General features: G+C 35.6%; 1 long non-coding RNA gene across 1 annotated transcript; it reads left to right on the top strand.

The window, feature by feature from the left end:
• The first annotated feature begins 36,831 nt into the window (after positions 1-36,831).
• Positions 36,832-66,902, top strand: LOC144248894 (uncharacterized). Its single transcript, XR_013342075.1, has 2 exons — positions 36,832-36,896; positions 66,748-66,902. It is a non-coding gene; the product is annotated as an uncharacterized LOC144248894 (long non-coding RNA).
• Positions 66,903-72,089: the final 5,187 nt, after the last annotated feature.

Below are 72,089 nucleotides of genomic sequence, written 5' to 3'. Positions count from 1 at the left end.
TATTTGAAACACTGAGATACTAATCTTTAGATTATTTTATATATTAACAGTTACAAAGAACCTTTTAGTTGCCATCTATTTTATTCTAATATGTGTTTAAAATTGATCAGATGAGTTCCTATTACTTTTGACTACTTATAGAGTATTAAGGACTCAACAGAATATACTCACAGATTTACTGCAGTGCTTCATTTGCAATAAAAAAAAATCCAGAAACATTATTAAAGATTTTTTTAAGTTTCATTTGCAATGCTAAAAAACATGAATAACTTTTAAGCCCATTAACTTCCTGTGTCTTTAAAACTATATTGTAGAACCAGTGTGAGCTAAGAATGAGTCTTTTCTTGTTCTTTCCCATTATTTGATATTAAAACCCATCCTGACTTAACAGTTTCAATTTTTCTTTAGATATATGCAAATAGTTTTGATATCCCCTTATATTTTATCATTTTCTTGTATTCTTGTAAAAAAAATAAAAAAATCTCTTGCAGATTGCAAACCATTGCAAAACCATTTTGCAAGTGGTTTGCCTCTGTAAAATTCAGGAGAACTAGTAGCACTTTCTCCAAATCTCCTAACCTTTCCCAGTTTAAAGTATTGTGAAGAGTTCTACATTTTTAGGCACAAAGAATGTTATAATTGTCTAATTAAAAATATTTTGTGTTCTTGCTTCATATTTGCTGCTTAAACATGGAAGTCTAGACTTGATTTGGGGAGAAGGAACAGTTATATCAAAGATTTCCAAATATGAGCTATAATTATTTTTTCTTTTCCTTTTTTCTTTTTTTTCTTTTTTTAAATGATTTCTTTAACATAATGAAATCACAGAATGTGAACAGTTAAAAGTGGATAAATAGTAAATAATTGATAATTATAAATTGAATAGAGATAATAGATTTTTATGTTTTTCCTAAAAGGAACTCTCAATGGAAGTTCCTAGGAATCAGTTTTCACTTTGAAGCTGATGTTCCCTTGAAGAGAAATTTTGTTTGCACCAGATATAACTCTTGATCTACCTGTTTGAAAACACAGTGAGGCTGAATCCTCATGGTTTATGTATATATACATAAGTATGTTAACTTTGCACATCTTTTTGGGGAACTAACAGAAATATAATATGAATACAGTATAGCATAAGCCAAGGTAATTGGCACAAGCAAATATTCTCTCTCTCTGACAAAATTTTTGAAGGCAAATCAATTACCATCAGAGATACTACCATCAACTTTATTAATAATTTCAAGTAATAAGATTCAAGACTTTATATTTAGATTGAATCTATGAAATAAACTTATAAAAGTACCTCTTTGCCTTATATTCCCTTTATTTAGAGTGCTTTTGGTATTAAGACCCTGGAAAGGGTTGCACAAAACATTTCAAAGGGGTACATGGAAAGTTTATGAATGCAACAATCCCCTGGTTTTTGTGGCTAGTCTTGACAAATTTCAATGGCCAGTGTAGTAGGAATTAATGCTTTGTTACTTTTGTTTATGGGCTAGTAAAAACAGAGGACTTTGAAGCTGTGCACATTTTTTCAAATTTCAGGTCCACTTCAGACAGATAGTAGAAGAGAAGACAGTATAATTGTAAAGCTAAAAATATGTAGATGCAAAAAAACGAAAAAAAAAAACCCAAAATAAAACAAAAGTAGCGTGTTTTACCCTTTGATTTGAATTGATTCTAGTAGACAAGAACTCAATGTCACTAACAAAAATTTTAGAGTATGTAAAACAGATTTTGGAGTCTGATCAGATTTTTTTTTCTTTTTGCTTTTATGAACAGAAGTGAAAGCTTAGTTATTATTTTGAAAATTTAGTTTTAAAATAGTCCAAAACTCAGAATTCCACATAAATTCTCCTATGAATGTCTTTTGGGATGTACCACTACAAAAGACTTGCTCAACTAGTAAATAAGATTTTTGGACTCAGTCTTTATGTCAAGTTATCTAATTTGTCTCAGTTATACATAGTCACACAAAATGCAAAGTCCTCTTTTAAATACCCTAAACTGGTGATGGTCTGGATGATTTCAATAATTTTAAAGATTTTTTTTGTGAAATTTACAGTTCATCTTTATTTTTATAATTGTATCTTGCTAAATCTGAATAGCTTTTCTTGTCTCTTTTCAATACAAAATTTGAATCATCCCAACTCTTGGGCTTTTATCCTTGGAATTCACTTACCACTCAGAAGATAAACTACACTTCTCCCAATACTTCAATGGAAGGCTAGAAAATTTTTTCTTCAGGATTGAGAGTAGAATTCAGAAAAATGGGAAAGGATGACTATTGTTTCATATTTATGGATCTTTGGAGACTAGAAATGTTCTCCTGTTCTCTTTTGTATAGCTACTGGACTCAATCCCCTGTCAGCAGAACTGTTATGAAAAATAGCATATCATTAGTTGACTCCTTGCTCTTAGCTGCCAAACTGTAGCTGCAGAAAAAAATTTACAAAATCAGTGTTTTTTGAAGGTGTATTAACTTTTGAACACACATCTGCATTAGAATCCTTAGGATCAGCCACAGGTGACTATGGCGTGGACAGCCAAATCTCCTCAATCTCAGTGGTAACCCATAGCTCCACCCAAAAATTTTAACAGCATCTTTAAGATACTGAGCTGCAACAGAGAGATTTCCAAATGGTCCCACAAAAAAAGAGATTTTCTGCTTCTCTCTCTATTTATGCTTATGTCAATGTTCCACATCAGGTCCTCCAAGAAATGGTTACAAAATTTCAGCTCAAGAACATCACTCCTTATATAATTGCTAATATGTTGAGATGGGTTGTTCCCCCTTATGCCCTAAAAAAAAATGCTTTAGCGATCTGACAACAAAAGGCTGCATAGCACAAGCAGCTTCAGTTCTGCCAGTTAAAAAGGATTCAGACTTCCATCAAGATCTTTCTTTTTTATGGCTCTCTGCATTCTGACTACGAAGTAAAACAGGACTCCTTCAAAGTCCTGGGCATTTTGCCACCACTTTGTGCCATGGGGCCAATAAAAATCATTAGCAATACATAAATTTTATCCAGTGGGCTTTCCTGAACATGTGCAAATATTCATAAGGTTAGAGAACAGAAATCCATATGTTGTATCTTACATGCTTGGAATGCATTGAGTTCAACTACTTTAGAATAAGTTCATATGAATACCCTGATATTTTTATATCAAATTAGGACACATGTGGTTCAAGGACTACAATAAGAGTCTTGATTAAATAAACAGATTGCTATTCCATTCCAAGGGATAAAATCAATCACTGCAAAAAGCATTGCTTTTTCATCTTTACTGAAAAAAAAGTTGTATTTTTACTGTATTATATTAACACTATATGTATTCCTTACTGTATTATATTAACCTAAGCTACAATATTTGTGAAATATCCACATTTTCTTAGGTGGAAATTTTCCCTTTTAAAATAGAGAGTTTCCATCTAACATTTCCTGTGGTAAAGCAACACTTGAGTTATTGGGTGGGGGGGGAAGGCAAGGAGGAGGGTGTTGTGAAATCCACTATTAAGTAAAATATTTTTATGGGATATTATAGAATATTTTGGACCAATTTTAACACATCTATAAGGAGCTGTCTTAATATGATTACCTGACTTATTCAGTAAGAAGCACATACTATTGTTTAACTGTAAGTTTGGTACACACAGAACAAAAACTACCCTATTGCTGCCTTGTTCTTGAGCTATTTTGAATAAGAAAGAGAGCTAATACTTAAGGAGTTGGTTTGTTTTGGATTTTTTTTCACATTTTTTTTTTTTTTTCCTAGCTAGTGTCAGGTATTAGCATAATTTTAATGTGAAAGCAAAAACAGTGGAAGAAACCTGAAAACTTTTAATAATATCAATACCTTAGCAACACCAAACTTTTAACATGTAAATATATTTGGTCTGATAAATATGATACTTAAAAGAGTCCTGCACACATTTCTCTGTAATGATATTATTTTACAGAAAATTATGCCATAACAGAGCATTTTAACCTACTACAAGACATTTTGGGAGTGCACTCATAAACAATTTCATAGGGCTTTTTTTGGAGTTAAGTGAAACTGGAGCTGAAGTGTTCTATAATTACATTTCATTGTGGCTTTGGCTATACACCTATACAACCACACCAGAATTATTCCTTTCTTAAGGCTATTGGATCTTGAAAAGTGAGGATATTATTGTACATGGAAGCATTGAGACAGAGCACTTCTGAAACAGAAATTAAGAGCACTAAAATTATTTTGCCTTTGAGTTTTAATTATTAGGATGATCATAAAATTATTATCAGTGTAAACATATTTTAGAATCAAAGTACATTAAGATAAAACCCTGAAACTACCAAAAAAAGCCCCAAAATAAATCAATTCCCTCCAAATACCCATTAGAAGCAATATTTAAAACCATTGTTGCTGAGATGTCAAAACTTCAGCAAGACTACGAAAAGATTAAAAAAAAATGCTACTTTAAAAAAATAAATTTGGCCTGAGGAGATTCTTAATTTTTTATTTGTTGTGATCTCAATTTTTTGACATCACAAAAATTTTGGATGCTTAGACTGATTTCAAGTGACTGTAGAGGAAATGTAGTGCATTTATGTTCCTCTCATGTTAAGTCATCATGATCTAAATTTTCTGAGCTGTGCACTGGTTATGAGAACGAAGTGTCCTTATAAAATGTGAGCATTTTTCTTGCATGGTGTTACAATGTTTAATCTGGATAAGTTGTCAAAATAATTTGTCTATATATCCTGTTTCTTTTAGTTGTTACTAACACCTTTCTAAATTTATTGAGTAATTTTCAGCTATGCAAGAATGTTTAAATAAATAGAACATTTAGTTTAGTTTTACTAACATGTACAGTATGCTAGACACTTTCATAAAAATAGGAAAAAGCAAATGTGAAATAACTGGACCATTGACTGGATCATACCAGAAATATAGTTTTGATAAAATATATCAGCACATTAATTTTTGATTTTTAATATTTAATCTGGGTTTTTTAGATAATTCTGTATCTAAGATGAGTAGAAATATTGCCAATTAACCATGTAAGCATAAGAAGCATGGAACATAGTTATAAACAAATTTGAATTACCATAACTGGGTAAAATGACACTAACTGGAGTAGGAAAATTTAAATTTTAACATATTAATGTACATATACCTTGCTAAGCTTGGAAATATTTGATATGTTTTTTACTTAAAATTACATTCAATGTGATTTCTTTCAAAAGCTTTTAATTTTAACTTTTTACCTGATTGTTCAGTTCATGGCCTTTGTTTAAGACTAAGATAATAGTCATTCAAAGTTAATTCCAATCAAATTAGATTACCTGAGTTGAGCTGCAAAGGAAGAATGAAACATCTAAAAAAATCATTGATCCATTTGAAATAGAAATGAGATTTTCAAGTAAATAATATACATACATACATCTACATCTATCTATCTATCTATCTATCTATCTATCTATCCATCTCTTCCATATATCTATCTATTTTTAATAGCATTTTAAATAATATTTTAAAAATATCTGCCACTTCATGATATGGGAGTTTTGCAAAGAAAGAAAATATCTTTTTAGATATCTGTATCATCACTGAGATTCTCTATCATTCATTTATAAAAGAACACACAGAACATTTTTCAAGACAAATAGGACAGAAGGTGTCCTACACACACACACACACACACACACACACACACACATATCTATAATATTTTTTAATTCTTTCTCCCACTTTCCTCCATCCATTAATTAAATACACCAGACTTTCACGCTGACTGATGATGTGTTTGGACTAACCATTACATGCCTTGCAGCAGCTCTTGCTCACACTTCAGCCTGACTCGTTTATGAGGTCACTTATGTAAGTCTTCAGTAAAATTATTATGTGTAGTGAGTTAAAGCGTACTGTTAAGCACAAAAATGGAGTAGAAAGGATGTTCTGAATTGTCACTTACCATCCCATGTCACTTACCATTACATGTAAATATCCTTTATTACATTAGCAGAGTAATTTAATTGCTGTGGATGTTGGTACCTCCAACCACATAAACTGTAGATCAATGCGAATTTTCACTTCTGCTCCAGATTTTGAAAATAGAGTGGCTGAGATGCACAAGCACATTTTGCAAATTAAAGCTCGAGCAGATGAGTGTTGCAAATAAAGGCCAATGCTAAGACCTGAAATCACTTGATGAAAGGAAGTCAGCCCTAGGCTAGCTCTTGGCACCAGGTATGCACCAGCTCAGGGCTCCTGTCAGGAAGATCCCTCACAGGATTCTCTGCTGTGTCTGTCACATGCATCACTGAAATGATTTCATTGCACTCTACTGCAATAAGTAAAAGGAGAGTATCAGTAGTTACTGACCATTCACAACCCCTCAACACACATTTTTTCTTAAAATGCACCTGGTTTACCTGGCTTGTGGAATTTTTTTTTTTAACTTTATCTTTCACTTGATAGTACTGAGATGCCACTAATAAATATAGGCTTGGATATATTGCTTTTACCTAGCCAATTTAACAATAACTAATTAACTTTCAGCTATTCATGTGAAAGCTCAATATCTCGTTCTTGCCTTTTTTTGGGTTTTTTTGGTGATGAATTCTCTACAAAAGTAAAACAGAAATTGTTAAGAATTTTATTTTTTTATAATTTTTTGTTAATTTCAGTTCACTAGTTTTAAAGTGAGAGGTCTGGATTTGGTTTCATTTTAACTAGAACAAAATTTTTAAAAAGACAAGTTCTTGTATTCAGGTACAATAATGGCTATGTCTTTTTCAAGGACTTTAATTAATTTTAAAAGTATTGCAATTAATTTTAAATCCAAACTGACATAAAATAATCATTATATTTCAATTTATTTCAGTGGTCTTAGTATATTTTGTATTCCTTTTACTTCTGCAAAAAAGACTTTGTTTTTTTCTTGGCTTTTTTTAAAACTTCTCACAGTTCAGATAAAGAGAAGTGTATGAAAAATCAGGATAGAATTTCTGATGAATAATTGGCCTAGGACAGCTATAACAGTTCAGTTCTTTGCCACCAGCACTGCACAGTCTTTGCTATTCATATTTCTATGCATACCTAGCATAGAAACAAGTTACTCCTCAACATTTTTTCATTTTCAAAAGGAAACATTGCTGAACCCCAATGTACTTGGCATTATCATTGTTGAATGCTGCTTTTTTTCTCTACAGAACTGCTATTTTTGACTTTCTGTCAATGCAGCCTTCTAATTGAAGTGCTTTGTAAAATCTGGAACATCATTCGAGATTGAATTTCCCTTAACTAAAACCAAACAGAGTCTTAGGTACCTGCTTGGAAGAAACATTTGGAAAAAATTAATATGAAGAAGCACTGGTGATTATAAACACATGTCCTTCACTACTGTTTTAGGCCCACATATCCTTTTGAAATCCCTCTGACTAATTTATTTGAAGTGATTAATACAGCAGCATTTAAGAAAAATATATATGGGATTTACTGTATGGGACATTTATTGCAAAGAGAGTAATAGATCTGCTACTGTATGAAGGATATGTTTCTCTTTTGCCTTTCTTCCCTAGTGATAAAGTTTTTTTGGTGTAATTTTATGAGAACAACTTATTGACAAATCTGTGTTTAAAGTTTATATACAAATACATATTTCTATGCCTTGTGAACACCATTGAACATCAAAAAATCACCTCTATGTCCTTTACCTTTTTCCTTTTTCTTTTTAGTGCTGGAACACGGAGCTGCAGCTTTGTTCTGTATAAATAACATAAATTACATAGCCATGATCTTTTGGGAAAATAAACCATTTCTCATCTGCTGAATAAAATACCTTTTTCACTTTCAAAGCTATGTAGAACTGTTGTATTTTATGCATTAGAGAATGTTTATACAAGTATGCTTAAAAAAAATATCTGGATGAACAGACTTTATCAGATGTCAAAAAGCATCTGTTGATGTGTTCTGAGTTAACATTAATCAAAAAAGGAAAGTATTCCTTCTTAATCCAACCTCCTAGAATAACCATATATTTAAGCAGAATATAAATTAACTAGAATACCTTTGTAAGGCAGGTATTCCAAGATTTTATTGCAAAAATAAGACTGGAACAAGTAGGATTATAACTACCAAAAATTACAAATATTAAACTTATTCTTAAAAGCTAGCATATTGTTTAAATTTCAGCTATCCTATTTATTGGATTAATGTTAATTTTCTGTTGTAAATGGAATATTTTCCCTCTGCCAAAGTGAAACAACTGTGTAATACATTAGGAATTATTGTTCATAAATAATAGTAGCAGTGTCTTTCTCTGGCTTACAGTTATGTGCAGCTCTGCTATGCACCTCTTAAAGGTGGTATTTGTTAAGCAATAGAAGGATTATTTGGTCATAAAACAGAGCAAAGAGGAAAACATCAAAACAACTCTAAAGAATAATGCAACATCAATGACTGGATGATGCGTAATTCTGTGTTAATGAGTTCATAAATTCTTTAAACATAAAATTTTGAGAGGTATTAAAGTAATGGAAAAATGAAGCTGAAAAACTTCTCAAACACTTCAGGAATTTATCTGTGGAAATTCCCCCCTGAAGAGAGGGGTCACTATATCTAAACTTTTCCTGACAGATGTTTATCTAAACTCTTCTTAAAAGCATCTAAAGATAGAGATTTCACATCCTGCTAGAGCAATCAGTAACTTTGCTTAAATACCCTAAAGGCTGGAAAGTTTTTCTGGGTGTCTAAGTTAGATCTCCTTCAATGCAATTTAACCTATTCTTTTCCTTTCCCCTTGGAGACAGTTAATTTATTTTTTTATGCAATAATCTTCCATAGATTTGAAGGCTGTTATTTTGACTTCCTTTAGTTTTCAGTCCTGCAGATGAAACTAGCTGAATTCCTCACTTTCCTCGCAAGCAGTAGTTTTCTAGACTTCTGGCCATGGTAACTATCTTCCAGACTCTATCATACTGGTTCAAATATTTTTTTAAAATGTGAGGTCCAAAACCAGGCAAAAAGCCTCACAGAGATCTCAGTCATGCTGGACAGACAGGAAGAATTAGCTGCAACATCTAATTTATGCTTGTCTTCACACTCTTTTACATTCTTCAAGGAGAAGGACAGGTACAATTCCTGTATTGGGAGTAGCAATCAACCACCTAGGACCTGTGCAACCAGGAGATGAACCCTCAGGACAAGATCCATGAGCCTTTAACATTTAGATGTCTTGTTATGAGGGCTATCTGATAAGGTTGAGGGGCAAACAGCCATTCCAAAGATAGCACTTCTGTAAATGAGATCAGCAACAGTCCAAGGGCTGTTCAAGTCTAAAGGTCTGAAAACTTAATCCTGGCTCATTATATTCCCACTTGACCCTGAAAAATTTCTCACCTTTAGGAGAGAAGGGGATCTCCTTTAGGGCACTGTGTATGATCAACATGAATAGGGTGTAAGGATGGGAGTGACTCTGATGCATCTGATTAGCCAGATGCCAGGACTGCTTTTTGTCTTTTGTTGCTCCAAGTTCCTCTGTCAGTGGATTCAGCACAGTTCCTTCATATGCACACTTTGTAGCTACACCCCAGATTTCATCTCAATACAGAGCATAAAATATATATTGGCATTGTGGCAGTCGTTTATCTGCTTCTTAAACAATTAAGAGATAGTTAATCTAGTTTGTATATACAAAACACTTTTTCATTCTAAAATAGAAACTATTCATTCCCTGTGAGAAGTGCAAGTGCCCTGTTTGCCTTTACTAAAATAATAAAATCCAAAGTCTGTTTATAAAGTTAAAATAAATCAATTTTCTACTTCACAGAAACACAGAGACTTTGTGAACCCCAAATCCCTTCCTGGTGTACTCCAACCTGGTATATCCCTTAATATATTATCCTTAATAGTATATTATTATATATAAGCAGAGTTTTTAATTTTTTTTGCCTGATTTGAGATTCTTTGAGATGGTATTGATTTTATTATGTTTTACCCTGTTTCTAATGCAGAATCCTAACCAAGTTATGTGGTTTTTCTCCTCATAGGTCCTCATCTGATCTTTAATCTCCCTCAGAAGTAGCTTTTGTTGCCTCAAAACAAACAGATCTGACATTTTGCAAACACGTTGTCCTAATCCACTAGTTCCCTAACTAATATCAGTTGTTAGGCAGAGTTGATTAGCAGCTCTGTGTGGAGCCTCTGCCTGTTTGCAGAGCTGTTGGCTCCTGCTGCACAAGTGTCTAGCAGAAATGGACTTAAAGTAAACAATGGTGCCACGCTGCAAATAGGGAGACATGTCTAGATCAATTTAACTTCCAAGCAATTTTTTAAAGGATTTTGCAATGTCAAACTGTTTATTTTCAGTGACAAATTACAACAAAAAGAAGGGGGAGAAATCAGTTCTAAACTTAGTTTTAATCTAGTGGCACAGAAAAGAAACCTTAGAAAGGTCTGACTATTCTGACATACCTGAAAAATGCTTAAATTGTATAATGAAGTTTCCAGAGAAGGAAATTATATGATAATTATTTAAACTCTATCAAATATGCATAGATTCTTCTTCATTAGGTTAACCTATATCATATATTTTTAGACCAATTTAAAAGAAGATTGATATATGTTTTGTGATTTATTTCTACCAGTTCAAACATCTCCTTTTCAACTCAGAGATGATAGCTCACACATATATATTCACAGGTGTGTGTGCATGTGTGTGCTCATGTGTATACCTGCTGGTTTTTGATAACAGAATAATTTAGGGCAAATTATGTAAATTAAAAATTACATCTGACACCATAGGCTCAAGAAAAACAACATCAGTCTGGGAACTAGGAAATATCAATGATTTACACTTCCAGCATCACACTGTGATAGGTTTCTTCATTTTATAGTAATTTACAGCATTTAATGTAGTAAATAAGTTATCTTATGGTGATTTATTATACCATGAAGAGCAGTAAAAATAAATACAGACAATATTGATTTATATAAAACTTTGAATTCAGAGATTCATGTAGAATGGGAAGTCAAGCATGAAAATAGTTCTTTGGGTTTGGGGAAAAAATTGTTTACAGAAATAATATTTTACACAGATTTCATTGGCTTACAGTAGTACTGCATAGCATATGCCATCACTAAGTTTTCTTTATGGCATTTCTTCTTTGGAAGTTGCACAAACTGAATCCAATGACTTATAGCAAATTTAATAACATATTGCTCTTGTAGTAGCTTCTGAGACAGAATACCTTTCTTCTGCTGAATTATTTTTATGTTTCCTGGCATTTTCCAGGACAATAGCAAACAGGCATTTTCAAGTTTTTCTGGAAAAGTTCACTAAACAAGTTACAAGGCAGAAATATCAAAGTTGCAGCATATCAAGTGGATGAACAGTAATTTGCAAACCATCAGAAAAGACTGGGTAGCAAATAGTAACTGTCTATGGTCTAGAATGCTACAATCACATACAAATTGTAGATGAAAAGTGATCTTAAGTCATCCAATATCATTTGTGGTACCACTTTGATTTTATTCTAAAGAAACTTTAATTATTAAGCTTTATCACAGGATATTTTATAGCATCTTTCTATTTCTGTTAGCAATATTGTATTTTCAAAAATATTTAATACTTATTTACACCTGCAAAATGTACCTACCTTTAAATAAGTAAAGGTATAAACCACATGCATCTGTGGTCATATATTTAAAATATACATATTTCTTTCTATTACATTCTGATTTTAAAAATATATTTAATAATAGTACAAACCCTGCTGTTTTCATTCTCTAGAAGCAACAGGCAATGTCAAAATTTGTAGCAGGATATTTGATAACTTCCAACAAAGTGCTTGCATATGACCCAGATGTTTTGGGTTTGCATGGCCACATTTTGGTAGCTGGGGCTACAGGGGCGGCTTCTGCGAGAAGCTGTCAAAATTTTCCTCCATGTCTGGCAGAGCCAATGACTGACATCTTCAGGATGGTCCCACTGCTGGCCAAGGCTGAGACAATCAGGAATGATAGTAATATCCTTGTCATATTTAAGAAGGGAAAAATGTTACTGATAAAATGTAATTGCTCTCAGAGAAGCAAAGAGAGAGAATATGTGAGAGGAACAGCTCTGCAGACACAAAGGTCAGTGGAGAAGGAGGGAGAGGAGGTGCTCCAGGTGCCAGTGCTGAGCCCATGGTTCAGACTGTGGTGGAGCATCTGCACCTGCAGCCTGTGGAGGTCAATGGGAGTGCAGAGATCTACCTGCAGCCTGTGGAGAAACCCACACTGTAGCAGCTGTGAGACCAGGAGAAGCCCATGATGGAGCAGGCTCCTGCAGACCTGTGGAGGGAGGAGCCCACACTGGAGCAGGTTTCCTTTCGACCCTGTGAAGTACCTACACTGGAGCAGGCTGTGCCTGAGGAAAGCGACCTACATCGGAGCAGTTTGTGAACTGTTGCCTATGGGATGGACTAATACTGAAGATCATGGAGAACTGTCTCCTATGGGAAGGACTCCACATTGAAGCAGGGTAAGGTCTCCCATCCCTGTGCAGTGGCAGGAAGAATGTGTGATGAACTGACCACAACCCCCATGCTCCATCTATCTGCACCATTGAAGGGTAGGAGGTAGAGCTGGGAAGGAGGGAGGCATGGGAGGAAGGTGTTTCTAAGGTTTGTTTTCCTCTCATTTCTCCTCATCCTGCTCTGGTTTTGTTAGTAACAGATTCAATTAACAACCCCAAGTTGAGCCTGTTTTGCCTGTGATGGTGATCAGTGTGTGATCTCTTTCTGTCTTTATGTCAACTCTTTGTTATATTTTCTCCCCCTTGTCCAGTTCTCAAGGGGTGGGATAGAATGGCTTTGGGGGACATCTGTCATCCAGCCAGGGTCAAACCACTAAACCAGAAAAGAAAGGAGTTTACATCTTCACCAGTGAAAAATATCTCACTTGGTGAAATTAATTGGAAAATTTAAGCAGGTAAATACTGGTCAATATGAGTAAGGTACTCACTTCTTATATGTATGTGGAGGTGCAGTTTTATATGTTTTATTACATCTTTATTCTGTCATGGTTTGTTCCAGTGTTCCCCCATACTGTATTGGTTTCTCTCTGAGTTTTCCCGCCTTTCCCCAAATGTCGGTTTCCCTGGAAGGTGCCGAGCCAGTTCCCTGTCCCCTCCCAAGTGTCTTGTCTGTCACTCGGTGCCCCTTCCCCTACCTCTGAAAACTTCCATCCAGGGCACTGAGTGATTGGATGAGGTCCTGGGACCCCTCCCCTGTCTCCCCCGCACTGGATCCCCCACATGTCAATCCCCACAGAGTCACTCCTGTCTGTTCCCCACTGGCTGATCGGCCCCCCTCCCTCTCCCTATGGAACCTGTTGCCAGCACCCCTCAGTTGCTCTTGTTGGCTGGCCCCCTGTGATGCTGTTGGAACCACAGGACCTCAATAAACATCGGATTTTTGCCCCCAACAAGTGCCTCTCCTCATTTCCTTGCCGTTGGAATCAGCAGTGACCTCAGGACCCACCAAGCACTCTCCAAAGCCCAGCCGGGTACAGCGGAGGGTGCTTCCACTCGCCCTACTCGCCCCGCAGGAGAGCTAGCCGGGGCTGAGGACAGTGCTCTGGGGCGGGGACGCGGCATATGTAGAATGCTGTACAACAGCAATATTTCTAAATTATTTTTTCAATTCCTCTATCAATTTTATTTTGAAAAATATTTCAGATTTGAGTTGTGTGGGTTTTTCTCCTATTAGTAGTTTTATCTCACTTGTTCACTGTGACACGTTTTTGTATTTTAATAATCACAGCATTAAATAAACTCTTTATACTGTTGGGATGTGTCAGAAGAATAGTACAGGTAAGTGTATAAATAAAAATTCTTCATTATCCTCTGCAGCAAATCTGTAGATTAGAAAATTACTTTCCAGTAAAAGATATCTATTGCATCTGGAAAAGTTACTTGATCTACTTATTAACTAAACTGATGGGTAGAGTTCTCTCTACCATGCTTTAGATAGGACAGCTTAAGGATTCTTCACGTACCAAATTAATTTTGTCAGACTCTGAGCCTGGCTCAGAGAGAAAGGTTTGGGGAAAATAAGATGGAAATATGATGCCTTGCTTAATCTATTGTCTTCAGGGAAAAACATAGCTGGTTGGCCTCTATGGTCCATGACAATCATCTTCCCTTAACACTACAAATACCAGGAGGAAAACCCAATGCCTTACTCACTGAAGGCAATCTTGCATGTAGCATGTTTAACCTACTGTGTTTTCAATATGTGCACTCTTTTTATTAGGAACATAGCTCCTGGATTTCTAGGTTTTGAATTCAGTTGTCTAGGTTAATTTCATTTTTTCTACATGCTGTGGATGGGCCACAAAATTAAAGGATTTGGTACAAATTGCTTTTATTTTTAAATGTATTCATAAAACTAAACTCTGTGAAGATTCACTTTAGCAATATTATCAGGTCCGTGGACTACTATAAAGTGAAGTAGGAATGAACAAATTCAAATTGATCTCTTACTAATTAGCATCTTTCTATAAAATTGCAGCAAGATGTAAGACCATGAATACGGAAAATTGGTCTGGGAAAATACAGACTGTGTTAAAAATGGTAACATTCTAATAGATACTAAAACTAATTAGGTTGGGATCTTCAAGGCAATTTACTTACCTTCCTGTCCATTTATGAAAAGCTATCTAGCATAAATTCTGTCAGTTGTGGAAACCCTCATTTGAATAACAGGCCATAAAAGAAGTCAGTGCCTAAAAGTAAATGATATAAAAATCACAGAGTCATAGAATGTTAGATTAGACCTTTAAAATCATCCAGTCGTAAACCCCCCAAACTGGACCAGGTTGCTCAAGGCCTTATCCAACTTGGCCTTGAACACTGCGCTTTAACACACCCTCCCTGGGCGACCTGTTCCAGGACCTCATCACCCTGTAGATACCTTCAAGACACTTCTGGATTTAACACAGACTTTGGGAAGGCCAAAATTCCCTTATTAATAACACCAAAGTCCTCAGCTAAATTTAATCCTGACTGGAGAGAAAAGTACCCTTGTAAGAAAAGATTCTGCTGTTTTCTATTCATATTGCATAGGTCTTCCTATTAGCACCTAGAAAACTTAATGCTACAGATTAGAAGATAAGTCTATTGTTTGGCTTTGTCAATACCATCTGTTAAATATCTTCAGTTTTCTCTTACAACACTAGTAGAATTTCTATTGACATAGTGACTGCATTTGACCACCCAGAATTATATATTTGCAGAACGCTTTTCCATCACTAAAATCAAATTTAAAATCTCCCACTGTTAATTGTAACTATGCTTTCACTAGAGTTTAAACAAACTCCTCCTTAGTTATAAATACCAAGACAGGAAGCAACTAAAAAGCTTATCTCTTAAGTATATAGAAATATTACATATTAGTGTAAACTTACAATATCTAATATAGCAGTTTGGCATTTGGGCCACATGTGTTTAGAAGGAGAAAACATATATACTGTCAAATGAAAGTTAAAAGACAGTAATGCAAACTTTGTTCATTAACTCTGGAGAGTTTTCTTTCTTCAGTGTCTGGTTGGCCACTACCTCTGACTTCTCCCATAAGACACTCCAAAGACAATTGAGCAATTACCCTTTGTCTGTGAGGTTAATTATCAACAATACCCAGCTGACCGTTAAAGGCCTACATAATCAGTATTTGGGCAGACAGGAGACAGAAAATGTAAAACTAGAAAATGCTGCAGAAGGAAAATGTCCACATTTTATGTCCAATATGTACATTCATCTACCCATAGAATAATATGTAGAATCCCATTAGTTGTTAATTCAGACACAGTTAACCTTTATTTGTCTGTAGCATTCTGAGCATGTTCCTAATAATTTATTTTTGATGCTGTCCCTGGGGGAGGCAGAAAAAGACATTCACATTGATTGATAATAGTTTTGCATTGAAAAGAAATTAACCCTCTTCAAACTGTGACATCAGAGTTCTTGAAACAGAAAGTGAAATTTTCAATATCAAGCACTTGCAAAGGAAGAAAGAAAAAAGGAAGTAGAGTGAAATAAAAGTGACAGTAATTTTTGTTATTTTAAACAATTTATCCATGATATATAATGTTAAAATTTGAATCATGTGTTAATAAGCACTGAACCAAAAGGCTTGCTGTTGTATTTTGTATAAAGAAATACGTATCCACAATAGAAGTGGTTTGAACCATGTGGTGTACAGTCTCTTACCCAAGGCTGCAACTTAGTGATCACTTAGATCAAAACACACATACCAAGTTAGTTGTACCTCAAATAAGGTATATCTCGCAAAAAAATGGAAAGGGTTGGGAGCTGAACTGAGTCAGCTGAGTCAGGAGGAAAGCTTAAACCTTGAGCCCCATCACAGTCACCCTGACCACATGAAGAAGAGTTCAATGAACAAAATTGATTGACAAAGATATCTAAGAAAGTACTTAAGAGCATTTCAGAATCTAAGTTGCTCAGATTTATCTCGAGCCCATATCAGAGTATAAGTAAGACAGGAACATTTTCTGCAACCCATGTCTTGCTTTCCCAGTAAATGAAATTCCAGATGTGCTTCAGAAGAGAGGTAATACTAGGTGGATTCAAGAGAGGTACAAGGCCTTTTTGTCCAATGCCTGGCCCATATGATTCTAAGACTGGGATGTAGAGCACACCATGGACTAGTTTTGTATCTCAGTATAAATGAAGCTGAAATTTATTACAGAACATTCTGTATTTTAGCATAAAGAACGTCCCAAGAGAGATGGGAAACTTCACAAGAGATTATACTCTTTGGTTTGTCATTCTTGAGGGGAATTATATCCACTACATTGCTGAAAAGAAAGTGGGTCTTATGGTGTCTCATTTTGTTTGGATTAATCCTTACCATTTACCAATTCCACAATCCTTTCTGTGACAAACTGACTAAAATTCAGTTAATATAATATTTTTGTGAATTGCTGTTAGAAATAGTTAATTCCTAATAGTTGTTTGAATTAATCCTTTGCTTACAGAAATATATATGTAATCTAAATATAGTTTTATTCATTTGCTTTAGTATCTTTTTATATTCCCAAATAATGTATATGCCTAATTTGTGCCTCAGTCCTGTATATTAAATCACTTCTAGGCCCTCTTTGGTGTGAACCAACCAGATCCCGCAAAGAAAAGACTTCAAGTGATTCTTCCTATGGAGCTTTACTGGAAGACTTAAGGAAAGAAAAAAAAAACAAAGTGTATTTGCTATCCTGTGACTTTGTCAAAATTTTGCCAAAGGAACCTGCATTCCCAAATGCTTCAATAAAATCTTCATTCTGATGTTTATGCAATCATCATTTGTCTACTATCAGACAATTTGAACTGAAAAAATCCCATATATAGATTGTGAGGGTCATCAAAACATAAGAAGTGCTGAAAAAAAAATCTCAGTTCTCCATGTTACCGTAGTAGAAAAAAATTTATCCCCTCTGAAGAAGTGAACTGTTCTGCACTATTTAGCATTTGTGCCTGCACAAATTTGTGAAGTGCCAAAGAGTAAATTCTCAGTGTGTGTGGCCTAGTAATTCTTCATTATGGAGTCTATCACATTTTTTTTATAAATGTTGTACCTTGGTTTATGTACCTGAGTAAAGAGAGCTTTGGTTACTTTGATGAAGGATGATGCAGAGAACATTTCTTCTATTTTGATTTATATTTTTACATTTTTGGGTTTTGGTTTTGTTCTGCCATAATTGAAAAATTTTTGTTTCTATTACCATTTTTAGAACACCAGCTCCTTTTTTTTTATGCTATTATTTATACACATTACTTGCTACATTTGATGTATCTTTGTATTGATTTGTATTGTGTTGAGAATATAAATTTCTTTGTAATTTAATACTTTGCTATGCTGGCTTTCAGGATTTTTTGGTGTTTTTTTGCTTGCTCCTGCTTCCCTTTTAGTAGAAAATTAACTTTTCTAGATTTATTATTTTTGGCACATAGATACTTCATTATATATTTTGAAGAAGGAGATATATTCATCAGCCTGTGATTAGGAGATTACTGTCAGTATCTTTCTGTTTCTCTTTATTTAAACCAGGGATTTTTATAGAGAGGAATAGTTGTATCCTCTTCCAAAGTGGTGTTGAGTGAGTAAATGAATTAATATGAATAAGTAGCTTTATGTGCTGTCATGGGACATTATGGTAGGATCAGAGACGTTTTCGTTATTATGACTGTTGTTGAAGAACTTTTCATGCATTTAAGTGAGATAAATAGCATGTAGCAAATTTTGTGAGCAAAACAGAAAAAGAGATTTTGTTTAGTTTTTTAAAATAAAGTTGTGTGATTCCACTTATTCTGGGGTTTTTTTGGCATTTTAATACAAGTTGTGTGTAATTAAAGTTGCTGAGAAAATCCAATTTATTTTAAAATTTGGCTTTGAATAGACACACAATTAGCTTACCATGGGCCTTCAGATTTGTCTTTTCAGAATCCCTGAACTGACAAGATGGTTATTGCACATGTATCTTATTTTTCTCTTTTCTCTTTTCATTATGTACATTTCAGTTTCCCTTCCAAAACTCAAGACAATTTTTTCTTGATGCAGGACCAAGTGTGGTCTAGTTTACAAAGGCAAATCAGAAGTCAGCGAACAAGTAGGAAATAACGTCTGTGAATATACACACATGAAAAGCCCCTTTTGTTTGTTAGGCTCTACCATGGTTGGATTTTGCACAGACAGAGGCAGAAACAGATGTGATATCTGAGGAGAGATGAAGTGCTAAAAATACCAAGGCCAAAATCAAGCAATTGTGGCAGACAGCAGGATGTATACTGTTCTTCAGATCTGAGCAGTGTTGGCTGATACAGGCTGGAGATAATCAATGTGTCCATTTTGTTGACATTTCTGGGAAAGCAGGGGGGTGAAATTCTTCTGAGCCCCTTTTTAATTTTTTTTTTTTTTTTTTTTTCAGCAGCAGCAGCAGCACAGATGACACCTAGAAATAGTGTTTTCATGGCTGAAATGCCTGCCAGTCATGATCGTATGCAGGCTCTGCTTGAGGTAGTAAAATACTAAGAAAAAGGTTGGGGTAGTAAAACAACTTGATGAGAGGCGGCTGTAGCCCCACATTGTCTTTGAACCAACATTGCTAATGCATGGGGGTGATGAGCACTGCTACAAGCATGGCTGGTGTTGAATCCAGCCTCAACTCTTGATCTGCCCCTTCCTAAGATCTTTCCCCCTTATCCTTTTGTCAATGATTGTAATGTTTATGTGAAATCAATAAAAAATGTGTTTTTTAAGAAAAACCCTGAAGTCCTGACCTTACTACAGAGCTGAGAATTCAACATTCAGTTGAGGATGATATCACCCACTGTGCAGAGCAACTGGCCAGCTGGTGAGAAATTCCGGCTGTCATCGCAGTGCAGGGAGTTAACATATTTATCAGATACTTGAGATGAAAAAGTGGTAGTTCATGGGAACTTTTTTTCCCTAAGCCATCTGGTCCTGAGGTGCCTATTACATCTATTATTGAATCATTAAAGTCAATGAGGTGAATAACACGATTAAACTTGTTTACTTGTCATGTAACAGTCGGTTAACAGTGAAATGTAACTTCTACTTTCTGGTTTACTCTGCATTTAAAATACATCTCAGTTCCCCAAAGTGATACCTAAAATTAATGCCAGATAAATATCTTTTAATTTGGAGTCTAATTTAAAAGTACATTAATTCTTTTAATTCTGCTCTACATAGAAATATTGTAATGCATTCCCTGCAAAGACTGCTCCTTATAATTAAAACAATAAAATATAAATAATTGGCAATAAGTACAGATATGTATACTCATCGTTTTACTCTACTAATCAGGTATGTGCACATTTATGGAGATTCTGCACAAAATGCAGTTTGCTCATGCAATTGTAGGAAAGGCAAAAAGCAGTAAATCTGATCAATATATAAAACTCCTATTTGCATAAAAAGGTTTAAAGCATTTCATTAGATACACTCATAAAAGTGTGAATAAGCAGTTATTGTATTACCATAAATGGATTATACCTCTTTGTACTAAACTAAGATTTAAATAATATGGATTATAGTGTTTGAATTAATTTTTAAAGCCAGGAAATCTTACTGTAGTGACAGTGAAATTTAATGTAAATGTTTCAACAGCTATAATTAATATTACCCTAGAAATTAGGAACTAAAGATGCCCTGTTATATTTATGTTAGGATCTCCTTTTGAGATCTGCAAATCTTTAAAAGTGCAAATATTCTTAGGCTTAATGTGAAATATTTCCAGTCAAGGGACTCATGTTCCTAGACTTCAGTAGGCTTTAATCAGATAATTAACTAATAATATTATATAAAAATGTAGATAATATTCATACCAAGAGTGATAGGATTAAATAAAGAAATTTAGAAAACATTTTAAAATGTATGTATAATCATTGAATTTGCTAGAGTCATATCTATATGGTTGGCTTTAAGTAGTCTCAGTGTTAACCAGCAACTTCACACTTCATGCATCTAACCATCAAACATGATCATCAAACAAGATCTTCCTCTGATACTTTGTCCTGGTAGCTTGACCTCCAGATACTAGTTTATCAAGCAGGTAAAGTTGTAATACCTGGAAAAACTGTATCTCATTTTCCAAAAATGTGACATGAACTAAATAGCACTATTGAGGGTTGTTTGAACTAACTGATTTCACTATACCCAGAAGTGTGCTGGGAATTGTCACAAAATCATGGAATCATAGAAACATCACAGAATGAACTGAGTTGGAAGGGATTCAGTCAGGATCACTGACTCCGACTCCTGGCCTCACACAGGACACCAAAAGAGAGATGTCCCATATAATCTCTGAAACTGGTGTTGGAATGCAGTCCTCTTTACTTTGCAGGGATTTTAAAACAACAAGATTTAAACAAAATTCAAAGATATATCAACATCAACTGTGTGGTTGCGCTGTTAAATGAAGCTGTCATGGATCACAATAAAATTGCCTATCCATAATAACCATGTCATTAACTCCAAGGTTTATTTCCAATGCTAATCAGTTGTGATGTAGTCTTCACAGAAGAATGTTTATTAGAGTCTTTGTATTCAGTCAGAATATGCTTCATCATTAACATTGTTATTGCTTTGCCATTCAGACTTTTTTCCATGCTGAATACTTTGAGGTTTTTTGGGGTTTTTTTGTGTTTTTTTTTTTTTAATTTCCTTTTCTGACTACATTATAAAGAAGGATTGCAGGTGAGAAGGTGTGTGCCTCAGTAAGTATAAGATTTACTAAGAGGTCTAGACTCAGATGAAAGCTCACTGCATAGGATTTCATTATTATATTCAGGACACTATTAAATGTATTATAATCTCAGCTATTCCTCCTTTAACTGCCTATTTCAGTTCTTCATCTAGGCATCAGAGAATGGATTTCCTTTTGTTACATTGCATTGCTTAATCTCATCTTGTGTTTTATTTTTACTTATTTTCTTGATATTATTTTTACAAAAATATAATTTTTTAAAAAAATTAGAACTGCAGTGAAATGTGAGATTAATGAAATTATTACCATATTAAATTCCTTTTATTTGTGTGCTCTAGATCTTTTGCTTTGTTGATTACTCAGTAAAAACTCCATGGCAGTTAGAAGATTTTTTTTTAATGAAGACAAAACTACAAAATTAGTAGAATCAATCCAGAAGTTTAACACAGCTGTAAATAAGGGATGCAGAGAGTTAATTGGAATTCCACACACAGCTGTAAATAAGGGATGTAGAGAGTTAATTGGAATTCCAAAGGGGCTGATAATTTTTATGCATATCCTCCTAAAATATCTGCCAGTCTTTGCTCAGATTTTAGAATGATTGGAACATTGTACAAATATAGCAATCACAGAAGTACATCTATGACAATCTTTTCCATTTTGAAAACCAGATAGGAAAGTAATATAAATGAGCTAGAACTGATGTCTTTGTAATTTAATGACTGAGAATTAGATGGAGGCGGAAGATACACCAGAATTAGTCCATTCATAATTTTAAAAGCACTAAAATAAAACCCCAAACAAAAATTATTTCACTACCAGAAATCATATAATCTGCTGCCTCACCACAGCAGGAAGTTTGCTAGATTTTAATTTTTTCATGTACACTTTCTGAAAGGAAAATAAGGTGTTCAACATCCATTTATTTATTTTTAAATCAAGAAAGTTCCATTTAAATTTTAGAGTTCCTCCAGTTAAAAAAATACAGTAAGAAACAGTTGACACGATTTGGCTTATAGTCTTCTAACACCCACATTTCTCCATCTCTTCCACCTGGCAGCTTGGGAAAGCTGCCCAGGTTATACCAGAATGCTTTGGAATAAAACCAGTCCTTTAGCGTACAAGGTGTTGACAGGCCAACCTGGTTAACACATGGTTTTGCCAGGAAAAAAAAAAATTATGCTCTCTGGATAAACTGAATCATATTAGCTTTGAACATGTCAGATGATCACTTAGAAAATGTAGTTACAATCGTAATGTGATCCTATCCATACTGTAGAAAAAATCTGAGTGACTGAAAAAAAAAGCAGTCATCACTTCATACTCAGGTTCTCAAGACTTTTGGGGAAAGAATTAATGAAGTCAGGTCAGAATAGGCATTTCATGTATTATTTTTACTTTTTTCTCTTTGTTAACCCTAGCAAGAAGATGTATCACACCCTAGAACAGCTTATTTATTTGTATTGATTATGAAGGGAGCCTAGAATGGAAAGCTTTGGGGTAGCAGTGTTTATTGCTGATGTCTACAACTGATCAGGCAAGGCTTATCCTTGCAGACATACTTATGAAAAATTGTAGAATAATATATTATTCTACCTAGGTAGTATCCAAACTGTTCTGAGTTCTAATTACAAAGGCAAATATAATGCTACAATATTTATTTAATTATTTGTGAACATCAGAAATTATTCAAATGGATCTTTGGGGTTAGGGCTGGGGGTTTTCCCATTGTTATAATTATTATTGTTAATAATAATGATTATTATTGATTATTATTAATAATAATATTTTGTTATTTTATTCTCAACTCTCTGGAATTATGCAGACTGAATTATTTCTAATTTTTCAAGCTGCTCTTTAGATGTTTAGTAAAAATTCCAGATTTTAGTAAGAAGGTTTATCTCACTAATGAGATTAAAAAGATTTATCTCCTTATTCGTCTATTTCTGTGACTTTTCCAGGTAAAGAGTGTCATAGGACATAGGAAACATCATTTTTATCCTTTGGTTGATCAAAACCATCTTCAAATATCTATCAGTGTTGGTACTGTTTAAAGTGCATAGAGAATAATTCTTGTTGCAGGTGCATGGGGTACAATGACTTTTTGGCAAAAGGGACAGTGTGACTCTCTGCTTGGATGTTCTGCATGATCAGAATGTCTTTACATAACAGAGCTGAACAAATTTGGTGCTGTTTATGGAAAATTATGATATCACTGCACTTCACAGATAATGATTCAGTTTTCTGACTTCTCTAAAACATAATTGGTTTGTATTTAACTTAATTTTGTTAAAAGAATGATTTTGGTGTAGAGTTTTATAAAGCTTCCAAAGGTAGAGCTGAGATAAAATCTCCCCAATTTGTTCTGCTTTTCTTTGACATTGGTATCAAGTTGTATTCGAAAAAAGATGTAAAAGACATATGAAGTGTTTCTTTGGAAGCATTTGTAAGCTGTAAAAAGTGTATTATAAAAATTCATTAAGTTATGCACTTGTGGAAATATGAGAATGCTGGCCTGTATCAGATCAGCATCCTGCATCCCTCTGTTTTATAGCTCTTCAGAAAAAGAACTAAACTTTCAAAAGCAATCAGCACTATCAGCAACAAAATTTTTATAATTATTTTAATTCTTTCTCAGTGGATGTCTCTATCCTTTAAGAAATAATCCAGATTTTTTAAAATTCCTCCCTTTAATAAACAAACGAAGAACCAAAATTGGAAAAAAGTATGAATCAAAACATTAATTTATTTTTATTTCCAAAAGGACTTAGAGAAACAAAAGCAGATGCAAGGACCACCCTGTTCTTTGCTGTGTTAACTAAACAAATATCATGCTTTATTTGGCTGGAGGCAAGATCAGAGGTTGAAAATTGTAATATCATAGCCACAGTTCACTTCTCCCTGAAAGGAGAAATTGTGTTATTGTTTACTTGGGACTAAAACTTTCTAAGAACTTGCAGTATCTAATATCAAAGAAATCCCCTAGGCCATATATTTAACCTACCTATATGCAGGATCTCCAGCAGCTCTCTAGCAGCTACCATCAAAAGCTGATCATATTTTAGAATTTTTAGTTTGTTGACTGGGTGTTGCCACTGTGAGGCAAGGTGGGCATTCAAGCAAAGCTCTTTTTCATGCTTTTTGTTAAAATAGGAGAGATGGCACATGTTTGAAGAAGCTATTGTTTTTATGCAACATCCTAACTGGTGGTTAAGAGAAGGTAGATAGGCATAGAAAATTATAAAGCAGCACACATTATTACCATGTCACATATTTAACTGCTTAGATATAAATTAATGAATCTATGTTTAGGGACATCTCGAGGAAATTATTGATTGTGATAGCATTTTGTTTCATTTTGTTTTGTATGGTGGGGTTTTTGTGTGTTTGCTTTGGGTTTTGGCTTGTTCTGGTGGACTGTTTTACTGTAACCCACCATGTATAGACCATATATAGGTTTTTTTAAAGACTTGATGTATTTCCTGTGGAACTTCTCCCAAAATAAGTGAAAGAGCTGCTGGGAAATATGTTCCAGAAAATGTAATTTTTGAGTAAAGAAAGCAGGATTCTTCTGAGAGCAGAGAAGTGTATAGCACTGTATGCATTTTTTTTTTGTTTGTTTGTTTGTTTTCCAGGGATACTTATTTAAAGGAAGAGAGTCAGCTTCACTTGTGGAGTGAAATGGAAGTGTGACTTTTTATCTTGGGATTGATAGGAGTTCTGTAAAACAGTGAACCATTTCAGCTTTCTTTTAAGAAGATCAATACTCTTGAACACCAGACTAGGTAAGATGTCCAAGATGTAAAGGTCTAGGTAGAAAGCAGAAGCTTCTGTAAACTGCTCCCAGCAAGGCCACCCTCAGCACAGAATGAAAGCCTTGCTGGGCCATGTACCAGAGTAGTCAGCAGACGTAAGCACAGCAGCCCATCCTCGACTTTCTGTTCCTGAAGGAAACACCACATCCATCATCAGAGGAACATCCATCTACCTGGATACAGCAAAGGGTAGTGTAAAATTTCTGTTGATGTGCTGTGGTGCCTTCATTTCTGCCTAAAAATCTACACAGCTCTTGAGCAATGGAACCAGATTCATTTTCCCTGAATTGAGCTTGAGTTAGAAGCAAAATTGACTTAAGTTCCTTCTGTAGAAAACGGATAAGTCTGAATCTCAGAGGCTGAGCTCTGAAGTCTTGCGGGTGATTCTTACTTACAAAGAGAATAGAATTGTGCCACTCCTCAGCCAGGTGGTTCAGTTAAGACCCCACAGAAAGGTGACAGAAATAGAGTCCATAGGAGGTGATACAAAAAAGCAGTCACATCTGTCAAAGGAGACTTTGGCTAAGCTCTCTTTAAGGATAGAAATAAACTTAGCTGATCACAAAGTTTTGTGGAAAAATACTATGAAAAAGAAGTTCTACTAGTTTGCAACTGTGATAATAGAAGTCATCAAACTAAGAAGGGGCTTAAAAAGTATTTGAGAGTCCTCAAAAGGTATTTGGGAGTCCTTGACAAATACTTCAATTACTGTGGGCAGAAGGTAAATTAAAGTGTGTACCTTGTCCACACAAGAAAAATGCTTTCATTAGGCTAAATTGGTTTAGAAGTAGATCTAGTGATACTGGAGAGAAAAGAAATTGTGATTGAAGACAGACCCTTGTGGTTTTCTCTTTTAATTTCTTCTTTTAGAGTAAAAGCTGCAACCTAAAATTTCACAGATGCTATTATTTCCTGGTGGTGCTCTACTTTTTCTTCCTAAATTGCATTATTTTAAAATAATTTCTGCAACATTTTTTTCCATATTTCTTGTATAATTTGTCACCTTTCTTGATGTAGGTTGGAGATCACAGAATCACAGGATCAATTAGGTTGGAAAAGACCTCTGAGATCATCAAGTTCGTGACTGAACATCACCATGTCAGCTAGACCAGAGTACTGAGTGCCATGTCCAGACTTTCCTTAATCACCTCCAGGGATGGTAACACTACCATGTTCCTTGGCAGCCCATTCCAATGTCTCATCACCCTTTCTGTAAAGAAATCCTTCCTGATATCCACCCTAAACCTCCCCATTAATACCTCAAGTCTATGTCCTGTAAATATATCTAGATTTCTTCCACAAATTATACATATAAACAACCAAATTTTCCAGTTATGAAGTATCCAAATTCAAATTTTCAAGACCAAATATGCTGTAACATTTTTTTGTTGTTTGAAAAGTATGATTCTTTGAGAGAAATGCAAGTGGTGTGGGTGGTTGTGGTGGAAGGTGATGTTAAGAATTCATGACTGTTTTCCAAATATTTTCTCCATTCTATTAGTATTTTTAAATAGTTAGGTAAATAACAGAGTTTTCCAACATTAAAATAATTAATTATTCTTAATTATAAAAACACTTCTGAAGCTATTTCTGTCCAAGTTTAAGAATTTTTGAAACTAAGATGTCGAATAACAATGCAAGAGAACTCTCCTTTTCTGATACTCTTCTTGCAATTTATATAATAAATTAACAATGTTGATTTACCTACACATGAAGAATTGGTTTAATGTTTATAGTTTTCTGAACAAGAATTTTTACACCTTTTCTAGAATGCTTAACAACACCTATTGCACTAAAATGGTGTTCCAAAATGATTGCTATATTTTTATATCCATATTATGTAGATTAATTAATTTGATTGATTTTATTTTAACAGTGAAGCATATATCCTCTTCTGTACATACCAAATGCTAATTTACCTTCTCCTATTCCCCTCCAGCCATATTTTGTTACTTTCTTTTATTCCATTTTTCCCCTGCTGTTTATTTTTCCCAGTATTATCATCAGGATTCATGCTTTTACCTACTGTTTTTTTTCTGATTCTCTTACAGTCTTCTTTTTCCTTCATTCCTCTTGTATCTAGTGACCTTCCCACTCCCTATAATTTCCAAAATAGTCTACCAATTTTTCACATAGCTACCATTCCTCTCATTCCTGTCCGTGTATGAAGAATGTCAGTTTTCCATTACCTTATTCTCAAATCAGTATTTCAATGCTACTCTCTTTAATTACTCATCTGAATTCATTAGTCATGATCTCACAGCTTCTTGCAAGCACTCACCTCCCAACAGCTTCCACTAATGACTGCTGGACATCTATTTTGATCACCACTTTCTCCTGACTTATCTGAATTTTCTGTAAAGAATTATTTCAGCAGTAGCAGGACAGAATGATGTGACACTATAGTACTTTACACAGAGTCTCATTTCTAATATACTGTACACTTTTATTGCACATTTTCCCCTCTGTAGACCTCTCCTCTTCAAAGACTGTATACAAAGCTACGTGTTTCAAATAAAAATAAAGCTCTTTTGGCTGCCCATGTTATTGCAACATACGCTCTTATTTTAAGGCAAAGTCTGCAGTTTAGGTTCCTACAGGAAATTTTTCCCCTCTAAAATATTTGTTCAGTCAATAGCCATTCTCTCACAACTATCTCAAAGGCATTCAGTCAAATACTTCAGTTCCAGTAGGACACGACCCCTACTTTCTAATGCTAGATGAATCATTAATGGGAGCAGTCTCAGATTTTCTTGCAATAACAAGTAGCAGATAAAAATATAAGCTGAATGCATTTCCAAAGTCCTTGTCTCTCTATAACTACAACACAGGGTAAATATTTTCTTTCAGAAATTGCAATTCAGAGAAATGTTACAGTTTTGTATTGATTAAGCACTATTGTAACTGGTTGGAATAATTTAATCCCTTTTTATATCTGTAATATAACATTCCAATATATTAAAGAAGGAAGAATGATCCAGCACACTTCATTTACGTTAAGTGGCTTTGAAAACTAATTCAATTTTTACTGAAAGTAAGTCTGAAAAAATTACATATTATTTTGTGTGAAATGCAAGTCCTCAATCTGAAATCTGGAGATTGCAGACTTTTTTTTAGGGGAAATAAACCCTCTACTCTTCATCCCAAGCTTCAAGGGAAAGAAAAGAAAAATATCTAGGAAATATTTATATAGTAATAATGATGTTTCCATCTGAAATGTCTTTTCAAGAGTAACACTTCTCTTCAAATCAGTCATTTGATGTTTAAATAGTGACAAGGGTATTAGTCTTTATCTTATAAACTGGTACAGCCTACAAGTCAAGTCATGAAACCATATTGTCATAATTCAGCATCAGGAAATATCACAGTGACTCCTGACAAAATGTGTTGAATCATTTCTATAAAACTTTTTCTTCTTTTTTTTTTTTTTTTTCTGATAACCTAAAAATAAATATATGACAATTGGGTAGCCTAATCTGATATAAACCACTCATATCTAAAGATTTCTAAAAAGCAAGGATTCCATCTCAAGGATTCTTTTGGTTTTGTTTGAGTTTGTTGGGTTTTTTCCCCCAGATTTGATTTTCATCCAAAATAAAATTAGTTGATCTATTTTCTGTCTTGGTTCGACAAGACAGGAGTCTGTGAAAGAGGGCAAAGCCTCCTGTGCAATGGAGAACGGCAAACCCCCCTCCCTCTGAATTACGAGGATCTTTAAATTAAAAGGCTCTCAGGCAAAGATATGGGAGTGGGAGTAACAATTCTTTACTAGGAGAAAACTAGACAACAATTTACAAAGGCAAATGCAATCGGTACAAACAAAACCAGTGAAAGAAAAAAGTCCAGAACCTGCGGGGTGCCAGTATCAGTTCTACTGGGACAATTTGCTTCCCTTGCAGTGGCTGGTGAATTGTAGCTGCAGTGGTGATCTCTAGAAGGGTATAGTTTCCCTCTGAAGATCTGGTGGCAGTGGGGCCGGTCTTCCTCTGCGCCGGGGTTGCCTCTGAGCTCCGCCGCCGTCGGCTCAACGCGCCGGCTGCTTCGCTGCGAGTGCCGCCGAAGAGAGAGCGAGAGAGAGCTGCTTCCCCAGGAATCCCGCGAAGAGAGAGAGAGAGCTGCTTTCCCCGGGAATCCCGCGCAGAGAGAGAGAGAGCTGCTTCTCTCGGAGTCCCGCGAAGAAGAGGGAGAGAGCTGCTTCTCTCGGAGTCCCGCGAAGAAGAGGGAGAGAGCTGCTTCCCCCCTCTGGGTGGGACCCCTCACCGTGTTACATTTTTTCAGCCCTTCATTGAATCAGTCGAAGGTGTATACACAAACCATTGTCTCTGAGAGAGATAACAAAAAACCTGTCCAACCGGTTCGCCTTCGACAGATGGCAAATGGAATACAAGCTTATCTTACAACCCAGGACATTATCCACCCCTTATTCTATTTCCATCTGCACACCATGAAATCTTACACCCAGTTCTCTCTTAAGACCAAGTTTCCCTGTGGTACACAGCGGGTCTCCCCATCTTCCTGCATTACCCACCAAGTGTAACCAGGTCCTTGAGCAAAGACAATCCCACGAATGGGTTGGTCTTTGCCTGAGGTGGGATTAATCCAAACAGTTTTCCCTAAAATACCTTTCATATGTACTACAGGGACCTTATCTCCATCTACTGCGTGTAAGGGTTCTGACTGAGCAGGGCCAGCTCGATTGACAGACCCCCGGGTGTTGACCATCCAGGTTGCTTTTGCCAGGTTAATTTCCCAGTTTCTAAATGTTCCCCCACCAAGTGCCTTCAGGGTAGTCTTAAGGAGTCCGTTGCACCGTTCAACTTTGCCGGCAGCTGGAGCATGATAGGGAATATGATATATCCATTCGATACCATGTTCTCTGGCCCAGGTGTTGATAAGGCTGTTCTTGAAATGGGTGCCGTTGTCAGACTCAATTCTCTCAGGGGTGCCGTGTCTCCACAGGACTTGCTTTTCCAAGCCTAAGATGGTGTTCCGGGCAGTGGCATGAGGTACAGGGAAAGTCTCCAGCCATCCAGTGGTGGCTTCCACCATGGTCAGCACGTAGCGCTTGCCTTGGCGTGTCTGGGGCAGTGTGATATAGTCAATCTGCCAGGCCTCCCCATACTTGTACTTGGACCACCGCCCACCATACCATAGGGGCTTCACTCTCTTGGCCTGTTTGATGGCAGCACACGTCTCACAGTCATGGATAACCTGGGAAACACTGTCCATGGTTAGATCCACCCCTCGGTCTCGTGCCCACTTGTAGGTGGCATCTCTGCCCTGATGACCTGAGGCATCATGAGCCCATCGAGCCAGGAACAACTCCCCCTTATGGTGCCAATCTAAGTCTATCTTTGACACCTCTATTTTTGCTGCCTGATCTACCTGCTCGTTGTTTCGGTGCTCCTCATTAGCCCGACTTTTGGGGACATGGGCATCTACATGACGGACTTTCACCGTCAGCTTTTCCACCCGAGAGGCAATGTCTTTCCATATATCAGCAGCCCAGATTGGCTTTCCTCTACGTTGCCAGTTGGCCTTCCTCCACCTTCCCAGCCAGCCCCACAGAGCATTGGCTACCATCCATGAATCAGTATAAAGGTAGAGCTTTGGCCACTTCTCCCTTTCAGCAATGTCCAGAGCCAGCTGAACGGCCTTGAGTTCGGCGAGTTGGCTCGATCCACCTTCTCCTTCGGTAGCTTGTGCAACTTGGCGTGTGGGGCTCCATACGGCTGCTTTCCACTTCCGGTTCATCCCTACAATGCGACAGGAACCATCAGTGAAAAGAGCGTAGCAGGTCCCTTCTGCTGGTAGTTGGTTGTATGGTGGAGCCTCTTCAGCCCTTGTCACTTGTACCTGCTCCTCATCATCAGTGAGACCAAAGTTTTCACCTTCTGGCCAGTTCGTAATTATCTCCAAAATCCCAGGGCGATTCAGGTTTCCAATACGGGCGCGTTGAGTGATGAGGGCAATCCATTTGCTCCATGTTGCGTCAGTGGCATGGTGGGTAGTAGGAACCTTTCCTTTAAACATCCACCCCAGCACCGGTAGTCGGGGTGCCAGGAGGAGTTGTGTTTCTGTGCCAATTACCTCCGAGGCGGCTTGAACTCCTTCAAAGGCAGCCAAGATTTCCTTCTCTGTGGGAGTGTAGTTGGCTTCAGACCCTCTGTAACTTCGGCTCCAGAATCCCAGTGGTCGGCCTCGAGTCTCCCCAGGCACTTTCTGCCAAAGGCTCCAGGACAACCCATGGTTCCCGGCTGCAGAGTAGAGCACATTCTTGACCTCTGGTCCCGTTCTGACCGGGCCAAGGGCTACAGCATGAGCGATCTCCTGCTTGATCTGGGTGAAGGCTTGTTGCTGCTCAGGGCCCCAGTGGAAATCATTCTTCTTTCGGGTAACCAGATAAAGAGGGCTCACAATCTGGCTATACTCAGGAATGTGCATTCTCCAGAAACCTATGGCACCCAGGAAAGCTTGTGTTTCCTTTTTGCTGGTTGGTGGGGACATAGCTGTGATCTTGTTGATGACCTCAGTGGGAATCTGGCGCCGTCCATCTTGCCATTTCACTCCCAGGAACTGGATCTCTCGGGCAGGTCCCTTGACTTTGCTCTTCTTGATGGCAAAGCCAGCTTCTAGTAGTATCTGGATGATCCTCTCACCTTTCTCAAACACTTCTGCCGCTGTGCTCCCCCACACAATGATGTCATCAATGTATTGCAGGTGTTCTGGAGCCTCACCCTTTTCCAGTGCAGCCTGGATCAGTCCATGGCAGATGGTGGGGCTGTGTTTCCACCCCTGGGGCAGTCGGTTCCAGGTGTACTGCACGCCCCTCCAGGTGAAAGCAAACTGAGGCCTGCATTCTGCTGCCAGAGGAATGGAGAAAAACGCATTAGCAATATCAATGGTGGCATACCACTTTGCTGCCTTGGACTCCAGCTCGTACTGGAGTTCCAGCATGTCCGGCACAGCAGCGCTCAGCGGTGGAGTCACTTCATTTAAGCCACGATAGTCCACAGTCAATCTCCATTCTTTGTCAGATTTGCGCACAGGCCAGATGGGGCTGTTGAAGGGTGAGTGGGTTTTGCTGACCACCCCTTGGCTCTCCAGCTCCCGAATCATTTTGTGGATGGGGATCACGGCATCTCGATCCGTCCGATACTGCCGGCGGTGCACTGTCGAGGTCGCAATTGGCACGCGTTGTTCTTCCACCCTTAGGAGTCCTACTGCAGAGGGGTTTTCTGACAGTCCAGGCAAGGTGTTCAATTGCTTAATGTCTTCTGCCTCTACAGCGGCTATTCCAAAAGCCCACCTGAGTCCCTTTGGGTCTTTGTAATATCCGTTCCGGAGGAAGTCTATGCCTAGGATACACGGAGCATCTGGGCCAGTCACTATAGGGTGTTTCTTCCACTCCTTCCCAGTCAGGCTCACCTCAGCTTCCACCAGAGTCAATTGTTGTGATCCCCCTGTCACACCAGCAATGGAAACAGGCTCTGCCCCCACATGTCCCGATGGTATCAGAGTACACTGTGCACCAGTATCAACTAAAGCATCATATTTTTGTGGCTCTGATGTGCCAGGCCATCGGATCCACACTGTCCAGAAGATCCGGTTTTCCCGTGCCTCTCCCTGGCTAGAGACAGGGCCCCTCTAACACTGGTTATCATTCCTTCCCTGGGCATACATACTAGAGGTCCCTTCAAGGGGGTCTGACAGATCGTACCCACAAGCTTGGTCACGGGAGGCTGAGGCTACCTTCACTTTGGTGGAACTCCCCCGGTTAGAGTTTCCCTCCTTGAGTTGACGGACCCGTGCTGCCAGGACAGAAGTGGGTTTCCCATCCCACCTCCCCATGTCTTCCCCATGGTCACGCAGGAAGAACCACAGATTAGCCCTTGGGGTGTACCCTCTCTCTCTAGCTGGGGATTGTTGGGTGCTGATTCTGGGGCCTGTGACTCTCACGGGTGCTGTATTAACCTTCCTTATCTCCTCCCTCATCTCCTCTTTAAACTCCTTAATCACAGCTGAGATATGAGCCTGCATTGGGCCATTAATCATACTCTCATAATTCCTAAGTTTGTTGGCAACAGAACCTATTGTCTCCCGGTGGGTGTCAGCATTGATCGTTGCAATGAAGGTGGCGTATTGAGATGGCCCAAGATTTGCCAGACTCCACAGCATTTGTCCCGTACACCTGACCTTGTCAGGATCATTATTGTGTCGTCCATCCCTCCCAAAGAGTACCTCCAATACTGCCACTTCTCTCAGCTGTTGGATCCCTTCCTCGAGGGTCTTCCAGCGCATTCTATGATGGTGCTCTTGCATTCTCTCTCTGTGGATAAACCTCTCCCTGACACTCATTAAGAGCCGCTCCCAGAGAGAAAGGGACCCTGGTTCCCTTACAAAAACCTGATTTATACCTGAGTCCTGGGTCAAGGGTCCCAAGTTCCTTGCCTCACCACCGTCCAGCTGCACGCCTGTACCCATAAGATCCCAAACCCGGAGTAGCCAGGTAGCATAAGCCTCACGCCCTCGTCGCACAATGTCTTTATGCAGATTGCGAAGACTTTCGTACGTCAGGGACTCGGTGATGATAGCAATCTCTGGCTCCCCTGTGGGTTGTGAGGTTCCTCCATTCCTGTCCCTATCTGCAGGGTGCTCTGCTTTCACCTTAGACTTCCTTGTTTCTACCGGGGCCACTGCTGCTGACCGTGACTGCCCTTGTGGTTCAGCTGGAACCTGGACAGTTGTAACATCTGTGGGTTCCACAGCTGTACTATTAGACTGTCCCTCCTCAAGGCAAAGGGCCGGTTTCTCACCAGCTGGGGAAATGCACTCCTTCAGCATCTCTCGTATCTCCTTAACCAGAACCCTCACCCAATCTGGGCGGTTCATTTCTGAGGTGGGCTGTGGGGCAGGGTCAGGCTCTGGAGCAGCAGCATCTCGAGTCTGTGGTGTAGGTGTGAGGGTAGTTATCCAGGTTAATCTTCCCTTATCTCTGAATGCTAAATATAACAGGACTATCAGCAACACCACCCATTGTATGGTATCATTAGCACTTATAAAGGATCTTAACCCTTTGAGAACTGGTGGAGCAGACCCAAAAAGATGGTTAAAAGGTTGAGAGAAAGTTTGCCCAGGTGCTATTTCCTCGCAGTAGGTACCGTTATTAAAGTAACCCCAAAAACATACAGTTAACGTGTGATAGCTATGAATCCATGTACCTGCCTTCCAGAGGAAATTAAAGATCCATGAATTCCTCACCCAATTAACCCAGAAGCCAAACTTGATAACAGACACCGTAGCCTTAGTTATAGGGCCCATTTTTAGATAAGGGTCTGCAAATGGGAAAAGTATAGCTACGATCACATGCCACCCAAACCAAGGTAAACTAGACCACATGGTGATGCTGAAGATGTTTTTACACACAACAAAACCAAATTACTTAAGAACTGTTAATCCTTTTTCCCTCTCAATGCCCTCGGGCCTCACGTTGATGCGCCAAATTCTGTCTTGGTTCGACAAGACAGGAGTCTGTGAAAGAGGGCAAAGCCTCCTGTGCAATGGAGAACGGCAAACCCCCCTCCCTCTGAATTACGAGGATCTTTAAATTAAAAGGCTCTCAGGCAAAGATATGGGAGTGGGAGTAACAATTCTTTACTAGGAGAAAACTAGACAACAATTTACAAAGGCAAATGCAATCGGTACAAACAAAACCAGTGAAAGAAAAAAGTCCAGAACCTGCGGGGTGCCAGTATCAGTTCTACTGGGACAATTTGCTTCCCTTGCAGTGGCTGGTGAATTGTAGCTGCAGTGGTGATCTCTAGAAGGGTATAGTTTCCCTCTGAAGATCTGGTGGCAGTGGGGCCGGTCTTCCTCTGCGCCGGGGTTGCCTCTGAGCTCCGCCGCCGTCGGCTCAACGCGCCGGCTGCTTCGCTGCGAGTGCCGCCGAAGAGAGAGCGAGAGAGAGCTGCTTCCCCAGGAATCCCGCGAAGAGAGAGAGAGAGCTGCTTTCCCCGGGAATCCCGCGCAGAGAGAGAGAGAGCTGCTTCTCTCGGAGTCCCGCGAAGAAGAGGGAGAGAGCTGCTTCTCTCGGAGTCCCGCGAAGAAGAGGGAGAGAGCTGCTTCCCCCCTCTGGGTGGGACCCCTCACCGTGTTACATTTTTTCAGCCCTTCATTGAATCAGTCGAAGGTGTATACACAAACCATTGTCTCTGAGAGAGATAACAAAAAACCTGTCCAACCGGTTCGCCTTCGACAGATGGCAAATGGAATACAAGCTTATCTTACAACCCAGGACATTTTCTTAGAGTATTTCATTGTAAGAAAACAAATAATTTATACTTGTGTTTCTTTTCTGAGTTACATATTTTTTGTCAACTGACCAGCATTTGAAAATCCTTTTTTAAGGTATATAATTTTCCTTTAATGGTTATAAAGTCTGGATGGCAAACTAGAATGTTAAACACATAAAAAGAAAAATCATTGTAGTGACTTTAGGGAAATATACATGCATATATTTTACCTGTTTCTATGCAGTAACAAGAATTTTATGTATCTCATCTACAGTACTAAACCTTAAATATGAAATCTTTGTGTAGTTTTCTAGGTTTTGTGGTTATCATTTACTTAAAATTGGGAAAGTTGGAGAGGAAAAGCCTTTAATTTTGGTTGAAAGGTACATATTACCTGCTTACTGATTTACTTAGGAGCATGAGAATACAATATGAATTTAAAGCCTTTTTCTCTTTTCTTGAGGAGGGGAGATTTTTTTATTCTTCTCTCTCTCTTTTTTTTTTTTAATTTTATTTTTTTTTGTGTGTGTGTGCTTTCCTATGTCTCACATACAGAAGGAGGTAGGTCTAGCTAGCTCTGTAACAGTGTCCTGCTTCAGGAAATTCTTAGCAGACGTGGTGGTCAATTATGCAGAGAAAGAACACTGCAGCATAGCTTGCCAGCAGGATGTGGGGAATGTGTTACTTTCTAAATAAAACCAATGGGTTTGTGGATATGGAGCACTCAGCAGCCTGGATATGCACCATCTGCCTGCCACATCTTTGTGCCTTGATTTTCACTAGGGAGCAATAAAGACATACAGAGAGCAGTGAACTCCTGTAGCTCTCCTGGGATGGGTGACTGCAGGGCTCCAGGCTTCACCTAGAAGCAGACCTATCCCTTGCTCATACACAGGAAATTGGTCTCCAGGTAGATACTTGGCTGTCCCTGTGAAGTCAGGAGACCATGGACTGTGAAATATAATAAGAAATATTGACTCTTTAAAGTGATTATTTCCTCTTCTTGCCAGTTGGCAGTATTCTAAAAATGTTAGTTTTTATAAAATAATTGCATCAGATGCTATTGGTTCTTGACTGTTCAAAAATAGTAAAGACTTAGAAGTATGGATCACAGCTGAGTGGTGTCTGAATAGGAAAAACAAAGCACTTTGTCTCCTAATCATCTTCGAAATATTGACTTAATGTCAGCGAGTACTGATCATCACTACAGAATAAACCAGAAAAAGTGTTGTAGTGAAGTTTGATCAGCAACAGTGGATGCATGTGTTTGAAGAGCCTAGCCTAACGTGAGAGTCAATATGTTCAGGCTTACTGCCAGCTTGTTTCTTGGACTAAGGGAATCAGCTGTTCTGTCACGTGCTTCCATTAAGTATTTTTGGGAGTTCAGCCCCTGACAATTACTTAATAAAATTATTTATAGATTAGGAAGATGACTGCATATAGAGGAATTTGTTATAATTTGAACAAAATTGCTCACAAGGAGAATGAGGTGCATTAGACCCAGCTGCTGTGAAAGGTAAGCACATGTCATCATTCTCTTAATTAAAACTTTTGTACGTCTCAGGATAAGTAGTGTAGAAACACTGGGACATAAAAATAAATGTGTAAAATCTCACCTTTCCCTCTTTTCTTCCATAGTACAATATTACCTATGTCAAAGATGTTTGTCCAGTTTGGCCAGAAGGTTGTTTTATATAGGTCACCTCAACTCCTGATCCTTTTCTAATTATTGTCTGTCTTGTGTGCCATTGATAAAATTTTTTAACACAGTTGTCTATATTTGCCCTCTGCTTCTCCTTGAAAGGGAAAAAAATGCAGCTCTTTAATCAAGTTACACAGCAAGTAATTTTAAGCTTCATCCTAATTAGTTCAATGAAGGTTAAACCATATGACAATATAGAAAAAGTTTGATAATTACATACCTCATTTAGGGAAAAAAGTGCTCATAGTGGTGAAATTACTAAGACTTTATGTTCTTTTTCCATGATATTATCCCTGTTTCACTCAAACTGAATATATCACCAGCTGGAGAAATGTGCAAAAATAGCTTCCATAGGCTAATATAATTAGCTATTGAAGGCCATGCAGAGTGCTCATAGGAATAAAAACAACAAACTTCCATCCACCAGAAAAAAACATGTGACAATATCTGCCAAAGCAGCTACTATAATTGCATAGAAAACCAGAAAAACTGAATGAAACCAGAGATTTTTTTCTTGATAGATTCTATGTCAGATTAATATGGTACAAATTACTTGATTTCTGTAGAAATATTTCTGATTTAAGAAGGTTCAAATGAATCAAGACTAAGACCCTAGAAGCAGCATTTCATGATCCTCAGTTGTGAAGTGTCTTCAAAACATTTTGTTCTTACAGTTCTGGAGAAGTGGTAAAATAAAACCAACTAAGGAGTGCAAGTAATTTGTTTTCTTTGTACATCATTTCAGTAAAGACCAGATTTCAATTACCTGTAATAATTAAGTAGCTTCAGCACGAAGGGGTTCTAACCTTCATCAAAGGAATCTTTCTGTGACTTCCAGCAAAGGTCAACTTTCTATTGATCAGTTATCGATTAGGTTTTGTGTGTTCTTCTAGTGTGAGGTTGCTAACAATGCAGTGATTTATGGGATTTATGAATGTATCTTTGTTGTTCAGGAATAAAAAAGAGCAATTGAAATATATTTTTTTCTCCTTATATTAGATATTAATTCAGATATCATTTTTATAAGTCTTAATATAAATTTAATTTGTTTGAAACCCAATCCTGAAACCTTTTCTCCCTTTAAGGAGATCAATCTTTCTTTTAAGCTAAAAATAATGGCATTCAAATATGTTCAACATACATGAGAACATGGATTTTAGCATGTAAGTGTTGGAATGGGCCAAAAGTAAGTATTCCCTCCATTTGCAAAAATTAAACAAAAAAAAAAAAAAACCAAAGGCAGAGAATTTCTCAATCTTTGTTAAAGAAATTGCAAAATCAATTGGTCATGAACAAAAGATTTTTATCCAAAGTTTGTAAAAGCCAAATATTCTTAAACTATTTTGGTTGATATTGGAAACTGGTTTTATTTTGTGATACAGTAATATTACAATATATTATGTCCCTTTATGTCCCTTCCTTTCTCTCAGTTTTTAAAATTTACAAAACCAACAATCTTTTAAAGATGCTTAATGCTCCTCAGGTGTCTCTGAGAGTGCTTAATTTGACCATACCCCTATGGAGACATAATACTTTACACTGCATAAAATACACTGATTTTTTACCTTCTATTTCATTGTGTAGCAATAGTTTGAAAATAATTCCTGAAAATTATTCTTTCTTCTTAAATAGGTATCTGACACAATAAAATAATTACTGTAATGTAGGATCAGTATTAGTTTCTAGTAAGTGCTGCCATAAAATTACTCCCATTATAGACCTTCACTTCTACAGCCAGCAGGTGATATTCAGTTCTGAGCCTGATACACTACAACTGTCATGAAAAAACACTTTTAATCATTAAATAATCTAATTGCATTAGAATGAACTTTATATGCAGGTGGCTGCATATAATCACCTTTTGAATACACACACACAAATTTATAGAGTATTAGATGATTTGGAGAAGTAGGTACCAGCATTAAATGAGTTCAGGAATCAAACCTCTCAGCTCAATTAATTTTAATCTGGTACAAATATAGATTCTATTAGCCTTACATGTGATAAATAGTATCTTTCCTCAGTAAAAACACATCTAGTGGAAAAAAAAAAGTGTTAAATGGTATTTGAATAGCAAAACTTAATCCATAGTAAGCAATTGGAAGCAGCTCATTTGAGTTCTTGCTCTGCTTAAAAAAAAAAAAGTAATTTAATTCCACAAAATGAGTATTAGTCTTGACACAAGAACATTATACTGTATGTCTTTTCTGACTACGATACGAGTGGGGGCTCACAGTTAATTCTTTCATATAACACCTATGTCTTGAAAGATTTGTCCCTCCATTTCCTTTGGAATTCACAGGACACTGGACCAGAGAGCTATATCTCTGTTAGGGAGTAGAAACTGGTTTTGAGTTGGTCAACAAGTGTTCTAAGGTGTTTTCTAACCACTGTTATGGTTTAAGGCCAGCTGGCAACTTAGCAGCACTAAGTGCCACTTAGCACCAACTGCTGGTTCTCCTCCACCCCTCCATGGTGGAATGGGGATAAGAATCAAATTGTAGTTTGAGATGAGAACTTTTTATTAAAATAAACAAACAACATGTTTATTATTGATAATAATAATGGACAATAATAAAATTCATAACAATAATAATAGAAAGAAAACCCAAACAAAACCTAGTGTTGCATTATATAATTGCTCAATACCTGCTGACCCATACCAGATCCCATCCCAAACAGACCTCTTTTTATGCAGCCCCCCTTTATAGAACTTCCCTGCCTTGTATACTGGCCATGATCCATAGATCCAGTATGGAATATCCCTTTGGCTAGTTTGAGTGACCCATCCTGGCTCCCTCCCAAACTTTTGGCATTGTCCCTTGCTGGCAGAACATGAGATATAAAAAAGTCTTTGACGAAAGATAAATACTCCTTAGCACCCACTAAATATATTATCAACATTATTCTCATACTGAATCCAAAATACAGCGCTGTACCAGCTACTGAGAAGAAATTAACATTATATCAGACAAAGCTATGACAATTATAATTTCCTATGGATAGCTGAGGATCATTTCTGCTGTTTAGATCACTCAATACCTTTAAATTATATGTACAGGTGTTACTCATTAAACACTGAATTAGGGAATGTCATACATCTATTGCAAAATACCTGGAAAAAAGACACAGCATGTTTCTACATGAAGTGTAGCACTTCTTAAAAAATCTTGATAACTTGAGAAATTCTAAAATTAAGAAGCAAGAAAACTAGAAGAGTAATCTCAGGTAGAAGAATAAACTTTTCTCTGACATCTTCTAATTGTTGTTCTTATTTTCTTTCTCTTTTTCTCTTCCTTAATGGGGTTAATTTGCTCCTTTCATTTTATATATTTTATATCACATAAGTCCTTTCTGACTTTGAATTTGCTCCTAGGGGAATAAGCCACTTGCAAAATATTGGTGTAAATAATTTGGGTAAACCAGAAGCCTGGGTTTTTGCTTTTTTTTTCTTTTTTTTTTTTTTTTTTTCTTTTTCTGAGGCATTCAGGATCTGTTTGCATTCTTAAACCTATCATGTACACAAGATTCCTTCATCCTGTCCCCATGATCATCTACATCAGACAAATTTTAGTGCACTTGTGTCTTCTAGAGTAAGACAATTTATTCCTTTAAAATTAATTCTAAGTAAAATTTTGGGAAAAAATTTATTCTAGAGTTCTCTCTTGATAGGCAGCATGGATTACACTGCACTGTGTTTATCTCCCTTTTGATCATATTACTCTAAAGTTATCACAATTATTTTATTGCAGTTTGCATTTTTACGTTCTACAAGTTTTTCTGTAGAAAACGCCACTCTTCTATCCTACAACACAGACCTCTCATTACAACAGATAGTTTAAATGGTCCTCAGTGAGCTGACCCTACCTGACTTTATGGCATGGCACTGTCTACAAGCTTTTACTGTGCTAAATTAATGCCTCCATATCAGCTAAGTTGGATGTTCTTCAGTTGGGACTACAACTGAATTATTTTGACTATTAAGACTTTTGATTTGTATGATACATTTACATACAAACTAGGTATCTGTATATAAACATGTATCTCCCCATACATCTTTGTGTGCCAGTGTATGTGTACAGGCATTACCAAATATTTTCTACGTCAAGTTTCTGCCCTAAATAAGAACTGTTAAATTAATATCCTGCTCTTCTAAATAAAATTGTGAAAGGTGTTATTGATTTGCTGTTACAGATGTTGTTTGGGTCACTACAGATATTTGCTCTTGGCTATTTACTAGCTGTTCATAACATCACTTTGAAAAAATCAGTAGCAAAGGTGGCTTTATTATGTCAATGACAATTTCATGAGATGTTTACACTTGTTTATATATTCAAGATTGATTAAGAATAGTCAAGAAGCTTTTAGAAGTGTTAACATTTCATTGCAATTTTCAAAAATTTGGCTGAGCACAGGTTTATCTGTTCTTATGAGAAAAGCAGTCCCCATGAGATTTAGATCTCAAAAAAGAGAAGAAAATTGTGAGTGCTCGTCATGCGAGCTTCAAATAATATTTTAATAGTTAAAACTGTATGTTGACAAATAACATAAATAACCACAGGATGTCCATTATGAGAAACTCTCATTATTTAGTCCTATTAAATGTCAAAATGTCTGACAAAATTAAATAAAAAGGCCTACTGATATGAACAGACAAACTGCAAGCCTTGTAAAATATATGAAATGGAACTTAGGGAAGAACTCAGTGAGGAATTCTAATATAATATAAAGCACATTGCCACAAATCTTTTTGAGTTACTTACATCATAAAGAACTTACTTACTTCTGGCTACTTGTTGCTCACTTCTGAATACTTCATCTTTCCAATTCTTTGAAGTAGTATTGAGAATCAATAGAAAATGAGTCATGAAGGCTCTGAGACCCTGAGGGGGAATGATGCAAGTAAAAGAGCATCAAAATAATAACAGAAGTGGTATAATAACAACAGAACTCCTTGCCTTCTGCTATAGATTTATATATATTGTGCTTTCTTATTCACTCAGAACACAGAATATTCTCATTGTAGGTCTTAGTTTAATAAACTGATCACTCACCTCCCCTTCCTATTAATGCACCAAATACACCCAGCAATGTAACAAATTTTAGTCATAATCAATTGCAGCCCTTTTGGGACATAAAACTGAAAATTATAGAATATGTATTTCCAAACCACTGTTCAATAATAAACAGAAGCTGTGTGATGTGTATATAAACAAATAATTGGGTTTTTTATTATCTTTGGTATAACAGGAGTCTTTCTTCCTACTACTTCCATACTGAAATGGACTATTATGGCCTTGATTTATCAGCAGATGGATTTCCTAATAAGTTGTTCCAATCATCATCTATCTCTTTAGGAGCATTTTTATTAACTGATAAAGCAAGCATTCTCATTTTTATCTTTGTGTTTTAGATATAAAATGTATTGTGTGACAATTTGAACAACACTGTCACATCTGATAAGCTTAAAATGCCAGAATTAATGACATCTATTCAAAGCAACAATTGGCATATCCAGTCTTTCAAGAATAGTGTGCAGTACACGATGCATGCAAATTTTCTGTGTTTGTTTCTATGATGCATGGCTAAATAGATGGACTTTACATTCAATTATTCATTTGGTTTTGAGAAGTTCATTTGCTAAGCACAAAATTTGTGGTTTCTGAGGAAAAATGGAGTACTTTAACGGATTTAGACTCTAATGCATATATTATATTTTAATATACTGGGGTTTTTTTCTGATAAAAAGAATAATCTATAATCTGCACTGCAGATAATCCCAATAACTCAGCCACTCACTGAGATGATCAGATCTGGAACAGGTTTGTTTGGCTGTAGAGCCAGTATCCTTCTCATTTAATAGCCCATCACTGAAATCCCAATCTCTCCAAATTAGCAGCAAGAATCTCGGAGGAGACTATAACTGCTATTTTTATCTAATTCAGATAATAGTAATGCTCATTTTGCTTTCTCATGGTGGCTTCCTTATTTACCAAGAAAACTCCAAATAAAACCCTCAGTAATAATATTTCCTAAGACCTATACAGTTGCTTTCTTTGCAGTTTTATGCTGAATAGGTTATTTACCTGAATTACTGCCTTTTTTTTATTCAGTTAGATGGCTCAGCCCATACAGGGTTGATACAGGATTATACCAATATTTTTAAAATAGAAGACGATTATTTTAAAGATCTTTTATCACATTTTCTCCTTCATAAAAATGAAATTGAGAAGTAATGTGAAAAAAATGTGAAAACCACTTTGTTGTTATTTTGTTCTAGCAGCTCAGGGTGCTTCTTTAAGAAATGACAATATTTCCTTTGTTGTTTGTTTGTATTTAAGTAATAATAAGCAAAATTAATATGATTCAACCATATTAAACAATCTGACATGTTCCAGTTTACATCCTCCAACAAATTTTGCATAATATAAACCAAAGGAAACACATTATTTTGCAACATATTGTAAAACAACACTATACCTAAGTAGGTAGCAGTGCTATGGAGTTACGGGATGTTAGTTTCTCTGACAGTGAAAGACTTCAGTGAGCTTACAGATTCAGGTATTTTTAGTTCCTGAGTGGCTGATTTAGCTATCCAAGGAAAATGTAAACATTTTTGCTAGTGTTGATGTCTCATGAAGTGTAACTACAAGTAATATTTTGTTTTATGATGTGAATCAATTTGAAAAACTTCCATATAATAAAGAAGTGTAGCAAAACAGAGATGCTTTGTCCTGAAATAATTCAGCCAAATCTGAAGGATGGAGAGAAACATTCTTGTGAGAAGTGAAAGCTATTGAAATAGAAAAAGCTAATTTTAAATATTTGATTATTTTGCAGTGGGATTTAATCTGATTTATGTTTGTTACTGCTTCCAGTAATTGTAAATTTGTGTTTTAATGACTATAATTAATAACTGAACTCATTTTTTTCCCAATAATATGTGAATTTTTGGTCAGTATCACACTAATTTACTATATGCCCTCTGTCTGGAGAAAGATTTATAATACTTCATTACACCTACGGAGAAAATGCTGTGTAAATCCTCTCAAAGGGGATAAGTTTCATTTACAAGGAATTATGTTGCATATAACAAAGGAATAGAATAGCTATTCTAAAATGAAGACTGAGGACAGAAGGTCACTACCCCAATGGGTATGTAGAGTAAAAAAATAGAAAAAACAGGAGGAATAAGTATCAGGAAATTTCTTTTTGCAATAATAACCTTATTTGCCCCTCAGTGCATTCTCAAAATTTCCACATATTTGTTCTGAAATTATTAACCCCCACACTTATTAAAAGAAAAATTAAATTAAATGCTGAAGAATAACTATTTCAGTTTTATTAGTATAATAGAAGAATAAAGGAGTCAATTTTGTTGTGGACAAATCTATCTGGGAAAAAGCACTTAATTTGACTTGAATAAAGTGTCACCAATAAAGTCTGTTACATCATTAAGGGGATTATTAATAAATACAATATGAACTATGAATAAATGCAAAATACAAATTCTCAGAGCAATGAAACAAAAAATAGTGTTAGAGGTCAGGCAGTAAAAAACAGATATTGATACTGATGTTTTAGAAATAAATTTTCAAAATAGAATACAATTTTTTTTCAAATAGTCCCCACAACAGAATTCTTCCATACAGAATTTTAAATGGGAAAGATAGAGTGTATGAGTTCAGAGATGAGGAAAGCATCAAAGAAAAACGTTCCTCTAAAGGCATATGAAAGATAATGATAATATATGTATTAGGAGTAGAATGGAGAGAGGATGACAAGGGGATTAAGTTTTACTCTTTGCAAATATACCTCTATAATTTCCAAATAATAACATGAATTCACATGCATTCCAACTAGATTAAAAAGAAAAAAAAAAGGCTTTGATATTAATTCTAGAAAACCAGAAAGTATATACTGTCTTAGTATTGGAGGAAGTCTATATTACTAATCCTAGAAAACAAGAATATGTGTTTTCCCAGGGACTTCTTCCCTTGCCCCAAACCAGCTATTCAAGATAATTAGTGCACAGAGTAATTGGAGACTTTAAATGTTTATAGCCAGGGAGGTAAACAAGCAATTAGTGATAGCACAGGTGTGAAAGGAAGTTAAGTGCACTTACAGGGGAGCTATGCTGGAAGTATACAGTCTATGTTTGCCTTAAAATATAATAGTGTATTTAGGGAGATCTAGAAGCGAAGTAAAAAAAAAACATGCATATGCCAAAAAAAAAAAAAAATCCAAAAAAGCAAAAAACATATAAACAAGGTAAGGCTGAAAGAGTCAGGAAGGAATTTGGGTTTAACACTGTCTGAAAGAGGCTGTGCCCTTCAGGAAACCAACTTAGGCCTGACACAAAGCCGTATAAATAAAATCAAGGGTGAAGGCTGTCACAGAAAGTTAGTCTGGTTATGCTGATATTTGAGATTCACAGAGACATCAACCATTAATGAAAGTTAACTTATCAAGCTTCTTCCTCCCTAAAGAAGTGTTGTGTACTTTCAGAGAAGTAATTACTGTTCGAAGACAAGAGCCAGGAGTGAATTTCTGTTCCTACTTTCTCTCCATATGACAGGAGTTGGCCAAACATCTAGTGTCTAGAGGCACAGAAACTACCTTTTCAAAAATAACTAAATGACTATATACTTATTGCCCTGCAGGAAATGATGGATTAGACCTGGATGGCAATCACAAGTAGGCAGCACTTCCTAGAAATTTAGTATATCTGGTTCCTCATTTTGTGGAAGGGTTATCCCTCTTCTTTCAGAGAATTTGTAATCTTTTTTTTAATATTATCAAAGAAAAAATATTTGTTAAACAGAGCCTTCATACATACCAAGAGTCTCACAGCTACATGCCAGAGAAATTGTTAAACAAGCTGCCTATCTTGGTATTAAGCTTGACATAAAAAGGATATTTTTTATTTCATAAAGCTAATTATTGAGTTTTAATAAATAATTTTAGTATGTAATTAATTTAGATAGTTTATGTAAGACTGAAGAAAACAAACTGTAGTGCACACACACAGCTGTACAATTTACTCTGGCACAAAAATCATTGTGGCTTATTCACTAATGGAGAAACAAAACTGGTTTTCTACCTACATTTTCCTCTAAGAGAAGAGATTTAGAGAAAAAGGAGGAGAAGGAAAGAAGGAAGGAAGGAAGGATCCTTTCTAAATAGTTAACATGCATTTATTATGAATTTAAGGCATTATATTGATAAACAGTGTTCTCCCATGAAATGTATACAGACATTTCATGCAAAAGAAAATATTCATTTGGAAATACATATTTTCAAACACATTTGTTTTGTTTTGCAAAGATTCTGCATATATATCAAAATATTCAATTGAATCAATGTCTTCAGTATGCAGCTTCAATCAATTATGAGATAGTAAACTGAAAGTAATTATCTATACTAAGTTTAAACTCTGATTCTCTAACTTTTTTATTACAGTAGAAAACTAAGCAAGCAAATGGGTTTTAATTTGATAATGAAAAATCTTGTTAAGTATTTTCTGTAACTATTTATTAAACTGTGAAAAGAAAAATATATTAGACATGATTTTATGCCTTCAGGCTAATAACATTCCAATTAAAATTAAGCATTTAGAAGACATTTAATCTCTACAACTACTTTATGAGCAGCTTATGTTGCAATATATGCTTCACCATGCTGGTCCTGGTAGAATTACTTTACTTCAAATGCCCCAGAGGTAGCCCGAGGCAAAACCTCTTGCTTATCCCTCTACTGTTCTAATCCTTTTCCTACATGTGACCTACTGTGAGCTACTTACACGGGGCTGGCTCCAGGTATTCCAGCTTCTTGTTCACACATCTTTGAGCAATATTGTTATATTGTCAAGTCCAGCTAAATGAAGTTTTATATGGGGAAGATTCATTATTCTGTTTTATTAGGTAAATGATTGACTGCATTAAGAGCCTAGAATGAAACTTTATAGCTTGCAGTACTTGAAGAGAGGAAAAGTGGCACAGCTGTTATAAACAGCCATGCCAGATTTAGTGCAATGAAATAAAAAGCAAGACAGAGATTGGAGGGGAAATAAGGTCACTTTCTCCTTTAAAACAATATATATTATGTAGAAAATAGTCTGTTTAAATGAATGTGGAATTAGGGAAATTATAAGACAGAAACTTTCTAGAAAGTATCTAGTTTGCTTTATGAAGTAGTCAGCAAAACCAAATAAACTGAGTATAGTAATCAAACACAAAACTTTTCCTAGAATGCTAAGATGTGGAAAAAGGAATTAACTTGAAAAAAAATAGCAAATTATCATGGAGCACATTTCAATTTAGTGTTATGTAGAAGTATTAAAAAGCTCATCATTATTATTATACTCCTGAAAAATAAATATGATTGCTCACATTTGAAATACGTGCAAGATTATTGTATAAAATCTTTTGTGCTTTTTACCTACTTCATCAGCCAGAGTAGTAAAAGGTAGGACTTATGCAGATCTTACTTATGACATCTATGCTGACAAAGTGCAAGTGCAACATCAAAACAAAGTAAAATTGAAATAAACAGAAGTACAGGGATCCTCCAGAACTCAGAAATGTCCAGTTACATAGGGCAAATTACTTTTCTGGATCAAATCTCTTAAATATCAAGAGTGTACTTCTTTCTATTGTGTGGAAAATATTCACCATCCATTTTCCACACTTTTGTTTGATTCCAAGTTAAAAATCCTATACCCAGAACAACAACAAATAAACCCCTAAGTATTTACCAGCCACACCATACATTTAAATAGGAAATGTTGATATAGTTTTATAATGGGATTGCTTCTCTTGCTGGGAAATAATGTCAAAATAAACACATGAGTTATTTTAAATTCTTCCCTTTTATGGTTGTAATATGTGACCAACTACCTCTTAAAATTTTCACAACATCAGTTCCCAAACCTCTATATTCTATTTTTTTTTTTTTCCAGATAAGATACATATTTGGGGCATTGATAAAATAGACAGATAAAAATTACTAAACTAAACCTTTCTGAAAAAGGTAGATGTTTTCCACAGCTTCTTTCACAGGCAATTGTTAATAAGTATCTTGCAAATTCAGAGAGTCTGTTCCTACTCTTTTTTAATAACTACAATCACCTGACATTTATCAATTGAATATTATCCGGTTACAGTAGGTCAGCTAATTATTCTGATCATTAGCCTTTAAGAGTACAGAGGTTATGATAATCAATGCCACCCTTGGTGTGTGTCACATCATATAATGAGCCTGTGTCAGAAAAGGAACTCTTTCACCTCCCAATGGTGCAGGTTTTTATCATTAACTTTCTTAGTCATTTGGTTTCTCAAAAGAAAATGAGGGAAATCTGGCACCTGGCATGAATCAGCTTATTAAAACGAATGCATAAAATAAAATTTGTTACTGAAGATGGAATAAAGGAAGCAATATTTCCATAAAGTTGTATGAATCATGGTACAACTTGAAAGCCATAGGAAGTTATAATAATCAGAAATGTGTCAGAAAGTAACAATCAGTTAAATATAAAGAAAAATCTGCTGTATCTAAATAGTTTATAGTTAAATGGAAGACACTATCATAAACAGAATGGAGAGCAGCAATTTAGGAAATGCAATTAATTTACCCCAGCAAACTTTCTAGTACATTTTTTGGTTCAGTTTCATGTAAGCCATAGGATAATATTCTCCTTCACCTAAAGAATATATAATACAAGAGCATGCAAAGTGATGAAGGACAAGGTATGCAGGTGAATCTCAGTAAATGGCTAGAATTAAGGATGCAGTATCAGGTCATTATTTAATGATCAAAGGAGTGATAAGGAAAGGCTTATCCAGGACACTTTTCATCCTCTGTATTTTACAGTTAGGTGGGTCACTCTCTGGAAATACCTATTTCTTTAAAATGTCTTTTGATCTTACTAAACTTGTAGTGTCAATGCCTATTTTTCAAAGGGCTTAAGCCAGGAATTTGAATCCCAATTAGATATGAAATGGTGGCTGCTGCCAATGAACTGCAACCTGAGCAGGGGACATTTTTCAACACTTTTCATAGTGTCAGAGCCCTAATCTATTTTTCAAAAATGTGAACCGACAAGTTTCTTTTAGTAGGCAGATAGTATCAGAATTGTGATCCTGAAAAATATGTACATAAGGTTCTGTAGTGGACATTGCATCGCCCATGGAAAGACATGGGCTACTGTGCTGTCCTTCCTGCTTACTGTCCAAAAGCATATCATGTCCATGTTGACAGAGTCCAAGAGGGCACTGGACACCCCCTCTACCTTCTGAAGTCATGCTGAGATCATGACACTGCCCTCAGAAGTGATGCAATTCTATCTAGGAGGAAACACATCTCACCAGAGGATTCTCTTGCAGTGAAGATTGAAAGATCAAGAATGATGTTCCTCAAACAAGGAATGAATGTAAGAATATATTTTATTTGGAAACCAGTGAGGATAAAGGAGTTGCCATTAATCTGAATCTCAGCATAGTTTGCTTAGGAGGCAGGAACCACAGTGCATTGGTTATTGAGCAGTTGCATGAGTATGCAGAGTCTGGAACAATGCTAAAAGGACTGTGATTGATTACAGCAGAAGCTCACCTTGATCTCTGCCTTAACCCTTGATTCTTCTTATTCCCTATTGCTGTACCACAAAATTTCACATTCCAGTAACTTTCCACCTACATTTTTAATTTAAATAAAGAAGCACCTGTAGCATGAGGGTACCTCTAAAATCCAGAACCATTTTAATGCACAACACATAAACAGAATTTTTTTATTTTCTTATTTTTTGGTCTTATTATAAGTATATTACATATGGCCCTTAATCTTGATTCATGACTCCTAATTCAACACTCTTTTTTTTCCAATATATGAGGAGATGTAGGACCTTGAAATAGGTCTGTCTTTTCATGATAGGAAAAATATTTTTGAGACCTTGCTCAATAATTTTAATGGTAATGGTAATATGTTGTAGAAATATCATTGCTGTATGTGTAAAACACCTGAAAAATGAGAGACAAGGTAAAAATACATGCATTTTGATTAAAAATACAAGTATAAAACTTTTAGTTACTGTTTTTTCAAAGCTAAATTATTTGCAACTGAAATGTTTATTATGTGAAATTAGTTAAATTGGCAAAATGTCATTAACTATTAGAGATGCAAATCAGCAAAAGATGGCAAATAAATTAGAAAAGCGTCTGATGGAAACTTAGGCATAGAACTGTATTTAAAGATTGAATCATACATTAACAAACTGAACAAACAAGAACAAGCTGTGAAATACGTGGTTTTTACAGAAGAAGAAAGCTCCAGCAAACAAACAAAAAATATGGACTTGGGCCAAACTCCAAACACAGCTATTATGATATTTTATTTAAATATATTTTAGGAGATTACCATGACAAAGGATAGTGTACAGCTTATGAAAAGATGTGTAAAAAGTATCACCATAGAAACTTGCTTGAGAAAATCAGGATCTCTCTTCAAACTCTGGCATAAATTTGTGTAATTTGACTTATGTGAATGCAGATCTTTCACAGAGAAACACTGAAAACTTCATTAGTATTGGAGAGAAAATGAGATAATTTTAAAGAACAAAGTGAAGCTTTGCAGGAAATAATCTGGACCATGAGGTAGGTACCCATCTGTTGTTTAAGACAAGACAAACACTCCCACAATCTATTAAATGATGCAATTGTTAAAGAAAAAAGGTTATTTTTATGATCAATGTAAAGCAAAATATTTTAAAGAATCCTTTTACAATCCTTAGGTGTGTACTAAAGAAACAGAAGAGTGTTTTACTTTCCAGTTATTACCCTGTGTCTGTCAGAGCTGAAATATTTTGGGGAATTGAGTGATATAGTTTTAGCTGTGACTTCAAGTAAAAAGACATTTAAACTTAGACACAAAGCAGAATATTAGTATCGGAGTACTCTTTCAAAATAAGCTTTGTTTTTCACTCAGTTGTGTTTAAATTACAGTTCCTTGGCTCCCTCCCTTCATATGAAAGCTGAAATTATATGCATTTCCCTAGAAGGGCTGTCAGAGGCTGTAAAGTTTGTATCCTGACTCTGCCTCTGGTAACTGTAATAAAAATGAGGTGAAACCAAGCATTAAAAACATCCTAGAAACAAATGGTCACCTTCCTGCAGCTTATTGGCAAATTCAAGGGGAACATGACTTTTCCCATGAGGCAAAATGTGAAATTGACAATAATCATAGAGCTGAAATACTCCTTTTTCACATTTGTTTCAAATTAAATTTTCTTTTAGAAATTATTTCTTTTAAAAAATATTTTTATTTTCTTACACCTATAGAGTGAGTAGTATAAAGAATAATATAAGAAAATGTTGCTTTTTCTTTCTTTATTAATTGTTACAACACTTGATTAATTAATAAAAGGAAGGCACAGTTTTTACTTAGACACCTTTCACATTATTACCTCAACTCTTGCTTTCTATTGATTGATTAGATATTCATGACACTATCTTTCATTCTCTCAAAATTGTTTCTTAAGCTTCAACCTCTTCTGCTTCAATCCAAATTATATTTATCATATTTACTCAGCACCAAGAGTCTAATTCACAGTCTAGAAAGTGCATCTGTTTTTTAATCCTGACAAGGGCCATATTTTTGACTTCCTCATCAGCTTCCTGAACCAAAACAAACCAATGTATACAGTTTTGCAGAAATGGGTGAGTCTTTCATGCTTATTTACCTGCTTGAAAGTCTAGGGATTTGCATTAATTACCCCCAGCTTTGATAAAACAGCCTTTTCTTGAATTTATGCATCCATAATGTTGTGCATCTCAGTGTTATGGTCTTTGAAGTTTCCATGCTTCCAAAGGCTTTCATCTGTCACAAATGGAAATGAGCTTGTACTGATAGGGCCAGGTTGCAGTGGCATAACTCCATCAGTGGGAAATTTACTCCTTGATATTTGAAATATTAGAAACAATTATCTGTCATATAGATTTAATCACAGTGTGTTGTAATTAATAAACTACAGAAACATGAATACCTAAAATTGACTTCAAAAGTAGAAAAGCAAGGATGATCTCTATATTCTTCTCTTTTGTCTGGAGAACAAATATAGATATTAGTTCCAGAAAAGATAGATATTTTTCTCATCAGAGCAAGCAAAGCTTTTCACATGTATTTTGGGTATTGCTGCAGCTTATAACAAGGTGTTTGAGTTTATCATTCATGAATGACTAGTAGATAAGAAGGTAGTTCAAACATATAATGAATCTCATGAATAATGCAAAACAGCAAGGTCAGAATTTAAAAAGCCTTATGGAGCTAGGACCCTGCTGGCCAATTCAATCTAGGTGGTGCTCAATGAGTTCTAAAGACACTCTAAAGAAACTCAGATATGAAATCTTTGAAAATGTCATGCATCATATTCATAAAATCATCAAAGACTCTATTATGAGTCTCTGGATCTCAGATATGAATCACTGAATTGATATGAATCTCAGATATGAGTCTCCTATCTCTGAATTAGTACATTAAGCCAGTATATGGCTCAAATAATTTTGAAATCAAAGAGAGGGAAGGTGACTTTTATGATATATTGTTAAGGAGAACTTTGTAGACGAGTGTCATGTCTTGGTGTAGACAGTGAAAAAAAAAAAATGGTATGTATATGAATAAACCTGGTATACCAAATTAAAAAACAAGCCATTTTTGTGAATGCCTCATAAATACATTAGCCTCTAAAGAATCAATAAGATTGTGCATAAAGATCCTTCCAAAAATCTTTCAGGAAGATCTCACAGAAATTGCTCCTAAAAAATTCTAATTAGCTGTTGTGGTTCTGCCCCTGCCATCAGATCAGCCCCATACAACCAGTAGAGCACTCCCCACAGTGGGTGGGGGAGAAATTAGAAGTTTACATGAAAATTCATGATATGAGATAGAGGTATTTTAATGGGTAAAGGAAAAGGTGTGCATTAAAGGCAAACCAAAATGAGCAATTCTTTCATTTTTGATGGGCAGGCGGGTGTTCATCCATCTCCAGAAAAGCCAGGCTCCATCACACATAGCAGTGATTTAGGACAAATCCCATAAATCTGAACACTTCCTCCATATTCCTCATAGCTTTTGTGTCTGACACCCCACAAGGGTATGGGATATTCCTTTGTGCAGGGAGAGTCAGCCGTCCTGCCTCTGTTCCCTCCCAAACTCTCAAGCACCCCCACCCTACTTGCTTTCAAAACAACGTAAGAAGAACTTGACAATCACTTCACACGAGATGTTATATATGCACTTCTATGAAGCTCTGTCACAGTCAAAACCAGTACAGGAACTAAGAGATATGTGCCTCAGCATCAAAAAATAAAGAAACAAAAAGAAAAATAACAGGATATTAATTTTCAGTATAGTATTAATGCTGAAATCCTACCAGAATACCTGTGGAGACTCACACTTAGTATATTCATCACAGAGAGAAAAATAATGAATAATGAGGGATAAAATTTGTACATGACATACAATTTCATACAAATTTGTGGTCTTAAATTTCTGGCTTAAATCTGGCTGCAGGAATGAAGGAATAACAACATAGTAAAGGAAATTCAGTGTTGATAGATAGGGAAAATATAAGGAAAAAAGATAAATGATGACATGGAACAGAGCACAGATTTAGTTTGGAATTTTTAGGAAAAAAGCCTGTTATGAAAGGGTATGAAAATTCTGTGAAAAAAAGAGTGGAAATTGAATACCAAATTATTGTGTATCTGTTACAATTAAGGCAACAACAAAAATGGATGGCTGAAATTACCAGACAATGAATTTAGAGCAAACAAAATTGGGTAACTTTTATATGATGCATAATTACACTGTGGAACTCATAAATGCAGACAATAGAACTGTAAAGAGATTTTTGAAAGGATCAGGAAATTTAGAGAAAAGAACTCATTGAACTAATTTAGAAATATGGTAAGATATAATCTTTGTTTCAAGAGGTGCTATACTCATAGATTGTTGTATCTGGAAGACTGTATCTGTCAAATACCCTGTAATTGCATCAGTCATTGAGTACATCTCTGATTGTTAACTCTATTTGGTTTGACTCTTAGTACCTTTTATTTTATTTTCTCCTTCAGATTACTAATAAAAAATAATTAAATATATGAAATGAAGCCTTATTGGGACACAGTAGAGCTGTTGTTGTTTTAGAGAAGGGAAGAAAGTAGATTAAGTGGTGAAGCAGAATCCTTGTTGGCAGTACTTGAAAGCTTCAATTTGACAAGCCTTTTAGTGAAGGAATTTTTCTTAATATATAATCTAAACCTCCCTTAGCACAACCCGAAACCTTTTCCTCTTGTCCTATTGTTTTTTTCCTGAGAGAAGAGACCAACCCCTGCTTTGCTATATCCTTCTGTCAAATACTTGTAGGGAGCCATAAGGTCTTTCTGATTTTCTTGTTCTCCAGGCCAAACAATCCCACCTCTCTCAGCCACTCCTCATAAGACTTGTACTCCAGACGCTCCATCACCTTCGTTGCCCTGGTAGGCACTCCAGTGGTCTGAGTCATCCTACCAGATTTCCATGATGGTAATTATGTTATAGTTTTCCTGCTGTGAATGATAATGTCAGAATAGGAAAAAATATGAGAATCACCTTTCATCCTGACAAAGTTCTGGGAGCTCCTCTCAGCATTATAAATTAGGAATGGTCCATCCTTCAGATTTAGGACATTCTCTTTCAGGGAATTATTTCCAATTTATATTTGGCTATTTAAGAATATAAAGTAAGAACAAATTGTGTATTATCTTTGGAGGCTAGACCTACAAAAAAAACAGGGAGAAAATGAGGAATGAAGTAGAAAAATCTGAGCAAGAGAAAGTGACAAGTGGTACATAAGCACAAGTGTAAGAGAAATTATTTTACAACTCTAATCTTAAATTAATAAAATTCACCTGTTAGTAAAAATTAATAGATAATAGTTTGTGTGTAGCAGTATCAAAAGGTAAAGATTTATTCAGATTAATATTTTTTTCTGCTTTCTTCCCTTTTACTTTTTCAAGAACTCAGGTAACACATTTTATATATAGGGACACTATAACAAAATAAGAGCTACATATATGCACATATTTACCACTCTTTCAGAAGTAGTCTGTAGAAGTAGTCTGTAGAAGTTCAAAAATCTTGGCAGTTGAAGAAATTAGATTTTTGAACTTTGCAAAATCTTCCTTTATTCTCCTTTTTTAAATTTGAAAAAAATCAAGTTCTCTTATTCTGTTTTCATGTCAAAAGTATCTCAGTACCCTGTCAATCTGGCCTCTAATAAAGGTTTTCCAGTATGAAAACATTGTTATTATACTGGGGTACAAATCTCTGGATACAATAATCCAGGTTCAGTCTCTGAAGTTCTGAATAGCTGCAAGCCACTCCTTCCTTCCAGTGCTGGCTGCATTCCTGGTAATACACAGGTATTGTACTTGGCTACATCTGCTGTCAGTGCATCCACTGAGTCATGCTCTGCTTGTCCACCCTGACATTCTGGTCTTTTTCTGTAGGAATACTTTTTAAATCTGATGGGTTTTTGTTTTTTTTTTTTTTTTTTACTCAACTACTAGCCAAATGCTGTTTGTTGCACTTGTCCCTAGCAGAAAACTGTATTTGTTTTTGTTGAACATTATGAGGTAATGAGGTAATTTCAGACTTATTTTATAGCCCATCAAGATTTCAGTGAGTACTTCCCCACAGCTTGGAGCATTCAGTCCCATTGTACAGGATTTCAGATGCATAACTATAATAGCCCCAGTAGAAAATCCTGAGTAATGCTACTGACAGATGACTTTGTGTTATTATATCACAAAATCAGGAGGACCTGACATCTTATTTTCACCTTCAAATCCATTTACTCAGTCCATAGCTTACCAAATTGGCTCTAAAGTTTGTGCACAAGATCATATTAAAAACCCTGATAAAACTACCACGCACAGCATCCACTTCTTTTGAGAGGAAATACGGGAAGCTCATCACAAGAGGAAAACAAAATGGTCAGACATTATATGCCCTTGCTAATTCCCTTATCTATGTTTCCAATGACAACCTTTTTCTTCATGCGCATGCTTTCAGGTGGATTTTATCCATATCTTCTTCAGGTGACCTGTTTAGGCTGATAATCCTGTTGCTCTCCAAACAGTCCTTGCTGTTCTCAAAAATGGTCTTACTGTTGCCATTGGGGGATGGCAACAGTCATTGGGGGGGATCCTCTGATTGTCATGACCTGTCAAAGATTTAGAGATTAGACACATAATGACATCACCCAACTTCATTAACAACTTCACACGTCTGATGCTATGGGGTTGCAGAATGTTCAGTTTGCTGAAGCTACATAGATATATATGACTACAAAAGTATAGAAGTATACCTCTAAGTATTTCTTTATTTATTAATATATTTTGATGATATTCTCACACTCTCTTACAGCCCTTTGATAACTAGTAAATAAGAATTACTTGGATTCCTTTTGAACAGAAAATGAGGCAGGCTCAGAGAACCAGTTCAATTAAAGACAGTGCTGACCTAGAGAGATAAAGGAAAACAGTGTGGGGAAAGCATAAATTTATGGACAATTCTAGATTTTCCTAAATGAAATAAACCCATGCCCATTCCCCATGTGGATAAAAGCATATTTGTCCACATGCTTATAGCTGTGAATTAAGTTAGGTCAAATGAAATGTATTTCTGTCTCAGGAAGCAACCTTTTTTCTGTTGCTACCTCTCTATATTGAACAGAATTAAGTCATCAATTATTGCTCATCTGAAACCTCTCTGGATGCTACTGGGTATTGTGCTGGCAGTCAAAGTCCCTACTTTCAAGAACAACAGCTTCCTAAGGATATATCAAGTTAATATTTTTTTCAAAATAGTGTTCCAAGAGGTCAGTTTAGAGACATTACTGTAGTTATCTTAGAACAATAAAATGAAAACAAAAATTATTACTTTGATACATTTTAAATATGTTATTTATTATATGAAAAATATTATATATGCAGGAATTATGTGTTTATTTTGCTTTTAAGTCCATGAACATAGGAAAGAGATACATAAAATAATAAATATATTTTTTAAAAGTGCCTATTTTCATGTTATTTGAATGAACTTAGTAATGATGTTTGAAAGAGCAGACTAATAAGGATTTTGAAGAAAGCATTTTGGAATTATATTGTTATTAGGATAATGAAAGCTTGCAGTAAGGTTGAAACTGTCGGTAGAGATGTAGATGTAGTCAAAACCAGATAAGTTAGTGTCTTCTCCTGTGTACAAGTACCAAGAAGAAAAAGCACCAGGAAACACCTGCTATGTCAAATTGCCAACTTTCAGAACAGTAAAGAACAAAGGCATCAGGATTCAAAAGAAACTGCTTTCAAAGCAGCTATTTGTTGGTAAATTTCCTGACTTTTGCTCTCGATATGTGTCAGCATCACTTTGATATAAACATCAGAGCACAGCCTCAAGCCAAATTCTTCCCCCTTGGACTGAACCTTAGGGTGTTGCCAGTCTGTAGCCTAGCACATACAGTAACCCTACTAATGTATGGAAAACTCGTTGTATGGAAAATATGGACTTATGAAACTTGAAATATATTGTGGCATCTGAGTGACAGGTATCCCATGGATCCTGCTGTGCCCAGTCAAAAAAGAACACGCCCATGATTATAAGAATTTAGAAGATTTTTTATGACAGGGTCTGGAACCTGAGGTATAACCTCATGCCTGAGGTTATACTAAGATGATGCCTGTCTTCAACAAAAGTAGCAATATCAATTAGATGATGACATAGAATATGGTGGGTTTTTTTTCCTACTTTGAGAATAAGCTGGTGAATTTAAAGTATAACACCCTTCTTGCTTTCACAGAATCACAGAATGGGTAAGGTTGGATGTGATCACAAGGGGTCATCTGGTCCAGCCTGCACATTTAAGTAGGGTCATCCTTGAACACATTGCACAGGCTTGCATCCAAACAGTTCTTGATAAACTCCAGTGAGGAAGGCTCTTCAACCTCTCTGGGCAGTCTGTTCCAGTGCTCAGTCAACTGCACAGTAAAGAATTCATCCTCATGTTCAGGTGGAACTTCCTGTGCCTCAGTCTCTGCCCATTGCCTCTCATCTTGTTGTTTGGCACCACCAAGCACAACCCTGGTCCATCCTCATGACACCCTCACTTCAACACTTATAGTCATTGGAGGTCCCCTCTCAGCTGTCTCTCCTTGAGGCTAAACAGGCACAATTTACTCAGCCTTTCCTTGTAAGAGAAATGTTCCAAGTATTTTTTGAGCATAGAAGTGTTGATAGTATGGGTAGGAAGATGCAGATAAATATTTGCAAATGAAATTGTCCAAGGGATTTTTATTTGTTGAAGTTAATATTTTTTGTATATTTTTAGACTTATGTAGTGACTGAATCTTCTGAACTTTGCTTTTTGATCAATGGATTTTTTTCTAGCAATTTTAGATGGATAAAGGCCTGAATGCAGATGTTGGAGAAATTAAATTGTGCCACTGATTTTCCTCTGCTTTATCAATTTTAATCAATAAGAAGATCTCTTGCCACTTTTTGAAATTTTTTATTTTTTTAATTTTTACAGTTCAAGTGTTTACAAAGTATGAAATGTTTTATTTTCTGATTAAAAATTAAAATCAAATCATTATTACTGATTATATGTTTAGGCACTTGCAACTATTTAATTAATTGATACTTGATGTTTGACAAGGACTCTGTAGGCTAAGTTCTTAGAGAGTTAAAGCACACAGCAGCCCTGTAAAAAAATAGAAAGCAATATTTGATTCTCTTCAGTTCAAGCTATTAATTTGGGTTATTAATGCAGTGCGTAAGAGAAGTAAAGGGTGATGACTGAGTACTCTTTATTACTGATCACTAATTGTCTTTGAGATAGGACCTGAACTCTCAGAAACCAGAATTAATAGTCTGATTTAAAAAATCATGAAGATTTAAGGGCTACATAGGCACTACAGAGAATCCTCAGTCTAAACAGGCAGACTTTTATTCATTGTGCTAGGAACTCAGCACATGCTTAAATTCTATAGTAAGTTGAGAGACCTCATCAAGTTACTGCAAACTGTGTATCAGAGGTGATATAAAATAAGAAAATGAAATCAAAACCAGAACCAGTTAATAAATTAAGAAAAACAGTATGTATTTATTTGTTGTTAATAGTTTCTTTGGCACTGTATAGAATGAATGCATTGTGTATATACTGTTTTACATTGCAGATTTTCAAGGGCACTTCTGAATTCAGTCACGTCATTATAGCTTGGAAAGCAAACTGGAAACATTTCCCATTCAACAAATTAATTCTCAAAACAAATTGTTTCCTCACCACTACAAGGAGTCTCAAAAAGGTTGTTATAAATATTCTGTAAGCAACAGTGGCAGCAAAAAAAAAAACATCGTATATTTAACTCATTCCATTCTGCCTATTGAGTATGCCCAACAATATACTTAAATAGAATCAAACACCTGATTTTTCAACACCCTAACAAAGCAGATTTTCTTTTTTGTCTGAAAACACAAAATCAACATTTTTACTAATCTGTATGGGACTTGATATTTTAATTTTTAAAGATCATTATTTATACCATTAAAAAATTAGAAACACTTTTACAAGCAGAAAAAACAAATATAACTCTTCCAAAATAATGGAAAAAATATTTTTTCGCTGATTAAATCACAGAAGTAGATCAACATTCTAATATAAACATGAATATTTAACTCTGGGCTAACTTCCATAAAAGATATTACTCAAAATAGGCTGATATAAATTGAATAAAAATGGCCTAAAAGAAACAGACTTAAACAATATATCTTATTTGGGTGAATATTTAGTTTTGGAGAGGTATAGAGCTAGAGATATCAACCTGACCATAAAGAACTCAAATTTTCTTTCACCTAGGTTATGCTAAATTACAATAGATTTTACTTTGTGTATCTTATACGGGCAATGTTTTCCATAATCAAGCCTGTATGCAAGTGGATACCATATACACAGAAATGTACAAACTTTTTAAGGGGACAGGTGGATCACAGGAAATTTTCCTTCCCTAAAAACATGTAAAGTATTATCAGTGTAACTAAAGTAGTTGTGTAAAAACTAATAGAACTCTACAGAGATACTCTGTCTCTACAGAGATACTCAATTTATATGATGACAAAATTATAAAATGCCTTCACAAAGCATTAAGTAAATACCCCCATGCGTATTTCTCCTTTTCAACTACATTTCTAAACATTTGCTATCCCACATATTATCCTGTAGTTTTGCTGGAAACAGGTTACAATTATTTCTTAGAGCAGCTAAATTAGATCTCCAAATACATACGTGGTTTTCTGAAACAGTTTTTAAAGTGTCATGCAAAAGTGGAGGTAAGGACAAATACCATGTGGATCTGGGAAGATGATAATTCTCGGACTGGACATCAGGTTGGGTTCAGTAACTGGAGGAAAAAAATGGCAATATGGATGAAAAATAGAGCAAGAAATGTAGAGTGTTGCAGGTGGGTAACAACAAGGTGGATCTCTTGTCCTGTCTAGTTGTCAACAGATGCTCTGTGGCTCTGAAAACTGTTACCCACTAAGAAACAAAGTGAAGAATTATAGAGTATATAAGTACAGAAATTAGCATTATTCTATTACCACCTACCACATTAGAAAAAGGTATATAAGCTTCAAAAACCATTTCATCTAGCAAGTATTTTGTTTCTTTAATGTATGGATGACTCTGTGGCAGAGATTTTGGCATTACTGATTGGAATACTTTAGAATGGATTTGTCATAGGAATTGTCAGAACCACATTTAGTGTCTGGATTTCCTGTGTCATACATAGATAGATGTTCATATCTGAAAAGTTTTTTTACAAAAACAGTGTATGAGTTTATTTCATTGATGCAGGGAGATAAGAGATTTTTCTTCTTGCAGCAACAAATAAGTATAACAGCACAATTCTTGGAATTACAATATATCTTGCATACTGGAATGAGTGAAGAATCTTGTACATCACTGTTAAAGCCCAGAAACAATGAGTGCAGAAAAAGAAAAAAAAAAAAAATGCTGAAGAATGTTAAACGCTTTTTCTTGAGGGGCATGAATGTACTCACTTCATTTCCTCTGCATGCATTTTTAGGCAGTTAAACAGCCAAATTTAGAAAGTGCATAAATGTACTTGAACAGTAGTGATATTTCTTTGCAAAGTTACCTACGGAATGTGTTGCTGCTTCTTTCAATGCCTTGTCCCTGAGCTCATAACATCTTTTGCCACAGTAAGTGATCTTGAAGTTGTCCCACTATGAAGCAAATCATTTCATATTCATTAACTTATAGTAGAGTTGGACCTACATAAGAATAAAGGTCTGCATGACAAAAGACCTGGAGTAAAAACTTGTGTCGTTTGTTCTTGTCCTTTTGGATATACATTAGATGAAGTGGAACTTGTTACACTGAGAGAAGTTATAATGAGGCATGAATAAACAAAAGGAAGACACTGGTTTTATGGGAGCAGGATGGAGATTAAGTGAAGAAAAGCTGAAATATTTTTTAATGTATTCTGAGAAGAACTCAGTAGTACCAGTAGTAATTTAAAGACTCAAAACAAATTTCTCTTCAAGTTTATGCTGCAGAGTCAGAAGATGAGGTGTAAATGACTGCAACCTGGACAAGGATGCCAGGAACAAGAGCTTAATAATCATCTTTCAAGAGCCTTCAAGAAGGTTCTGTGCTCGAGGCATATCACTATTTACCATATTAAATTCATTTTAATATGCCATGTTTACATGGTTTACATCTTAACCTAGTTTATATCAAGAACATTTTCAAAGACTTTTCCACCTGATAGCAAAAATCTCTCTTAGCTCAATGGATCCTTATTAGCATTCTTATTTGTATACACAGAGGCAAAATTCAGACTGAAAACTCATGTAGTATACTTATAAAGCATCTTATTTTTTTTCGTCCTTTTCCATTATATATTTGTCTCCCACCTTGCTAAAGCACTGTCATCTATTTGAAGATTCTTTAAGTGAAAGAATTTAAATACCAGGGGTAAGTGAGTTTATCATGGTTGCTCTCAATTATCATACTTAATTTTTTTGTTTTATCTGTACTTCACCTCAATTGTCTGTGAAGAAAAACCTTGTGTTTGAGTCCAGCAATCACATGGATAATATTTAGATCAATTCCAAAAAAAGACATACAGTCGCTTTTAACTCTCTCTTGCAATCCCCATTATGTGACTCAGACATAAGAGTGTTGGGAAGAAAATAAAGTTTTAATGTAGTGAAATTGACAAAAACACTGGGGGGCTGCAGGGGTTGGAGTGAGGAAGTGATGTTTTCCTTCCGTGGAAGGAAATTTCTGTCAATGAACAAAAAGGTCATCTTCCCAGACTTGCTGAGTGCATGAAGCATTGCAAAGTCTGGCAGAGTTTTAAGTTTTTATGGACTTCTGTTCTTTTTTGGGCCTGAGCAACTCAAGACAGACTTCTAAAAGATTAAGAGACACATAGCAAGAGTTTGGAACAGACTACCTTCTGCTAAGGTAGTTCACCCCCGATAGAACAGTGGGATCATTCTTTACTTCTGAAAGAAAGAATGGAGACCAAGTCTATCTTCTCCTGCAATTAAGAGAACCCCACCCCCTGTTATGTTTTCCATGGAAGCAAGCAAATAAAAGAAAGAAAGAAACAAAAAAAAAGCCAAAGAAAACCCACCAAAAACAAACAAACAAAAAAAACAAACCAGAAAGAAATAAAATAAAGAAATAAATGAGAAAACAATTTAGGTGTGGATACTTTGGAAGCTAAAGGAAACAAAAAATATGGGTTATTTACGTGTACTGCATAATTTAAAAATACATGATAGAAAAAATAGACAATATTATTAAACTTTCAAAATATATAAAAATAAACCAAATGTTACCAGCAAAACATGTATAGAATTCATAGATTATTTTTTAATTTCAGTTGTGACCCCTTTTCCTTGTGAAATTGAAGCATAACAAAGAAGAAGCTAATATGTTATCTTACAGATTTGTTGCTACATCCTAAATTAAGCTTATTTGTAGGGATTTTCTGTTCTCCACATTGGAATTAGAGAGATTGATTCTGTTCTCACAATCTTAAATGAGGATAGCATTTGGCCTCCCACCCCATCTTTCACACTGACACTTAAATAGTAGCTTTTTATGCTAAGCAAACCTGGAATGAATTTTCCTACAGGTTTTAAAGTAAACAGCAAAGACAGATCTGTACAAAGAACAGAGGAATCTCATGGTAGGAAAGGATGGACAACATTCACTTGAACAGATGTTATTTTACAGACAATAAATGTCAGTGCTACTAGAGACTAGCAAGATAGAAGAAGGCAAGGTAGACAAAGTGAGGCACAATAAGGAAAAACAGAACTGAGGAAGAGACATTCTTAAAATAACTTTCAGAGATCTGAGCACCAGGATATAGAATGCCACTGTATCAGGGCTGTAAGTAAAAGGTCTCTCATCTTCCTTTAAATGTAGGCTTCTTGTTTCAAATTCTTCCTTTTTTTATTAAAAAGTGTATTTTTATCAAGATAGTGTCAACCATAAGAGTGATGTAAGCAAAACTCTAGTTTTAGGCTTGTACAAAGATAGAATTTGTTCAATAATGAAATCAGTTACTTTCAACCTTTTACCTTTTCTTTCTTTTACCATTTCTTTTTATTTTTTTTTAATTCATGCCTTTTTTTCCTGCTGAGGTGAAAGAAATGTTATGCAAAAAGTTATTGCAAAATAAAACTCTTTCTCTCACTCTATCATTTCAATTGTATCTCACTGATAAATTTCACAAATAGATACAGGATAAAACAAGATATGTTGCTTTTATTTATTTTCACATTTGTCCTCATCATACCTAAAGTTCATTGTGCTTATTATTTCTACTGATCTTCAACAAGTCACATGATTTTTCTTGGCATGAAGTGCTGTGAATAGGATGCTGCAAATCAAAGTCCTGTGAAGCAGTAGTGCTCTTGATTCCCTGCAGCGTTCAAGGTCAGCAGCAGATATAGCCTGAAGTTCTGCTCCTTGAATCTTGACCTTCACTGAGTGATTCTCTTAACGACTTGGGAGGGACATCATAATTAGATAAAAACCTTGCCTATCTTTATTAAAGGGCACCAGATTAAATTCTCTGCATGTTTGATGAGAAGTGAAGTGATTGTTTTCTCCACTTCAAATGCTTCAGCATGCCTTTTCATTAATGTTTTATTACTTGTGTAGTGAATTCTGATGCTTTTGAGAGTTTCTAAGAAAAAGGAAGAAAAAAGCACTCTCCTTATGATACTGAAAGTCTTCTTTTGATAGAAATTCTTTCAAAGATATTAATATTTTGTGTATGTACACATTGAACACCCATTTGAAAAAGGTGGCAGTTTATCTGAGGAATATAATTAAAAATCAGTATTTTAAGTAAACCCCAGTCACAAATTACTTCAAGCTTTCAACACAATAGGCCATGTAATGTAATCAAAGCTAAAGTGAATTAAATGCTTTCACTCCTTAAATTGTTTGATTAACCCATTGAGTTACAGATGAGCTTTTGAAGAAGGAATGATAAAATATTTATTCTGTTGCAGCTGAAATGACAAACATCCTGCTGCTCATTTTATTTTAGTAAAAAGATTACAAAAGCAATTTAGCTCCAGAACATACTGCTGCAGGCACTCATCAGGCAGATCTTTTGCACAGCATGTTATCAGAAGAGCAAGAGGTAAGATATTAAGTAAGAAGCAGAAAAATGCCAGTGGCATTATCAAATTGGAGAAGAGAGTGCAATTCTTTAGAGGGTGAAATTTGGTAAAAAGTCATAGTCATACTTGTTTCTCAATAGTGGAAGTCAGTCACTAAAAGTCACTTTCAATTTATGTGCCTCTTCATCTGCACTCCCTGTATTTCTGGTATTTTTGTGTCTGATTAATGCATCTGTGGGCCAAAAACAGCAAGATTGCCTTTATAATCTATTCATGATCAATCTGATATTATTTGCATCTTAATGTGCCCTTTTTACCTTTGCATTTCAAAAATACTTTTAAATGGGATGTGTTAAAAATGCCCAAACTCTTTTAGTAGTCAAGATATTGCAGGTCCTTTGGGTTATTTAAAACAAGAATAAGTTTTAAGTATTAATAAAAGATGGCTTCAGGGTAGTTACTGTAAAATACACAAAGCAAAACAACTACTTCAACACTCACATTTCACTGTTAATGCAGCTATTCATTTCCCATAAGGTCTGTAGGAGACCAAATTCCATAGGACTGCCTTGGGCCTGTTGCTTTACTGCTCTGTTCCACAGGGAACAAAGATGGTTATGTGTCACAATTTCTATCTCTCATGTCTATGTCTATGTCTATGTCTTATGTCTTTGCTTAAAAGTAAGCAACCCACCTGAAGAAATCGGAAAAAGCCATTTCCAGCTCTTCCTAGGACAATGTTTGATTGGAATGCATTCATTGCTTCTTGTACTTTCTGGTCATAGCTGGGATTGGCATATTTTAATGGCTTGAATTTCTTCTGTCTCATGTGCCAGGTTTTATACTGTATGAAAAAATGCCTGTCAGTGTACTCTGCTTTCCAGTCTTCACAGTTCTTTTTACTCACCCGCTTCATTACATTCTCTTGACTTTGACAGAGATGTCATATTTGCCTGCCAGTTAGCTTTCACTACTACTTTTGGCAAAAAATTGGCTCTCTTATTAACCATTGACCTATGTTACTTCTCCCTTGACCCTAGTCAACCTTGCTCATTCAGGATATCTCTGGTTGGCTTATTAGGCACATTTTCCTTTGCCTTTAATATAAGACTATATAATTTAGGAATACGAGTCTGAAGACAGTCCATTCCTTTCACTAAGGTCCATAAATGCTTTGAGCTAACTTCATTCTCCTGAAACTCTACTAAGAAACGGTGCATATTCTCTAAGAGGAACAAGTCCAGAATCTTCAGATGTTTTAAAAGACATATTCTGCAAAAGCCTGATGCAATAAATTTTTAAAAAAGGCATTTTTGAGCTCTAAGAAAGATTTTTCCTATTTTTACCCTCATTTATGAGATGATGATGCTTGTATTTAGCCATGAAGATGTTGTGAAGCCTGAGGAGGGTTACCTCATTTACAAATTAGTAAAAATTTGGAAAAAAAATAAACAAAAACCTACTTTACAACTGAAAAAAAATTAAATTTCAATGGTATAATCATTATAGATTTTTTAGACATTGATGATACAATAGTAGGAGCTATACCCACTCTAAAAGAGAATCAGGTAACAAAACATATTCACTCTTCAAACTTCTGTCTATTTTTGTTGTGGTTTTTGTGTCTTTTATAATTAAAGAAAGACTAATTTCCCATCATTTACTACAAATATCTTACCTTTCTTTACCAAGACATCCCATACTAAAAATAAGCTGTTTTATTTAAAAATACTTTCTATTACAGAAAGGGGGAGGGCGAATATAAAAGTAGGTTTTAACAATAGTGAGTTGCAGAAATCTTAATCAGCACACATAGTCAATGTTTTACAGTACACCATCATAGACAAATTTATTCAAGTTCAAATTTGTATTAATTTTCTCTGTGTGTCATTCGCAGGTATATTAATGTCACTGATCAATGAGAAACCAGCTGAAGGTTGTGGAACATAATGCCTTTACTCTGCAAGTATATATAATATTGAACGAAGACTGCCTGGAGAACAGAGATGGATTATTTCTACATCATGCTTAAATAAAGAAACGTGGAGCTCCTTCAGGTTTTCTGTGGCTGCAGCTTTATCGGCTTCTCAATGTCACTGCAAAAACAAGCTCTAACTCTCTGACCTTTAACAGCTAAAATAAAAATGAAAGTACAGTAAGCATTCTTGGCCTAGGATTTCACCTCGCTTGACAAATACCGTGTGCTTGTTTCAGTGAGCTCATGGGCACTCTATTTCCCCTGTCCCCAGGACCCTGTGACTCTGATCAAGGTAACCCTGAACCCCTCCTGCCTGTCCCAGCGGGGTTGGCGGAGAGCCAGGGAAGCTCCCCCTGCCCAAAGTCTATAGACCCCTGACATCTCCTGTTCCTCCTCTTTTGCCCCGCTCTCCCCATGGACATCACATAAAAATATAATAAAGAGAGCTGAACCAACATATCTGGGGTAAGAGCCTCTTTTGGAAATCTTTGCCATCTCCTGATATTCCTCTCCTCACAGCCTCGGACCTCTGGGCTAGCCTGATATGCAGGGGGCTGTGTGAGGGGGGGAACGTCATGTGCTAAGGATAGTCTTGTGTCATAGAATAAGATACAGATATTTTTTAATTGGTGATTTGAAAAAGTTACATTGGTAACTTAAAAATTAAAATTCCTGTTTTCCAGGAGCACTAATATAAATTTGTTATTGCACTTTCTTTTTGCAACCATATTGATTTGGTAGGCTTAAAGTTAAACCCTGTAGTCAGACTATTATTTACGATACCAGAAATTATTTGATTAATCATTGTGCCTTTTCATTATCTGATTCTTGAATTTAGTTGGTATCATTTTCCACCAAAACAAATCCAAAATACTGAGAAGATATGTCTATGTATGTGTTAGCAAAGTGCAACAAAGTATACCAGCAAAGAACATCAGAGGAAAAAACTCAAACCAAACATTAAAAAAACTCCAAAAGCAAAGCAAAAAAAAAAAAAAAAAAAATCCCCAACAAATTCAGTGTCTATGGTTTTATTATTAATCATCAGTATTTTATGAGAAACAAAGAATTTTATCTTTTTCATTTGTAGTCCAGGTCAAGTATTGTAGCATTGATAAAATATTTCTTTTCAAGGAAATCCTAATAGTCAATGTAATTGTTTACCCAGTTAACACTAAAAAATTGTGCCATAGTATCTAACTTCAAATGCAAATATCATTAAAAATCCATACTTACTTTAGTTGTTTGAAATTAGTTAAATATCAAAATTGTCAAATACATGAGAAATATTATCTAGTTTTGTTATTTATTATAGTGCTCCTAAAATTACCTTTTTTTTTTAACCAAAGTGCCAGAAGTACTGTGTTTGCCCCTGCTTAGACTAAAGGCAAGTATGCAATAATGCTATTAAAACATAAATGTTTTAAGTTTCTGGTGTTGCATAATTTTGATTTCTGTATCCCAGTACATAATTGATGTTTTCTTTTGAATATTTGAACTAATCTAGTTGCTACAGTTAACATTATTTTAATGAAAAATTGACCTCTGTTATACAAAATGTTTGTAATCTTCTATCCTGTGTTGATTTTTTTTGCAAGATATTTCTTTTATATATTCCCTAAAAAACCATCAAAACCCACTAGGAAATTAGTAACAGAAAACATTTTAAAATGCCCTTTATCTTTTTCATCCTTATTTGAATATTTCTCAAAAAAAAAAAAAAAAAAAGATGACCTTTAAAAATTCATATTTTATAGACCTTTACAAATTTCTTAATTGAATTTACACACAGGAAGTCTGCCAAAGATCATATATACACATTTCTGTTTTCCTTCTCAGTGAAATGACTGAAATGACTTAGCTGTGCTAAGATAGTATCTTTATTTAGACCAATTCTAAACCCAGTAAGGCCATGGAGGTGAATAACTGACTGGTCAGTAGGAAGAAAATAAAACCACTAGCAATTTTATGAAGTTTTAAAATTACCAAAGTAAATTGGATAGTTATACTGGAAATTACTGCAGGCTGATGAACACAAGCTTTAACGTTCACTTGCATATTGAACATGGTTATTAGCTTTGCAGTGGAGTTCTCTCTCCTCTTCCTGTTGACTTAGCAATACTGATGAGTTTTCAGGCACTACTGAAAGTAGGGGAGTTGTCCCACATCCAGGTGAATTAATTGTGTTAAGAGTAAATTCCAAAATCAGCACATTTTTTGCCTATGACAATATACAGAACTAGGAATTTCTTTATGTCTTTAAGATATCAGGGGGATTTTTAAAATTTAATTAAGAAGATAAATTGGTTGCAGTAGCGTAGGCAGACTTTTCCTCATTCATTTTAATTGTCCATGGGCTGTAATCCTTTTAGGACTTTTAGGCCTTTTTCTAAATGTTTTTTGTAAACTTGTTTCTTTAAAATTTTGCATAATAAATAAGAAATCAGAATATAATTTAAGTAATAACTTACAGGAAGTAAAATGCCCAGGTCTTAAAAAATTAAACTGCAAGAGGCTGACATGGTATTTTAGAATGCCAATTCATAGATATCACAAAACAACTGAAAGTTCCCCAGCAGTTTTCTACTTTGGTTCAGACTGTGAATTTTATATGAGAGTAATCTGGAAAAGTTTAACAGCAGGAAGATATTTTTCTGTGGTAGACAATCAAAAATGTATAATTGTGATTCACAATCCACTGCTCAGAGATGCCCAAACCAGTCCTGAATCCACATAACAGTCTCTCCCCAGCACACTGACACAACCAGACTCCCAACATCACACCACTCTCTGTGATGTTCTCAAGTCTGATGAGAAGTTATTATGAGTAGTATGAAAAGTTTGAAAGTGAGAAGTCATCCATTAAATTTAATCCCAGACTTCAACTAAGTACCATGATTCTATAGCTGTAATTTGTCTTAGGATGTGACATATGACTGTATACTTATCAGTAAATCTTTTCTTAAGTTCACTGGGTAAGTTAGAATTGCACACAGATTTAATAAAATGTAAGATTTTGTGTGTTCTGCATTGAATTTTCCCAAAATATTCCAGCCAAATAGCCAGAGAGCCAACAAAGCTCTGTTTGCTTTGTTGTTCCTGTTGTTATTTATATGTTTCTTTGGTAACATTGGTAAAGTAGTAGAAGTGATACACTCAATTTATAATTGAGCAGCAGCACTATACAAATACCACAATACTACATGATTAAATGTATTCTCTTTGTTAGATTGATTTCCCAAAAGACTGTCCACAAACTTCAATGCAATATCCTCAGTCCATGTATACTAAATATTTAGAGAGAAATTTTCCCTCTTACCCAGTTATTAAATATTGAACACACAGAAAAGTATGATATATTAATCAATAAATATGACAAAAGTTCACATATAAAACGATGTAGTAGATTTTCTGCGAAAAAATTGTGTATAACTGATTCATCACCTTTTCCTTTTTTTCTTTTTTTTATGCTATGTTTTCTAACAAGCAATGCTAAGCCCACAGAAAAGCAAAAGACAGATGTTTGAGGTTGCACTAAAAAAATCTAATGGTTCAGGTTAATAGCTTGCACTATATTTGTGAGAGAAAATTGAAGCCATTCTTTCACTTGGTTTTGATACAGACTGCAAAAGGGAAGGTATTATAAACAACGAACAATCCAGTCCCCCAGTGCACTGCAATTTCAACTCAGAATTTCAACGTGACCTTAAATAAAGCCTGCTATTCTCTCGTTGTAGAAAACTGTAATGATGCTGGTAAGAAGACATGAAAGACAGTTAAGCCTGCTTTAGTAATAATGAAAGGGAAGTATTGATGCAACTTTTCAAAAGCCACATTCTTCAACAGACCTGGCTAAGAAGTGACAGCAGCTGGAATTTAATCTGTTTCTTCTTTAGTGAAACAATACTTACAGGATGGGAAGTGTCAAGTGGAAAGCTCTTATTTTCTGAGAACTGCAAGGTTGCTTTGGCAATTCCTGAAATCCCTGCTCCTTCTGCGCAGCATCAATCATTTCATCTTATTGGAAGTGACACTGTTTCCCAGGCAGTAGAGTTTGAACACTTCTGCCTCATAAAAATAAATCAAATAGTCATTCTTTTAATTGTCTCCTCACAAAGTGTCTCTGCATAGTTAAATACAGAGGCCAAACATCATATTAAATAAAACATATGTATGTTTTTATGTGTGTGTGCACATGCATATAAAGTTCCATTCAACCTATTGGGCAAACAAATAAACAAAAAGCCATTACAAAAAAATCTCTGCAAAACACATTATATAAGAATTTCTGTAGCTCTGACTTAGAACAATTATAAAGTTTTCTTACATTCAGCCTATTTTGCCTTTGAAATGGCAACTTGAACTCAAATTTCTGTAGCATGGTTTAAACCCATTCTTCACTTTAACCTACATTAAACTGTGGACATGGAAAGCAATTCTTACCTCCTTACTGCATCTCTCTTGGTGTTTGATATAGATGTTTATCCTGCACTAGTTTGAAATATGTTTAGAGTTGGCACAAAATTATTTATGTTCCCATTAGTGTTAATGAGAGCATTTTGTGTAAATCTAAAACACGCACATGAAATATTTTTCTGAATGTGCTTTCTGCAGAAAGAAAAGAAGCTCTAAAAGTTTTGGAGAACCTTAGTCTACCTAAAGGGAATTTTAGTTTTACAAAATCCTTTTACATATTAAAGACAAAAAAACTTAGAAATTCAGCTGAATAGTGCAATAAAAAATATTGTTACATTGTTTTGTTTAGATTTATAGATAAAAGAAAGTGTTCTACCCTTGAGCTCTAGACACCTTTTTATGTAACTTAAAAAGCAAAATTCTTCTTGTCCTTTGTTTATTGCTTTTATAAGACAACAACTCTAAAGCAAAAGAAATAAAATAGCTGTACAAAAAGTTTTCCAACTTATTCCTTTAATAACAATCACTCATCTCTGTTTAACATGAGCTGTGTTCTATAACTCTGGCTAATTTCACATACTCACCAACTGAGTCAGGTTGGAAGGGACCATTATGGCTCATCAAATCCCCTGATGATTCAGGGTCCCAGAGCAAATTGCAGAGATGATTCTTGAAAATCTCCAGTGTGGGAGACTCCACACTCTGGGAAATTTGTTCCAGTGCACAGTTACATGCAGAGTAAAGAAGTTCTTCCTCATATTCAGCTGGAACTGCCTATGCATCAGTTTCTGTTCTGATGTTAGCCTGTTTCTTTATACCTGAATCACTATTTAAATATTTATGTT

This window comes from Lonchura striata, chromosome 2 (assembly GCF_046129695.1).
Source record: "Lonchura striata isolate bLonStr1 chromosome 2, bLonStr1.mat, whole genome shotgun sequence".
Classification (NCBI taxonomy): domain Eukaryota; kingdom Metazoa; phylum Chordata; class Aves; order Passeriformes; family Estrildidae; genus Lonchura; species Lonchura striata.
The sequence above is the reverse complement of the archived record's forward strand: the minus strand, read 5'-3'. Positions and strand labels throughout refer to the sequence as shown.